Genomic DNA, 70,094 nt, shown 5'->3' with positions numbered 1-70,094 from the left:
CTAAACTCATGAACATATGTTGCAGGTCTTGTCATGTGGGGAAGAAAATTGTGCATTGCTGTATAAAGCAATGCAGATTTGAGTTACATTTGTGTTACACTGATAGTGTTCCAGGAGCAAAATCAGTGGGAGCTGAAACCTACTCGTATTCTTAGCCTTGCATAGTCCATAACATATCAATTATCCCTGATTACGGCACACAGAGAGGGCAGCAGTCCTGCTTGTTCTATTATATCATCCCTCTAAATACCACATCAGCCTTTCCCCCCTCTGCAATCACACTATGTAACTTTTCATTCATTAGCTCTGAAGCTCCAGAGTCGCTTTAAAGCCTCTCTATCCGTCCATATCTCACACTACTTCATGACGGCTCACATCTTCCTAACCCCATACTGTGATGGTGGCTCCGGTCTCCTAGCAACCAGCCCTCTTAGAGGAGGTGACAGCATTTGAGTGGGCACCCTCACCTCTCCACATACAAACCCCCCACCACCTTCACCCCCCTCACCCTGCCTCCCCTTCATCATCCGGATGCTCTTCAAGTCAAGTAAACACACCTCACTTTGTGGTGCAGTTTGCTTCATGCACTTATGCATTAGGGTCACTGTATTAGAATCAGCATCAGAATCAGAAATATTTTATTGTTCCCCGGGGGGGAAATTATACATGTAACCATGTAACATGGTTTATTCATACTCATTTGTGTCGCCGATACTGACTTTATTAAGTAGATGAGGTATCGACCATAACGTCACCGATCCACATTAAATACAGTCTCTTTCTTAAAGGTTGTATGTGGACTTTTCAGAACGTCATTATTAATGACACCGGTGGCCATTAAGTGAACAGTAGTCAGCATCCTGGTGCTCGTGCTCACACCCTTTTATCTGGACCATTGGCTCCATGATGCTAACTAGCTCGCCATTTGCAAATTACTTTATCAACTAACGTTACCAAGCAACCAATGACCAACCAGATCCACGATGTGGAGCAGCTCCAGCTAGCTAAGTTAGCTAGTTGTCCGCCCCTGCCTTGCATCACTCTTGGCTAGTTGAAAGTTATACACCTTTGCTTTGTAGTTACGTCATTTATTTTTGGCTAAAATCAACATTGTCGTAATACATCAGCTAGTATCAAAGATCACTTTAGCTGGTAAAGTAATTTGGCAAGCTAGCCAACTAACAGATCCACTCAGAGAGTATTTTGCTAGCGACAACATTAGCACGCAAGCAAGCTAAGGTTAGCCAGCTAGCTGTAATTTAGCTACGCTGCATGGATCTGGCGTTGAGTGTCTAGTGCCAACCTTAAAAGTTGTTCTTATTAATGGCTTATAACTGATCTATAACACAGTAGTAACTGACTTATTACCAATGATTTAATGACTCTAACAAGTCATTAAACAAAACAATAACTTATAGGGAGCCTATGTAACTTTTGCCAAACAGCTAACATTAGCTACCATAAGCTAGTGGCAACACCAGACCAGGTAAGGCTGTAACAGCAAAGGTTTGTTTATTTACATTTCATTTATGAGAGAATACATCGACAAAATACTAAAATACTAAAAGCTTAGCCCTAAACGTGTATTCTCAGTTTGCCCTGAAATGATTAATGTTTGGCTTATTTTATATTTTCGGTAGTGTGCATAATGCAGCATGATATGATTAAACATGTCACATGGCTGCACTGCATAACAGTGGTTTGTGCTCTGATGCCTGTTTTCATGTTACATTTCTATTCTTAATCTAAAGAGATCTTTGTTACTTTGACATCTTTGTGACACCCCACGCCAGATCCCAGAGGGTTTACATGTAAATCGCATCACGCTGCGCTCACATTTGGGCTGCAGCCTGGAGCTGATAAAAAAAAAATGACGTGAGTGGTTGACGATGCTAAATGGCAGCACTTGAAATAGCCTACCTGCCAGGCTGCTCGCCCACTTGCTGATGCGATCACGACCCCGTTCGCAGCCTTTCAGCACCGCGGCGCGCCGGACAGCTCCCCCCCCCGCCCCCCCGCCGCCTCTCCGTCCTCCAGGGCGTCAAACCTGCGGAGAAAAGTGGAACTCAACGCAGAAGCAAAACATTTCGTTTCGTTTGTTGACTGCAGTTTTATTTCACTTCAAGGAGCTCGAACTTTAAGGTCTCGGGGGAAGAGATGGATATTGACCGACCGGCAAATGTCTCCTTTTTTGATTTCGTTGGAGGAGTTCAACTTCTCCAGGGGGAGGACACCAGGACAGCCATGCCTGTCATCCTCATTGGGATCTGCGTGTCCGGGGCAGTTGGGAATTTGCTCGTTTTGCTGATTTTCATCCGTGACTTTAGAAACGGGAAGGGCTCAGAGGTGAAAGCTCTCCTCGCCTCTCTGGCCTCCACGGACTTGGTGATCCTGCTGCTCTGCGCCCCCGTGCGCGCCGTCACCTACTACAAGCAGACCTGGACCCTGGGGAGTTTTGTGTGCAGCACCACGGACTGGTTCCAGCACTCGTGTGTGGTTGCAAAAACTTTAATCCTTGCTGTCACCACCAGAGCCAAACACACGTTTGTCCCCTGCGCCGCCGCGGGGCCCCTCAACAGCCCGACGTGGATTCACGGAGCCCTGGCGTTCATTTGGATTGTGTCGATGATGTTTCCGATTCCGCAGATGCTCTTCGCCGCTGTGGTGCCGCGCGGCAGCGACACTATTTGCGTCTCCGAAATGCCAGTGTGCGCGTCTGACTTCATGAGTTTGTTCTACAAGATTTACCCAACAGCGACCTTTGTGGTGCCGGTCATCTTCACGCTTGCTTACTACACAAAAACGCTGCACGCTGCGGTGAATCACGCACCTAGCCCGCAGCATCAGAGCAAAGTTATCCTGGTTTTACTGTGTCTCAGCGGCGCCCTCGGGCTCATGCTGCTGCCGGAGTGGGGGACATTCACCTGGATCAGGCTTGGGTACAACAAACCTCCTGTGGGTTTGATCATCTTTGCGCAAGTCCTCCTTTACGCATGCAGCTCCCTCTCTCCGGTGATCTTAATGACCATGTACGACGACGTGCGCCAAGGACTGATCACCATCTGGTTCATCGCGACCTGCAGAGGCTCAAAGCACCTCCCCAGCAACAAGTGTCCAAAAACGGAGGGCAACGGAGCAGAAATGGGAGCCAACGCCGTCGCCAACGCGGTCTCGCTGGAGAAGGAGAAGACCTTCCCAGATGTGGAGCACTTCTGGACAGGGCGCAGGAATACGCACGTGGAGGAAGAGCAGGATCCGGTTCCGTGGGAGAGAGAGGAGAAAATGTTGTAATGTCTTTTTTAGCAGAAGAGTTCAAAATGTCCTCAGCTGGTTTCTAGTGTGTTGACCCTGTTTGCTGTCGTGAGCTTAATTAGACGTAAAATAAACTTGTACACAATCATGTTTTGATGTTACACATGTTTCTACTATCTATTTTGAATATTTGTTCTTGCCTGCAGTATTGCTGCGCTGTCAAGTAGAACACCTTTATTAGAGGATGTAAACATCCAGGACGCTCCAGCATCAAAGGGTTTGTCGTGATTGTGTACGTGTGATGCATAAAATGGATATTAAAACATTCTCAAATATGGACTGCTCTGTTTTTTTTATTGCTATAAACACACTCAGCCTGCCTTAATCAAGAATAAAATACAATTCGATAAATCTCTCCATTTAATTCAGAGGGTTATGAGGTGACATGCTGTGCAGACAGAGATCATTTCTCCATATTAAATATTAAATTCACAACTAATCCAGCTGCACGTTTCAGGTCAAGTCAACCATCATATTTGAGTGAAAGCATCATTTTGGCAGTTTTAGCAGGTAGAAGTGTAAAAGCAGGTCAGTATTTATGTCTTTGTTGTCCCTCAGCATCAATGACTGCAGAGTGCCGGTCACACAGATGTGTTGTGTAGTATTCAAAGCATCTGTGTAGTTTCATTTCCACAGTTTAGATGTTGGTTGGACAGTTTAAACATGTGCACATTTCTGATAGCACTTTATTTTAACCCCAGATAAATTTAGTGGAGTAAAAAGTACATTTGCCTCTGAAATGTGGAAGTAGAGAGTAGCAGAAAATGGAAGTGTAAAGTACAAGTACTTCAGAATTGTACTCAAGTACAGTACTTGAGTGACTGTACTTAGTTACGTTCCATCATTTTGTATAAGTAGTATATAGATATTTAATAAAGGGTTTATAACACATTGTCATGTAGTTGTAAGCAGATATAAGGTATTTATATAGTGACAAATACATTAATAAACACTTATATCTGCTTATAACTACATTATAATGTGTTATAATGAACAATTTATTTACACACTGCATTATTTTGTATGTTAGTATTTTGTCACTTGATGATGAAGGCAGAGGAAGTCATTAAAAGTACAAATAAAGTGATATAAAAGTCTCTGAGTCATTACTGAAGTGTTTATTAGACAATATGAGTTTGTAGCATGAGTTCATTTTGATTTCTTGTGCAGTAAAACCAGTTTATTCAGAAAACAGGCCCTGTTAGGTACGTGTTAGAAACGGTATTTCTTGATGTAGAAATAGTTTTGGTCTGATGTATAGCGGACGGTCAGGTGCTCGCCACCCCACATGACCTGCGTTAACAGTCTAACCTTTCAGTGGTCGTGGAAAGAAACCTGCTTTTAGTCGTCTGTGTGTTTACCAGTAAAGCAGCGGCCGCCTGTGGCTCCGACGCCCCAGCAGATTTGACATTTTAGTCTGCCTGAGTGAAAAGAAAGGTTACAGGTTGAAGGAAAAAAAAACACAAGCCTCTATGGCTCTTCAGTATGATTGTGCTCCTGCACATAATTTATTCATTGACAATAGACCATGTCTCCAAATGTCTGCCCTTGGGTCACTTGGATTTTCATTTTATGATTCGCTGTATTTTAAGGGTTCTCCATCAGAGGAAGATACTACACTGAATAACAGACATCATTTTTTCTTTTCAGCTAATCAAGGAGTCTTTTTAACAGACAAATGTACAAAATTAATTCTCCCACATTTCTGTCCTGTATTTTGTTCTCTTACATTAATTGAAGACAGAGACGCTGTCCTGCTGACGACAATATGCTCATAACCTTTCAGGGAATAAATTATACTTAGAAACGCTGAATGACTTAACAAGTGTAAAACCAAATCGATTCATACTTTAAAAACCATTAGAGCAGTGACCTGTTATTTACAGTTTGATAAGAGAAGATTAGATGAGATACATTTATCTCTCCCAAGTGTCACAGCAGCAGGTGACATATGGTCAGACATATTATATGTATACATATAAATATACTGTAATATCAAAAGTAAAATGACTCAGGGATTGAACCAAGCACCAGATAAGTAATAACATGATCCAAACATGATACCAGTTTACAATAAGAAATGAAAACACATGGTGGTTGTTTTATAGGCATTAATATTTCTAAAATCTCACCACAGCTCTGCTTTCAAGGTCTGCTTGTAACATTTATACACAGCAAACATTATTTTATACAACAAAAAACAAAAGCATAGTTCAAACAAACCATAAAAATACAATTTCTAAAGATAGAATAAGTGTGCACACAGAGCAAGCGTAACCCTGATCACACCCCTGCAGACACACACTCATATAAACAGGATAAAACCTAATCAAAGGCTTAAGAGGGAAGTTTTTTAGCCTGCTTTTAACAGAGGTTAGAGTTGAGGGACATCTTGTGTCGTCTGGCAGGCGATTGCAACAACTCAGAGGGTAAAAGCGGCTTCGCCAGCTTTCAATTTAATCCTTAAAAAAATGTAAAGGACCTGACAGACTCTGGCTCTTAATAACCAGGCCGTTTATAGATGAGCAGCAGGACAGTAAAGTTCACTGTAAAGATCCTCAACAGTTCAATGCATTTTTGTATAGATAAGAAACAATTATTATTATCTAATTGTTGGGTAGTTTAATCTGTAACAATGCGTCAAAGCGTTTAAATTGATCAAATGTTTTTTAGATTAAATATTTAATCTCAAGTAAGTGGTGGTGCAGCTGTCACATACAGTACATGTCGTGGAGTGTAAAGTGTAATATTTTCGTTTGCAATGCAGCAGAGCAGAAGTACAAAATGCATAAAATTTGTGAGGGAAATAAGATATAGAATGGAATAAAATGCAAATAAATGAATTACAGTGTTAGTTCAGGCAGAGCTCTGAGGTCACATTAGCATTAGCTTTTCAGCAATGTCTATATCTTTATTTATGGGAATTAGCTCTCCAGCGCAATCCTCATTCTTTGCTATAGATATGCTGTATGCTATATGTATGCGTGTCTAAGTATGTATGTTGTTACTTTTCTCCACTGCTGTTTGCGTTACTGCTGCCTTTGTAGGTTAAAACCCCAACAGAGATCCGACCTTTAACCCCGATGGTGTTCATGCATGTGTGAGCTATCCAGGATCCAGATCATGGGCACTTACAGTCCAGGCAGACACAACCTTTATGCACTCAGCAGAGGATCGAGTCGAGGTCGAGACACTTCCTTATAACCCAGAGCGATCTGTGACAAGTCAACTGTCTCCTTGCAGATCCCTCGTCCCTCTCGCTGGAAGATACAGCTGTGTTTTTGTTGAATGAAAAGAAACTATAGCCACCAAACATCCCCCACGACCTCATGACAGGCAGGCCTTACTGTTTGCAAGTTTTATGAGATGTTTAATGCTCTCAGAGAGGTACAGTATGTGGCAATATTCATAAACACCCCAGTGTTTAAGAAGAAGAAGAAGAATGAAGCCTGTTATGTAATGTTGTGTGATGCAGCCACAGTGCTTGGTTCACTTGGCCACTTAAACATAAGCATAAAAGAAATTAAACTGCCTTTGGGGGATAAAGTCCATGAGGTCCCGTTTCCACTTTACATGTATGCTTTAGAGAGGAAGCGCGCATGTAGTTAAATACATCAATGACAGCCATCATCATTCATGCAGCCAGCGAGCTTCTTCTCGTGTCGGTTAGTCGTCTAATGAGTGAACTGCCGAACTTTAACCAAGCTCTGAACTCTGGCGGCAACACGACGCTCGTACATTTACTCAAGTACAAGTTTGAGGTATTTGTACTTTATTTGAGTGTTTTCTTTTCACACCACTTAATACTTCTACTTACACTTTGTACTTCGCTATAATTATTTGACATCTTTAGTTATTTTACAAATTAAGATGTTTGCATTCAAAACATATGAGGAGGTTATAAAATATGATATTTGTTATAGATTAAACTACCCAGCTGTTTATACCAGAGGAGCTGAAACGGTTAATCAATCAATTGATTGACACATCATTAATTGGCAACAATGCAAAGATGCCAAACATTTCATGGTTCCAACTTCTCAAATGTGAAGATTTGTTGCATTTAATTAAATTATTTTATTAGTTGTCTTTTTTTCTTTTTTTTTTAATAACTTTGAGGTTTGGACTGTTGGTTGGCATTGTGGAGGGTAACTGTGATGACTTTCCTATTTCAGAATTTTTACAAACCAAACAATCAATCAATTAATGGAGAAAATAATCAGATAAATTCATAATGAAAACAATCATTAGCTGCAGTCCCATACAAAATGGTTAAAATTAGCTCCACCTCAACCAACTACAACAGTAAAATCCTGCTGTTTCTGGATCTTGATTCAATGCAGGACTTTTACTTGTAACATTGTATTTCGTGTACTTTGTATTAGTAGTTTTACTTCAGTAAAGGATCTGAATACTTCCTCCACCACTGCCAAACTGAATCACTGCTAAAGCCAGAGTTACATGACAATCTTGCATGTCAGTTTTTTTCTAACCCGTGTGCTGTAGTTTTAAAGCTAAAGGCCTCTGAAAAGAGGACCGTCCCGCTCTCTTATTGAGATGTACATGGTGTTTTTTCTCCCCACTCAACCGTGATGGATTGTGGCTGCTGCCTCGGGCTCTCGCTGTGGCTTTATCTGTATCCTCCTTTCTGCTAAGGAAGGTTTCCCCTGCAAGATATGAAAGGTTTGAAGCGGACTTGAGTCAAATAGGACTCACTAATAGTTTTAGCATTTGTTCTGAGCTGCATGGAGAGTTACATGGTGGGATTTTACCACATAAAGATGGTTTAGTGTTCAGTGGTTTATGGCCCTCCTGCATCTGTCATTTTATCAGGTGAAATCCAGTCGTTTGAGGTTTCTAATCAGTTTCAGATCTGGATTACTGCGTCAGAATGAGTCTACCAGGTGATTCAGCTGCATTTTTACTTGTTTTTAATCACTAACAGACAAAAATACTATAATCCTGATAATTAATTGACTCTGATGTTCAGACTGCAGGCCAAATGGGAGCAGTGCTTTCATCAAATGTCTTAAAAGCAGTAATCATCATAATAATAATAACTACCACATTTTCAAACAAGCACATCTTTGGTTTTCTGCTCTATAGAGCCGATTGAACACAGCAGTGATTCAACCTGCATCCAGCTCACATTTGCTTTTCTAAACACCCACTGACTTCTGACTCTCCTGGGAAAACTCCTCTGGCAGTGACATGCTTTATACATTTACAGTGCAGTTGTTCAAAAACAAACATGACAAGAAGCTGAAGAGTAATGGCCTCCGTGGCTGAACAGACAAAGACAAGAGCGCCTCCTACATGCAGAAACAACCAAAAGAAATGCACAGACTAGTACCACCCACGTGGTTTGATTGACAGGTGATCTCTGGGAAGTGCAGTGCAGAACAACCACAGTAATCAGCTGTGAGCGCCAAAGATGCCAACAACATAAAACAAGTCACTTTGGGATGTCACTTGAATTTTCTAGAGTTTTGAGGTTGAAAACTTAAATAGGCACTCCAGCAGTTTAGTTGTATACCTCCATAATGTTGAAGGACGTGCAAGAAACAGGTCGAATGTTCAAAATTGAAACATTAGAAACCAAGATATCCTGATTTTAAGTCCCTAGTGTGGATCAAGGTCCGAACCCCCCCTGAATCCTCCATTTCCCATAATGCAGTTTGACCGCATCTTTTTGTTTGACCCTCCCTTCCAGATGTCTTGAAAGTCCACGCCCCCAGTTCGTAATGCAGTTTCTGCATTACAAAATGTGTGGCCTCCAACCTCCTTTCACCTGAATTACATCTGTGATTTGAGTAATTTCTCCGGACGTGACAAAGTCATCGTACATGAGCAGGTGGAAAAATGTGGAGCGCATAAAATAATCTGATTCATGAAGGAGCTCATGGATTTAAACACAACCGCATTGATCACCCAGTTGCGTTCTTAAGTAATAAGAATGCCACAACTCAAATGACATATTGGAGCATGAACTGAGGTAGATTCACATGACTTCTGTCACACAAGCGAAACGTATTCTTTGAGTTGTTTCATCTCTTTCCACCCTGCTCCGTCTTTCAGCAGCAGCTCAACTAAACTGCTGAAGACCCAAATCTGTGTCTACCACAAAGGCTCCACTGTGAGCATGGTTCAGCACACATGATTTTTTCCCTTTTTGCCTCATAAATCTTTGAATGATGTGGTTTTACTTGAGGCAATGCATTCAACATGTATAATGCAATAAAATATTAAGTGTTTACAGAGATGGGATAAAGAGCATATCATCATAACAAACCCTTTACATTCAAGCAATCAAACATCATTAATCCCGTTTTAACAAAACGGCAATATAATGAATCAATATCCTGTCTGATCCTGCCATTTGTTTTACCCATAATCCTTCAGTAATTCACATCACTGGGCTCCTGTTCAAGTTAACTTCAACAAGGAGGTGCATTAAATAAGATTATTGTCACGCAAAGACGGATCTTCTGTACATACAGATCACTGGAGGCTCGCTCATTTCGTTCAGGAGGGTAAAACGCAATGTTTTTTATTAAAGCATACTGTATATTACTACACAATCAGATACAGCAGACTCCTCCTGACTCAGTGAGTGAGTAAGTGGCGCCACCTTCTGGTTTGAAGTGGGCACACAGCCATGATTTCACTTGACTCAGTCGTGTTCCTGCTCTGCTGCTATGAACTTGTGTTTTACCCATAATTTAAAGTCATAAAACTATTATGTTTACTACTGTAAACTATTTGTTGCCTCACCTATTGTTTCACCCTTTTACACACTTTAATTCCCGGCATGGGATCAATAAAATGTATCTTATCTTGTTTCTATTGGAAGGTCTTCAATGATCACGCGTCAAGAATATGACAGTAATAATGGTAAAGTGTAAAAATAACTAATAACTAAAATAAATAATGATAATAATAATGAGAAGCACAATAATAAGGCATTTTCCACATTGAGAACGTAAAACAAACATTTATAAAACAAAAGAAACGGTGATGTTATCTCTGAGTAGCGATTCAGAGGTCTGGAACCAGGTTAGTAATTCATCAGACATAAACAACATGCAATATAATTCAGTATAATAACACCACAAAACTCAGGCCACAAACATGAAGTCAAGGCTGAATTGCCAGCTGAGCAAAGCAGGCTACTGCTCTGGGGTTCTGGATCCACATTCACTGTGAGGCAAATAGTTTGTTTAATCAGCTTAACTGCGAATTTGTTCATGTAATATGTAAAAATAAAGGAGAATATAAACTGAAATAATAAGGGCCTTAAAGTAGGTCCTTCATTTTTACTGATATTTTGTGGCCCTGTGTCAAAATCTAGCTGTAAAACCTTAATTACCTCCGTTTTTATTGTGCTGACATGATGCATATTTCTAAATAAATGTATCTTTAATCAAATCCCCAAACTAACTGATACACATCTAATCTTGGCAGAATTGTTTTCCAGGAGAAGAGTACTGACTTCCCAAAATATAATAAAGCTGTCCTGTGTACTCTGTGCACTGTACATGATGGTGTACTTGAAGGTGACACTATGGCACAAGCTACACCTAAACCTCACAAGGTTGGTGTTGCAGGACTATCACACTGATTGTAGAATAATTTCCAGGTATCTGTGTTGCTGTGTAGGCTGCTGACAGTTTACATACATATGGATTAATGATGACAGTAAGTATAGATTAAATAAATAAATAAACAAATGCTCCCACTGCAGTTGCTTATAGTTGTTGCCCACAGATTAGTCATGATTAAATGTGGATTAGTACATTTGAAATCTGTGCCGCATATCGAAATACATCTCTGTATAAACAGAAGGGTTGATAACAGCTCAAATGTAATAATATCAAAAGTGGTGGAATAAAGTACATTTACTCAAGTACTGTACAACTACAAATTTGAGATACTTAATTTGAGTGTGTTACTTAAGCAAAAGTATGTATGTGACAAGAGAAAAATGTACTTAAACTATTAAAAGTACTCAATACAGAAAAATGGCACTACTACGTTGAGGGGGAGCTCATTTTTACTCCTTTATATACTGTTAGGTATTTTAATCTATACCAATGCATCATATTTTAGAAGATCATCATATGTTTTGTATGTAAAATCTTAATCTGTGAGGGAACTGTTTCTGTCAAATAAATGTAGTGGAGTAGAAAGTACAGTATTTCTTTCTGAATTGAAGTGGAGTAGAAGTATAAAGTACAGTGGCATGAAATGGGCATATTCAAGTAAAAGTACTTGAGCAAATATGCTTAGTTTCATTTCGTCACTGTCTGCTTTAATGCTCCTGGATTGCATGTTGTTGAATACCAGTTTTATTTCATTAAAAGCTGTGGTGTATTGGTCATATATTTTTTATGTCATGAATAAATACAACAGTTTGTCCCCACCTCTCTTTCTCTCCGTGTCCATGTGAACGGATTAGGATCAGGGATTAGAGACAGATGTAAACCAGAAGTCCAGATCCAATCCTGTTGCCATCCCATCACGGCAGAGGAAAGGTCACAGTTAGGGTCAAGATTAAGTACGCCCCGCCTTCTTTTACATCCTGAGCGCGTTCCTATTGGTCCACCCTTTGATTGACGACGCTGTCGTCCAATCGGGGTAGAGAACTGGGACCTCGGGGGAACCGCTGCGCAGATGTGTGTGAGGAAGGCAGCGCAGGCTTTAGTGAGAGCAGGAATAGCACTTGAGAGGGAGTCACGAACTGCTGAGGCACCAAAACACGAAAGGTGAGCACAGAATTTTGTGACATTACGATAAAGAAACCTAAATTCAGTGTGTAAATACATAGAATTGGTGTCTTGTTCAACGTTTTATTCGGCGATAGCCTGCTAACTCAGGAAACAGCGATGGTATTAAGTTAGCTAGGTTGTGTCGTATTCTTTAATTTTTAAGTAGTTTATACACAACTTTTAACTTCTAGTTTAATCCCATGTTTGCTAGCACTCTTGGGGTCATTTTACAACATATTTCAATAATTTACGGGGAGGTTTCAGTCTCTCATCGTCCTTGTCTTTTGTGTGCAGCCTTTTTTAATTGGTCCCAACCTTGTTAGTTAGTCGTTTTACCCACAAATAGACTTGAAAACTATTTTTCACGATGTAGTTCAATAATTTACAGGCATGTATCAGCCTCTATTGTCCTTGTTGTTTGTGTGCAGTCTTTTTTTAATTCTTCCCAACCTTCTTCGTCAGTTTTTGTACGGACTAAAAAGGTACAAACGTGCTTGATGAGTTATTTCCTCATGCCAACGTGTAAGTCTTTATATGCCACTTGTCGAGCCTTGCTAGCTTTTCGTTCCTTGCAAGCTCCCTGAGATTAAAATAAGGGTAAGACTAAGAGTAAGTAACGCATGAAATGTGATCCGGAGTCTTGGAAAGCCAAGGAGACTGGCAAGGAAAGGACAGTCATGACCTGCCAGTTTTAGAGGTCATTCGTTTGGCCCTTGTTTCAAGGTGCTTCGTCTTTTCCTCCCACACCACCTTCCTTGTCTTGTTAATCTGCAATCTTTCATCACTTTACACTTTAGGTGCATGCTTGAAAATAATACACACTCGCAAAACTTCCCACATTCCTCTTGTGGCCTGAACACATCACAGTATATCTACCTGGCAGGCTGTGTGTGTGTGTGTGTGTGTGTGTGTGTGTGTGTGTGTGTGTGTCAGGTAAACCATGGCCTTTGAGGGCTAATGATACAATGAGGAAGACTTTGCTCTTTGGTTGCTGCCTCTGACATTTATTCCAGTATGAGACGCAGGCAGACTGCTGCTGTCCCACGTTTACACTAAACTTTAACGTAGCGCTCTGTTTGACGTGGCCGGGGATGACAGATTATCTTGTGAAAACGTTCCCCCTGACTGAACCTGACAACAGATTACTCCACCTGACTGTTTAGCTGCAAACAAAGTAAAGGTTTTAAAGTGTATTCAATACAAAAAAAATGTGCCCATGCTTTCTATTTGACCCTGAAAGTAGTAAGAGGTTTGAGACTTTCATCCTGCACATTTGAACTTCAGATATTAAACTGGAGTCTGGAGGTGATTAATCAGTGACTAGTCAGGGCCAGTTCACCTTCTTCTTACTCCAGACAACTGCAACCTTGAAATGAATGGAGTGTTGTTCTCCCCTTGAAAAAGGAAAAAAAGGGTTGTCACAAATTTTCTTTTAATGTTTCTCCTAATCTGAAATGAAAGGGAAGTTAATACTTTCCTTTTTCCCTCACAGCTGCAGGCTGATCTTCACTTTCACTTTCAGTTCCATTGGGTAAAATCCCCTATGTGTGTCTGTGATCACTGCAGAGAACAATGATCCAGTTTCATCACTGTGTTTTTTGGGTACTTTTACATCTCATATGTCATAAACGGTTAGAAATAGGGAATGCGGCCAAGTTGCCTTGCCAGCTTACATGTTAACTAAAATGTAGGAGTGTATATTAACTATTGAAGTACTCCCCTTTGCAAAACGACACCGTACAAACCTGGCATGGGTATCAGGAGGAAAAATTAAAGAATTGAACGTCTTTACTATCTCTGTGTTTTTGTCCACTTTCTCCTTTCACAGATGTCGTTTGCCAGTGACAAACTGTACAAAGGATACTTGCGGCCGAAAATGCCGACCATTGTGAGCAAGGTGAAAGTGAGAGAAATAGTGACCCATCTGCCTTGCTTGACTGATCATGACAGGGTAGGTTTCATTAGTTATATAGACCTTGAATTAGGGCTGGGGATTGTTTTAATAATATTGGAATAATATAATGTATCGGTACTAGTATCCAGATTTTTCGATACTAGTGACAATACAATACCGGAGTTTCTGTACAGATACCAAGAAAATACTTTCTCAGACACCTTACTCACCTTATCTTAAATCAAAGCTCTCAAATGTTAAATGTTGTCTAAGCACAAGCAGGCGCTTATGAACTTTGTCTAAAATATTTTATTTAAATCAGGAACTATCTGATCAAAGATAAGTAAAGAAGATCACTAATCTGTCCTGTTACTTGACAGTTTTCAGTACTCATTATTAAGGACACATTTCAGTGGGTACCAAAAAGTATTGAGTTTTGAGTACTATGATTAACTGATGTTTGTTTCGTCTAATTTTAGGAAAACATAGAGGCAAAACGAGAGACTTGTGGGAACTATGACAGCATGGTGCTTCTTCTGGACTGTCTGAAGAGAAGAGAAAACTGGCCCGAGCAATTCATCGAAGCACTTGAGGCGTGTGATCAGCCAACTATAGCGGCTGAGATCAGAGAAAAATACAACGCTCTGAAAGGCATCAACAGTAAGTCAGCAAGTCATGTACCCAGTACTGTGAATTATAGTGAAGAAGTTAATGTACATTTCCCTTTTGTGAACGAAGTGTAGGCAAAAACTAGAAAATATTTAGCACAACCTCAGACTAATTCTATCAAAATATTTTTCAGGTTCCCTTTTATCTAAGTAGTATATGTGATATTGTAGTAATATTTTACCCTTATCTAAGTTGATACTCCTCTGTAGTTTGTTGAATTAGCAACCACAGCTTCAGTTTAGCCTTTTCCCAAAGTGTTGAACTGGACCACATTGTTACAGCCACCAAAAAAACAAATGTTTTATTACAGAGCAGCTCGTGCAGAATAATAAGTGTTTGTGGCCAAACATTTGTACCGTTTCCATTTCATTATTATCTAATATACTGTACTTTCTGGATGAGTCGGTGAACAGCGCAGTATATTGGACTCAGCATGGAATATTGCAGTTATTTGGAAACAAAATGTTTTCATAATACTGTTAATATTTTTGTCTAGAGTGTCCAAAGTATATGATCATCTCTGTTCACACATGCAGACAGTTTGCAGGTGAGCAAGTTTACTGTGTCGCACAGAGCTTTGTAAGCTCGTTAATACAGTTTAAGCAAAACAGTGTCTCCTTGCTGTGTGACCTTCATGTGAGATGTGATGACTCACTTCTCTATGCAGAGTTGTGAGAAAGATGTGTGGGAGAATAGTGAGCTTCTTGACCAGAGCGTGAAGCTCCAAAATCCTAGATTTATAAATTGTCAGGGTAAGATTATACTGTATGTCTTTTGGATATTTCTAAGTAATCTACAGCATACTGTACACATACACACACACACACACACACACTACAAATAGAATACCTCGGAGAAACAGCAAATGCTTCTTTTACTCACGCACATAAAATAGGCTTTTTATTTAGTTAGGAACTTCAGTAAATGATAAGTGAATTACTGTATCGCTTCAGGGTTAGCTAGTCCCTTTGGAGCTTTAGTCATATGCATTCAAAATGGATTTAATTGACAACGTTGTTTGCTTTACCCTAGATTCCAACCCCAGCTCCCCTTCAACGACTGTCGTCAGGGCACACGTCCACCCAGCACCATCTGTCAATCATCTGTCCATCCCAGAGAGTGGTGGAAACAGTCAGGCTGCTGTTGCTCTGCCAGCTGAGGCATCAGCTGCTCCAGAGCCAGCTACCCAGGCCTCACCCCCTCTGGAAATCCCTGTGCAGCCACAAGCCCCTCCAGAGGCTGTTTCCCCACCTGAGCCTGTCACTGAGCCTCCACAGTCAACTTCGGTTGAAGTGACACCCCCTCCATCAACACCTCTTCCTTCCCCTGAAACCCCACGCACTCAGGCGACTACAACCCCACGGCCTCAGAGGGAGAGTAACGCTCACCAGGAGCCGGTGGAAAACTCTGAATCTGATGTCTCTGGTGATAATGGTGTGATCCCTGATCAGGTGAGTGCAGAGGCATCAATCATCTCTGTGGAAACAGACACTCCACCACGCCAAGGTCTTCTCCAAACAACACAGAATCCCTCTCCAACTCAGATAAACCCAGATGTGACGGATGGATCCTCTTTCCCCATAATGACCCCAGAGAAACCTCCAGTTCAGGACACCACCCTTCCTGTGGACAAAAAACTTGCTTCTGTCCTGCAGCCTGAAGAGACTTCTGAACCTCCTGCTACACAGGTGAGTACTAAAATATGCTAATTTTAGTAGTAATATAGTAATGGTAATAATTTATTAATAAAAAACGGAAGATCAATCACACTGTCGGTCTCTGGTACTCACTGTAGTTGTTTTGGTCCTCAGGCACAATTAATTGAATTAAATAAATGTATTCATTCATGAATTTTACCTGGTGAAGGTGTGAGGAGTGAAATGTCATTAATAGACTACAAGTGACTAACAGTGAGACAGAGACAGATTTCTTTGTTGCTTGTTTCACAAAACGTTTTTGCCAATAAGAGGCTTTGGTGAACTTTGTAGTAATTGTTACCTTTTACGACTTAGTTATAATTAAGCGTCTCCTTTAATTGACATCATATATTTCCCCAAATGACCCACATATTTAAAGCATACGTCTTGTGGATACATTGCATTCTGGTGTATTTTGAGTCTCTTTGGGTGCTATAATAGGTATTATTTCTCCTCTAAAATGTACTTTTCTGTCATAAACCTCCATTTAGCTTAACAAGAATTATTTTAAGTGACATCACATTGTTTATATTAGCAAAGTCATCTAATAATGTGGAAAAATGTGAAGCATTTTAGGGCAGATTATTCCCTTTTAATATAGTAGTAATAATATTTGTTCCTGAGGCCAAAGTTAAAGGTACCCTGTTGAGTTTTCCTGCCAACAAAGCTTTATTTACATTCAGTGTTTCTGACCAAAACACATGTGTGTATCCTCACAAATGTGTTGAATGGATTTCCTTCCTTATAAAACGTTTGCAAAGTTGATATAATATTTAAAATATTTAAAGTCCTGCAGTCTTCGTCTTTCAATAGTCAGTTGCAGTGTTTCTGCTAGACGGCGTTACAGTGGCGGGTGTTTCTAACATCTTGTCACATACATGAGAGTTAGACAGCATGTTAAACTACACCAGCTTCCCTTTTTAAAAAATAAACTTGACATTTAACATCATTTTCACCTGCAGGTTGTTGGAAGCAGCCCACAGACAGAAACTGCAGCTACAACCTCCCCACTGCCTGGTGCTGCTGGGATGGACGCCTCTCGCTTTGATGACAGCCTGTGTCTGAGCAAGCCTGGCCAACTCATCAGCATCCATCCACAGAATCATAGCCACCCTACTATCCCTGCACCCAGCTCACCGGTGGAGCCCTACTCGGGTAATAGTGAGCGTCTGGAAATAAGCGACGCTGCTGTGACCTCCACCCACATTCCTGCATGCTCTGCTGTCAGCTCCACCACCGTGAATACAGCGACTGCACTGCCGTGCCAGGAGAACGGCATATCTCATAACGAACCGGAGGAAAACCACTACGACTCTCCTTGTCAGAGTTTTGAAGTGGAGGAGGTGCTGGAGAACGTGGTGCACTTTTCCGAGGAACCGTCTATCCTTGACCTGGACGGCCAAAGCTCAACACCACAAGCTCAATTCATCAACGGTGAAGCAGCCAAAGTGATCACCTCTGCACCACCACTATCCACCAGAGCTGCTGATACTGTATGGAGTGTAAACACCCCCTCCGGTGAGAACCACCCCTCTGAGCCTGCACCAGCTGATGTTTCACCAGAGCTGAATACACTGCAGGGGGAGAAGACGGCCTCTCGCACCCTGCCAGCTAATACAAAGTACATTCTGACCGCTGCAGGAGTAGGTGCCTGTGCACTGCTGATGGCGTGGAAGTTTAAGAATTAAGGGGATTTAATATCTTAAGGAAGAGAAGATTAGGCTTTAAGGCTTTTGAAAGACGATCTTAAGGGTATGGTGCCTTATTGTAGTCTCTTGCCTGGGATGGCGTGAGCAGCTGTTTAATAATTACCCGTAGTAGTAATAAGAGCTGACTTTGCCAGACCTTTGATCATGTCATTAATGACAAGTCTGTGTTTTAAGTTGGACTATGTTTTTGTTATTTTACTGTTGAATGAAGTTGACCCTGTAGTGAGCAAAAACCAAATCTGCCCTTTATATTTTAGTTATGGAACTGGGTTGAGGTCTCAGGTTATTTAAGCACTTTCAAGATAAGATGTTGGCTGTCGTCCAGTGAGGATTAGAGTACCAAGGACCTGAATTTTACTGGATGTGGACTGTGGAAGAAAGAGTACCAGCTTCACGGTGGCAAGTGCACTGTCTGTATTTATTTGTACATATATATACAATATATAGATATCCCATTATGTATTTTAAGAAACGCTGATGTGTAAAAAACATTCCAAAGCACCCATAATGTCTCAGATGTTCAGCACTCAAAGAATCAGTCAGCTAAACAATGCATAATTAAATTACTGGTTCTGTCATGAGCTGCACATTTAACTGGATTTTGAAATGGCCATTTTTGTGCTTATTGCTTATTTCTTCCGTTTTGATGTTTGAAAACGAATTATAAAAATGTAGTTAATGTAAACATCACCTGGTTTTTATGCAATGAGATAATCTTGAAAATGTACAGAGAATCTTAATGCACCTGCTTTAACCACTGTTCTGGACAACTGACGTTTTGACGTTGACGTTTTCTGGATATCATCTGGTGTAAATGTTTGAGATGACATTTTATTTTTCCATAGGGTTTCTTGCCCTTTAAATAGAAACAAGTTTGTGTTATGTTGTATGAGATGAGATTTTACTGTAATTACTGTTGTCAATACAAGAAATGTCATGGGGGAAAAAAATATATAATTTAGAAGGTTTTGCACTTTTTATATATATTATAGTATATTTCAGCTGCAAAGATGCTATTTAGATAAAAAAAAATCTATCGTTATGGTAAACAATGTAAATTGTAATCCCAATTTAGGTTTTAGCTCAATTTGTATGCACTCTAGCTATCCACCTGAAAATCACATCAATAAACCTGATATTATAAAAAGATTATTCCTTTTTATTAAATGTGAATGTTGAATATCCTTCAGGGAAACCACATGTTTGTCAACTATAAGGTCGTTCTGTTTTCACCCAACTTTATTGGACTTATGTCACACAGAGGTCTTGTTTCTATAATGCAATATAACATTCTGATCTTTATGATGAGCAAAATAATCCTCCAGCTTCTTGTGTGTTATTGTGTAATAAGAACATAAAAGTGGGTGGGATATACTGTAGCCATATAATGTAAGATTGTGTACTCATGATTGATCTCTTATTGTGACCAAAAACTGAAGAAAATGTGACATCAGCCTCCTTTTTATAAACTGCTTTCTGACTGGCTGATTCGCATTCTGATTGGTTCTGGCGTCCTTCAAACACCTAGTGACCCCGCCCACCTCAGTCTTGACAGCGAACATAAAAAGGACGTGCATCCCGGCCGTGTACAACGACACAGCTACTTAGCTAGCTAATTAGCTAGCGTATAGACCGTTGGACTTCATTGTCCACAGACATTTTTTGACGTTCAACGGTTTAATTTATCATAAACTACAGCATATATGTAGCTAATTTGTCATTTCAATGGCGTTCAATGGCCACCAACGCGACGATAAAAGTATCGACGAAGACGAAACGCCCACGAAGCAGCCGCGGTCCAACAAGGAGATGCCCGGGTGTTTCAGCAACGAGCCCAACAATGAGGCAGCCGCGTCCGCAGGAAGAGCCACATCCGACCGGCGGACCTCCAACTCGACGGCGAGGCATCGGATCGACTCGGTGAAGAAAACAAGGCCGCGTAGGTTTTAACATTGCCAACGTGGGCTTAGTGTATTTACTGGGAAAGGCATCATCGCATATATACAAAATTCAAAGGCGTACCCCACAAAAGACAGTCGGTGAAAATACTGATTTGGCAAGAAAATCCTGTAATTGGCATAAATTCCGCAGAATAAATTGTAAATCGCTGTATAATGTACTGGGATGATGCTAAAACGGACTAAATAATTTCGGCATTGGTATTGCAATGTAATATCGATGTGCTGTAGTGACAGTAAATAGGATCTATTTTGCAACAAGATGGCGTTCGCGGTACACACTGTACTGTTGTCTCTGTGGATGAAGCTGCTTGGTATTATGTCGGCCAACATTGAGACATCAGCTCTATTTTTCCCCATTGTCACTAAGCATTTAAATATTAAATATATGTTTTTAATATTATTCAAATAAATCATGTTTTTTTGACAAAATGTTGGTTAGTGAATTTCTTTGCATATATTATCTCACATAATGCAGCATTTCCCTGGTTTGGGATGGACATTGGAGGCACTCTTGTGAAGCTGGTGTACTTTGAGCCCAAAGACATCACAGCAGAGGAGGAGCAGGAAGAGGTGGAGAACCTGAAGAGCATCCGGCGCTACCTCACCTCCAATACCGCCTATGCTAAAACTGGCATCAGGGACGTGCACCTGGAGCTGAAGGACCTGATGCTGTGCGGCAGGACAGGCAACCTGCACTTCATCCGCTTCCCCACGCATGACCTGCCGGCCTTCCTGCAGATGGGCCGCAATAAGCACTTCTCCAGCCTCCACACCACCCTCTGCGCCACAGGAGGGGGGGCGTACAAGTTTGAGTCTGATTTCCGCACGGTGGGTCTGCAGTTTTTCTTTTTTATTTGCTTTTACAGGCTGGCCAGCAAAGATGGACAGGAAGGAATGAGGAGAGAGACTTGTGAAGTCATAACATGTTTATAGCATGTGATGGAAATTTGTGTAATCATAGCAGAGCGGCCAGTGATGGAGAGCACCTGAAATCCACAGCCAGTGAACACCAGAACAAGAAGGACATTTTATTAGATGTCTTATTTTAAAGTCTGCATGCAATTGGCAAGAAATCAAAGCAAATTAATTTTCTGACACATTGTTGACATTTAACCTTTTTCCTTCTGGACCAGGAAGTGTTTAATTAATTTGGCCAGAAAAAATCATTTCATTGTAATAAAGGTTTGTGTTTTTTTGCCCCCTGCTTTCCCTCCTCCCTCCGTTTCCTGCCTGTGTGTCCTGACCACATCCCCTCTGATGTAATCCATGTTCTCTTTTCTCTCACCCCCCAAAAAAAGATGGCTGACCTGCAGCTTCACAAGCTGGATGAGCTGGACTGTTTGATTCGAGGGGTGTTATACATCGACTCGGTAGTGTCCAGCGGACCCTCAGAGTGCTACTACTTTGAAAACCCCACCGACCCAGATCGCTGCATCCAGCGGCCCTACACACTGGAGAACCCCTATCCTCTGCTGCTGGTCAACATAGGGTCTGGGGTCAGCATCATGGCCGTCTACTCTGAGAGCAACTACAAACGAGTTACAGGGACTAGGTAATGATCAGTGATGGAGATTTACTGCACTTGCCGTGTTGCCTGGTGGACTCATTGTACACTTCTGTGAAAGACACATGGATGGCTGTATTAGTTCTTGTTTATAATGTAATAGGCCCATATTACTTAAACTGTCTGCTTATACCTATTTTAATGCCAATGATTATTAACTTGGCTAGAGCTGCACCAATTAGTGAATTAATTAGTCAAGCAACATAAAATCGACAATCTGCAACGTTACTTAATTTATGTTCATGATGAGTCGGGCCTTCATCTGGCACTGATGAAAGATTAAAGTTGCTGTCACATGATATTCTACAGTCTTAGAATAAAAATGAGTAAAGGAAGACAACAAAACTTTATTCTTCAGCATTACACATTTATAGATATATTGGTTTGCTTTGTGAGTCACTGGCCCCAAATGTAGGCAGAAAAAACAGAACAGAAACAGACAAATGTAACGTGACCCTAGCGAACATACACAGGCTGATACCAAGTAAATGTGATGCAGGGATTTTCAGCAGGATGCACTCCAGTCAAGTGGGTGGCCTGCTGGGTGACGTCTTCCCTCTGTGTCTCCCTAGTGCCTTGGTGTGAAAAGTAGCAGCATTTTTTTTTTTTAGCTGGGGGCTACCAAACCACTTCCCTTACCAACTGTTTGCTTGTAAGTTGAAGCAAAATGGTTCTTTGTTAGTTTGATTTGGGTTTAGTTAAAAGTTTGACATTTGTTAGTTGAACGGGCAGTTTTCTCTCCTCCTACTCTCTCTGCTGGTTTGTTTTCACGTGTGGTTTCTCTGTCTGGTGGCCTTGAAAGGGACTCATGAATGCTTAGTTCTCTCTTGACATAATGGCCCTTTGTGCCACGAAAGAAATTAGAGTGTTTGAATTGGGAGTCTGTATAATATACATAATCTTTTTTGAAGTGGTCAGTCTTACTTTTGACATTTCTCTTTAAATTTAAAGACCAGTTGAGACATTACAGTCCCTACCCAGCCAAGCAGGCATCTTATATTCCAGACTGATGTATTTTATATTTCTAGATTACTAATGGTTTATATATCATCTCCCTGTTAATCTGTGTGTTCATAGCCTCGGTGGTGGGACCTTCCTGGGCCTGTGTTGCCTGCTGACTGGCTGCTCTACTTTCGAGGAAGCTCTAGAAATGGCTTCTCAAGGGGAGAGCACCCGAGTGGACAAGCTGGTTCGGGACATCTATGGAGGAGACTATGAGAGGTTTGGGCTGCCAGGCTGGGCTGTAGCCTCAAGGTGCGGTTTACAGCAGCTTATTTTTTCTCCACTGCAGGTCACGAGCCTGTTTTTGGTGGATTCCAGCATAAACACAGTCACAGCTTTAATGAAACGGGGAACCAGGACAGTGCTAAATTTACTGTGTCCTATCCCAGGGTGAAAACAAGACGGCTTGATTTCAATTTGATGCACTATGAGCAAGACGTTTTCATCCAGATAGAATATCCAGTGAATACCAACATCTCTCTGCCACTTTCAATACGTGTAGCTTCCAAATATGTTTTTAAAAAGAATTTGGTCTGAATTATACTTTTGGGATTGGCTGTTTGAGGCATAACATTGCTTAATTTCAACAGACCTCTTAAGTATTTGTTCATCTAATATGGCTCATGTGTTGATTTGATAGTTTTGGCAACATGATGTCCAAAGAGAAGAGGGAGTCGGTGTCCAAAGAGGACCTAGCCAGGGCAACACTGGTCACCATCACCAATAACATTGGCTCCATCACCAGGATGTGTGCTCTCAATGAGGTCAGTAATGGGAGTAAAATTCACTGTAGTTACTGGGCATCTGTGTTTTACTGGCAAAACGATTTCTTGTTTGTATCAGGGTCAGAATTTTGCGATGGTAAATTTTGGTATAATTTTGCACTGCTGTCATAAAATACATTTTAAAAGACTTACTTCAGATGAACCTGTCTGTGGACAAATTTGTTCCCCTCCATTGTCCCTGCTGGCCGTTTCCTCTTTGCGTTCAGTCTCTTTACGGTGCTGCCTTGTGGCATCTTGATCAAGCAGCATTGTACAGGGCTATGAAAGCGTAGAGGAGGTAAGCTACATTATCCTCGTGTCTTTCACAGCCCAAAGCCGTGGGTATCCAACTCAAAGACACAAGAAGCCAGCAATTTGTTTTTCAATTTAGCAGTCTTAACTTCATTTTTATGGCTTCTATTACTACCACTATTACAAGCTGTGTTGTAACGGTAATAATTAATATCATATACAAGTCAATGAATATTGTTACAGATAAGTAATATCAGTGTCAGTATTGTAGGAAAGTCTTTGAACAATCAGATGTCTCAGCTGAAACTTGCTGTTTTATAGCTGCTTTAACTGATTTCAGAGGTCGACACATGAATAATATTTGTCAGTTGTGTTTATATTGTTTTTGAGATAATAAACTTATCTACCCTACTCATTTTATTCCTGTTGTCTTTCATTACTAAGAACATAGAGAGAGTGGTGTTTGTGGGCAACTTCCTAAGAGTGAACACCCTCTCCATGAAACTGTTGGCGTACGCCATGGACTACTGGTCTAAAGGGCAGCTCAAGGCACTCTTCCTACAGCATGAGGTGATTAACTCAACCCCTTATTCACCTCAGAGACAAAAAATGTACTTTAATGGTTTGATGGTCTCGATGATTTCTAACTCCCAAGTTCTTTTCTGTTTCTTTAGGGTTACTTCGGAGCGGTTGGAGCCCTGTTAGAGCTTCTGCATCCATCCTAATCCGTCCGAACTGCATCCAAAGAAGAATTTGTCAATCTGCTGCAAAGACCATTAGCACTTTAGACTGTTCATAATCAATTCCACTGTGGGACGTTACGCCAGACACCAGCCAGTTACTTGTCAATTATTGGAAGTTCTGATATGTTCTCAGAAATCAAGCTGGTTTGTAAAATGGTGAAAATGGCATCTAAAGATATACATCTGTTGGTGTGGTCAGTGGATAGAAGTATGTGTCTTGCTCTGACCAAAGTTGACAAAGTCATTGTTTGCAGGACTTTGCAGAAACCAGGTTTGGTCTAAAATGTCTCAAGGAAATTCACCACATTTGCCTGAAATACTGTAGGTCAAAAAGTACTCGTCATCACATAGTCTTGTCTTGTGAACTGCACTTACCCCTCAGGTCCTGGGCCAAATATTTGCAAGTAACTTTTTATGGTTTATTTTACATTAGTTAGGGACCAGGAGGATGGGAGTTTGTTTAATTGGACTATAGTGTATGAGTCAATATTATGGATGCGAGAACTTAAAGATAATCACAGGAAAGACTTAAGTTGCAGATTAATTTTCTGCCTATTAATCGACTAATCCTTTCAGCTCTGCGTACCTGTAGTGCTGAATAACAATATATTGGAAATCAAACAACACTGTTTGATCTTGGTAAAGTCATGGATGATATCTTAAGAGCTGAGATGGTTGAACTCTGATTTTCCTGTACTGTAACATGACTGTCAGGAAAGATATTCTCGTGATGGTACTCCCATCCATCTGGTACTCGTGGCAAGCTGAAAGAAAACGCTAAGAATCGTTACGACCACTTATTATTAGTGTTTTATTGTCTTTTTGAGCATTTACTCATTGTCACCAATTGTAAATGGTTTTTAAACAGTTGCAGGTTTTCCTCACTGGATGTTCACACTCACATTTAAACGTACATTTCAGTCCCTCTTAATTGCAAAAGGTCACCATTTCATCAGACTTATTATTTAATGGAGACATTAACTGTTACTGGTATAGAATGAGTATCATTTGAAGATAGTTTCTGCCTCTAAAAGGTAAATATTGTCCTGTTACAGTACTTTTCCCAACTGAGATCTCAGTGTAAAGTTTATGAAAACAAGTGTTTTTCTCCAAGCTGTTTGTTTTTGCAACAGTGGTGGTATCAGGAAATCTGGACAATCAGTCTCGGGGGTTAGTGAGACTGCACTGTATAGTATGAATGACGCATTCAAGTTCCTTTCTGACCCCAAACCTCTGCCCTGCTGAAGTGCCCTTGAGCCACTGCATCCCTTTCCTTGTATAGGGAAATCGGAGCAGGTGAAAAGAGATAGATATCAATAAATGTGAAAATGCAAAATTAGGGCATTATATCCCTGAATTTTCCCCAATCTTTTAAGGCTTGATGCATCCCTCCGATGGAGGTTTTAGGTCCTGTGACACTAAACCATTCTGTCTTGTTGAGAATGTTCAGTATGTGCTTAATAAAATATTAATGCTTTGAATTTAACGTACATCTAAGTCAGTCTTCCTGAGGCAGTTTTTAAGACTATATAGCAAGGTAGAACTTCTGATAAGATGACTGATGTCCGTGTTCTCAGAGTTATTTGTCCCTTCATTTCATTTAATGCTTATCCGTCCTATTTTAATGCCATCTGTTTGTTCAGTAATCGGTCCATCGATGTATTACAGGGACCATAATGAATCATAAACTACCTGAATGAAAAGATTTGACTCCCGAGTGAGAAGAGATGATGTATCTGCAAGTTGAATATACAGTCAGTTGATTTAAATGAAGTGCCTGTCATGTTTCTGTATAGAATACAATGTGTTCAGCAGTGTGATTTAAAATGAGATGATAACTGATTTGTAATTCTCAAGGTCTCCCTCAGTTTTCTTTGCAATGTAAAAGCAAACATTGTGCTTTTTGTTTTGTAACGGAGTGATTACAAATTTCTTACTGCATTGTCCCAAATAAATACAAACGTTTCATATATTTGTCACTTCCTGTGGCGTTTTTATTGGAGATTCATTTAAAGTTTGACATTTGGGGAAATACCTTTATTCGCTCTCTTACAGAGAGTTAGATGAGCAGATCGACACTGCTTGTAAATTTGGAAACTAGTTAAATGTGAAGCTACCAGCAGCAGCCGGCTAACTTAGCTTAGCATAAAGACACAGGAAACCGGACGTTCTCCTGGTCGCCGTCGCCGGGACCAGTTGCCAGGCAACCAGCGGAGACTCCAGGAAGTTGCTGCTCCCGCCAAGAAATAATCCGGAACATAACCCCGAAAAAAGCGAATTGTTTATTACATTTCAGATTTTGTAGTTAACGTTATTAAACAAACGCTATATGACGTGTAAATTACTGAGCTTTAGAGGTGCTGGTAGACGGGTTTTTGTGCCCTTTGGATAGAACCAGGCTAGCTGTATTCCCCCCGTTTTCCAGTCTTCATGCTAAGCTAAATAACCGGCTGCTAGCTGTAGCTTTATGTTTAGCATACAGCTACCACCGTGTAACCTAGTGGTATCTAGGTGAAGACCAACTGAAGGCGACGCAGGCGAAAAACCGACAAGAGAAAGTGACGTAGTGGTGAAACAGGGTGTTTAGAGTGTGAAAACACATCATGTCATTTCCCCCAAAAAGTCTAATTATTCCTTTAAGTTACAGTTTCATTGGAAGGGCAATGTGTAGTTTTTTGAGGCCACAGTTTGCAGATTGCAGTATGTGATGTAAGACACTAACGCTGTTTGCACCTCCTAACATTACACTTCCCTATGTATTTATATAATGGGACACAACGATACCAATTTAGTGTTAAGTCGCCACAACGTCTTATTAAGCTGTCTGTCTAAACTGCAGGTCAGTCTAAGGACATTTTGTTGATTTTACGGTCAAGTAGGAACTTATTTGCAGCGATTTTCCGGTTGTAAATCTTCTGCGGACACGTTGCCCTTCATCGGGCACGTAGCCTGAGTGTGAAATTCACGTTTTTTGGCGTTATGCAAGAGACAGAACCATCCATGAAAGAGTTAGTGTCTTTCCAGGGAATAAATCCAGCCCACTTCAGTCATGCAGGCTTCCTCCTCCTCCTCTCCTCCTCTCCTCCTCCTCCTCCTCAGTGAGGGCTGCACAGCTGGCAATTTACAGACAATAACGCTGTAAGGAGTAATTGGCTGCTAGGTGGACCACTGACCCGCAAATTGGACCCATTTTTGATGGAGGAGATGAATTAGCTCAAGTACTGGGATATTTATTACTCTTTTGTCTTTTAGGGTTCAGTTTATGACCCTCTGGATCACCAAAAGCTAAGACCCAGGTCCCACCTCCTCTCCACTGGAACCGTTATAACCTCCTCTTACTGGAAACTTAAGGTAAGGCAGATTTGTTGTTTTTAGTGACCGAGATGAAGAGAAATACAGGGTGGAATCATACCCACATAGTCTGGGTATTAAAAGTCATATAATGTATTTTGGTACTGCTTTGATAACTCTGTAACTGCTATAAAGTCTGGAACAGTATATGTGTTCACCAGTAAAACAAACTCTTTGACTTTTAGGATGCTGAATACGAGAGATGAAAAAATGTGAGGAATGCTGGAAACAAAACATGCTCCCAAAGCCAAATACTGACTTGGAAAAATAGTCCGAAGTGTATTAACAGGAATCCCTGTTGCCAAATATCTGGTCTCTATACTGAAATGTGTTACACTGCTACCACTTTCTAATAAGACTCATTACGGATAAATAAGTTGTGGCCATATTTATTAATGGATAATTAATTATTTTACTAATGCTTTATGGATCAGTTCCAGAAGATATGAGGTGAAACGATCATTTGGTGAGGGGGTTTCTGATGTCTTAAAGAGCTACAAAGACGTCCCTGGTTTGCATCTTGACTCCTTTTACAACGCAGCTACGAGGATCAGAAGCCAACAAACCCTAATTACTCTTTCTCAGAATTTCTAGGAAATGTTTGACCACCATGTGTTTCCATTTTGAGCAGCTGCTATATCTGAAACCTATCTTTTCCCTCGGTGTTCATCTAAGATGCAGTTTCTTCCACCATCCATCTACGTCCTTTGATGTGGCTCATGCTCATGTTGACTACTTAAGGTTTTAAGTTTCACAAAGTTCCTCTGAGGTCAACAACATACTGGAAGCACGGCAGGAAAACCTTTTCTGTTGCCCAGGGAGCTTTCACTCCCAGTTTGTTTCAGTCTACATAAGCACAACAACGTACTGACCTCTGGTAGTGATTAGCAAACAGATTCAGAGTGTGTTTTGGTCTCTCAGGAAAGGACTTTGTGTGACTGAAGAGCTGTGCTGATGCAGAGAACTGCTGCCTGGTTGATTTGAGCCTTTCACAAGACCTGATCCATGAGCACATTGGTATGGAGAGTCCCTGCTTCAGTGAGGGGCGAGAGAGGAAGAGACACAGTTTAATGTGTGAGAGAGAGAGAGGGTTGGTTTGAATTAGTGTTGGACTGATACATAAGAGTTGGCCTTTTCACTTGCCGGTCTGTGTCACCTGATGTGATGAAGGTTCCTTGTAAGTGTGTAAATCATGAAATCATCTTTTATATTCTGTGCATAATATATTTCATTTATTTAATGAATGGCCCACTCATTATTTCTGTTAGTTCTTTAAAGGCTTAAGGTATCCCAGGCTCCGTTTCCACTGAATGGTTCCGTCTCCCGTACAGGATCATTCCAGTAAATTCAACTTTAGTCTTGTTTTCGTAGTTTTGGCCATCGTGTCTGTCAGCTACGATAACATTGTACTCACTAAAGTAATTGCTAAGATCTGGAAACTTCATCAGAGAGGTTGGGAACAGTTTAGCCAGATTATCTAAAACACTTTATTTGGAGGTGCAACGAAAAGGGAGCACACACAAATTTTTGGTAAATGTTAAGATATGTTAAGATTAAGACACAGAATATCTGTGGCACCACATGGCTTCAGTTCACACATAGTGGTTATACCTTTAAAAGCCGCTGCTCACTAAAGCTTAGTGTGTGTGTGTGTGTGTGTGTGTGTGTGTGTGTGTCCACTGTGAAATTGGACTCAGACGACGCAGTCAGTCTCAGACATGTTTTGGAAAGGGCACCTTAAGTTTGTGGTTTCTGTACAAACACATCACACTACTGTATTTGTGACTCTGAAGGAACAACCCCCCACTCGCTAAAAGCTAAGGGGCAGTGTAGCTGTCAAGTTATCAATAGCAGGCCTATGTTAGCATTCAGTACCTACCAGAGTTGTACAGGAAGGTTTAAGAAGGCAGAGTGAACGTGTTGTAGGGAAAAGGCTGCTTGTTGTATCGAGAAATATGAATGAGTATTAACCCAGAGGAAAATGTCTTGAATAATTGGGATGTCTACTCAATAAAAACTGAACATTAGCACATTGCAAAAAACTGGACAGAAAATCTATGAAAAGGATAAACACACAGTGCAGCTGTTCATTTTATAAATATAAACAGTCATGCCATTGAGGCCTACACATGTTTAAATGTTATTAACTGCTATTCTTCCCCACATCAGAGTCAAATAAACCCTGACCAGATGGTTTGAATCTTACTTTAATCCTACTTCCATATACTGGGCGTATTTTCAGCTCTGTGTGAACCCTCTAGGTTTTAGCTTCAGCTATTTATAAAATGCATTCATGTATCCATGCTGTTCACTCAGTATTTCTAAAGTACATACACAGCAGACCTGGCTGTTGGTTTTCCTAACCTGTAATGACATCTGATGAAACCTACTTGAATGGGCACTTCCTTAGATTTGTCTTGACATCGTCTTTTCCTTTTCTTGTGCAGCTGAAACAATGGAGAAGTCAAGATGCAGACAGTTAGCATTCAGCCTACTATTTGGGTTGTGGTTACCTTGCTGTTTGGCCCAGACCACGCCGTCAAACGCAGCCACGCCAGCACCCACGTCAGCACCCACACCATCCCCGTCCGCCCAGTCCCAGACCGAACGGCTAAAGGTCCGACTGGCTGGATACCCCCGAAAACACAACGAGGGTCGGATAGAGCTTTTCTACAAGGGAGAGTGGGGAACCATCTGTGATGATGACTTCTCAATAACTAACGCCAATGTGCTCTGTCGCCAGCTGGGCTTCGTCTCAGCCACAGGATGGACCCACAGCGCCAAATACGGCAAGGGCCAAGGTAAGAGTGACCTCAGCCACTTTCTGAGATCCAGTCTCTCGTTTAATGCTCTGCCATTCCTGTTGTACCATCAGGTCAAAATTTTGATTGTCCAATAGTTCAGTCAGTTCACCTTCAGAACTAATGACCTTCCCATCAGCCTCAGCTGTACTTTGCTTTTAGTGCTGATTCGCAAATGTTACAAACATGCTAAACTAAGATGATGATGTAAACATTATACCTGCCAAAAATCAGCAAGTTAACCTTGTAACTGTGAGCTTATTAGCATTAGCAATTAGCATTTAGCTCAGCCTCACAGAGCTGCCAGTGTGGCTGTAGACTCTCAGTCTTGTTACAATTTATTATTACAAATATGAATGACATGTGTCTCACACTGTTTGACCAACTTAGGGGCCGTTTGATTTGAGTTCCAAGCCACAATTTAATTTTATTATTTTCTATTAGAAATCATTTTAAACATATTGGACTACATTTACATTTTAGACATTTAGCTTATTGTCTTATTGAGCCTCTTGCAACTGTGGAAAGCTCGCTGCCATAACTTCCCAGAGCACCAATGTTACAAGCAACCAAGTGTCACTTCCAGGCCTGGACTGGTTACTCTCCACAGGCCTGGGGGTGTGCTGGAGTCACACTGACAGTCTGCTGCCTGTCCAGGGAAAATCTGGCTGGACAACGTGCTGTGTAACGGAGGTGAGAAGAGCATTGAATTCTGCAAGTCTCGCGGCTTCGGCAACAGTGACTGCACTCACGATGAGGATGCCGGAGTTGTGTGCAAAGACGAGAGGATTCCTGGTTTTGTGGACCCAAATGTTATTGACGTAAGTTGCTAAAATACATTTAACGAGATGTAGCAATTTTGTGGCAGTAAAAATTATGTTCAGAGTTCATTAAGAAGCTGTTATAAGCCCATAAACTCTGCTCTGGTGTTAACAGCCCTTCTGCTCCACAGCCTATAGACTATAAGGTTTAACCCACACAGAAGACATTCAACGCCTCAGTGCAATTCCACCTGTAGCTGCCACACATGGTGTTGATTAGCTCTGCTCTATACCATGTGTCTGGACCTGTTAAAAGCAGCAGTCTCTCCAAGTATATTGTCCTGAGGTGATGAAGTGTGTAGAGAGCTTTCTCAGTAAACCTGATATACCTACTATAACAGAGTGCAGCATCAGTTCCTTTGACTGATTGTTTGCGGGGTTGTGGAGAAGAGCAGGGTCGTGACCTCAGTGTCACAAGGTCAGATGTGAAATTCTGCTGTTGTCACGCTGTCCCCTCCGTCAGCAGCAAGGTAGGGTTTAGTAATATGGGCAAATCTTAAGGAACAACCCCCCACTAAACAGCTGTCTGACATGCCTTGTGTTTTATTTGTAAATTTTCTGGTGTTTGTGCACCAGGAACAATCTGGATACTCATTACATTGAACTGCATTGTGGTGTAAACCGAGAGATACGAATGTTAGACTGCAGTACATGATATCAGCTCAGATAATGGCCCAACTTAACAGATTTTTGGTGTCGGGAAGGAAAATGAGCATTGTGCACAATTGCTCACTTTTGTCTTTATCATGAATACTGAGCAGTAAATTGCTCCTATAAGCTCCTGAGAAATGTCCTAAATGTAAATGATAGTCTATTTAATCTCAATATTATATAGAAAGGCAGTAAATGATTATGAATTATTGACAAGCCCTACTCTTTGTACCCTTGAATGAGGAGGCACTTCACTCCCACCACCTCCAGTGGAATTATGCAGAGACTGTTTGTATTCATGTACTCTCAGGTGGGAATGATGGCTGAATGAAGTGTTTCTATCAAGTGTGCTCAGTAAACCCTCCCTGGATAAATACAGTTTTAAAACTGAGGGACATTTGGAGTCTTTCTCTAAGAAAACACTGTTGGGTGGGATGTTTCCAGCTGGTCATCATTTTCCATTTGTCCTCTTTGATGTCCATTTGTATAACTGACTGGTCCGAGGTGAACAAGGTTAGACCGGGGGACTCTCCACAGACCACTGGAAACAGCTTGAATGGCTGGATGAGGTGTCTCATAGAAGGATCTTGTGAAAAAAATAAGTTTCATAAGAGCAAGTGGGCGGACTTTCAGATGCATAACTACTCTCCCTCGTTCTGCCTGTTGCTGCGAGTCCAGCGCAGTCAGATGTGGTGTCCAGTCTTTAATCTGTGACCACAGCCAGATTTTTTTCCCAAATAAGCCAAAACGGAAATTCCTCAAAGCCAGCAATCAGACATAGTTACATTTACCATTTAAGAGTTGTTAGTTAGAGGATTAGACCTAAAATGACTCTGACTATAAAAGCTCTGACTCACTGTTTAGTCTGCTGCTCTCATTCAAGAGTCTTAAAGAGAAGTGCATATATGAGCTATCAACATCAGTGTGTACTGAAAAAGTTCATAATAAAATGATCTATAGAAAGATTTTGAAGTAAAAGATATGAAAGAAGAAACATTTACTGTACATATACAGTATATGAAGATTTATAAAAAGATTTAAGTACAGATGGATAGTGGAATTAAAGTTTTTCCTTGACTACATCTGTGTTTAATTGAAAACAAACTGACCGTCAGCCCTGATTTTCTCTGACCAGGCTCACGTCGACGAGAACAAGATAGAGGAGGTGCGACTCCGTCCCGTCGTCGCTATGGCCAAAAAGAAGCTGCCCATCACAGAGGGAGTGGTGGAGGTGAAATACAAAGACGGCTGGGCGCAGATCTGCGACCTGGGATGGACGATCAAAAACACACGCGTGGTCTGCGGCATGCTGGGATTCCCGCATGAGAGGAAAGTCAACAAGAACTTCTACAAGTAAGTGAACTGCCCGACTTTAACCGTTAAAATCTGATTCTGGTGTGGGTTCATGAGGTTACAGCTGCAGCTGACAACCTGTTACACAGTCGGTGAAGAAAAAATGTATCTTCAGGACCCAGAAAGTTGTCATCAGAGAACGGCATGTTTATCAACTCAGCCAATCTGCAATGGTTTATAGTGAAGAACAAGAGAGGCAGTCCTCTGCTGTTTACATTAAGTTTTGATGAATCATATCATCCCTGACACCAAAACTGCACTTAAATAAATCTATATTCTCTCAGTGGAAACAGACTGTAGCTCATCTTTGTTGTATAGTTTGACATTTTGGGACATACGTGAATTTGCTGTTTGGTTTGAGAATGGCTGTTTGGTAAATATGAAGCTTTTTGCACTTTTGTACAGTTTAAACAAACAAGATATTACATATTAATTGGTGAGCTTTAGAGGATCTGGTGGGTGTATTTTGTACCTCTGGTTTCCAGTCTGGATGTTAAGCTGCTGGTGGTACCTTCATATTTAAGAAAACGAAGGACAAACCAAAGCACATTAAACCAGTAATCCATTGGGACGCGCAGGATCTTTCTTTTTCAACTTTGTTTCCCAGTACCAACAGTGGGAATTAGGCTGCTTATCAAAGTGGCTGTAGCTTCCTCATTCACTCAGGACAGGTTGCAATCTGTTTGACATTCCCGTGGTTTTAGTCTGTTAAGCACGAGTGGCAGCACGTTGACCAAACCGCAAGCAGGATCTTAGTCTTTGTTCGATAAAGAGGGGACATTATAGGAGCTTCTGTTTGTTGTGGATATGAAAAGGAGTGTGTGTAGACTTTCTCTACCATCTGCCAGAACTGCAGCTCTACAACAAAGCACACGAGCCTCTGATTGTTCTGTTCTGTTTCTTATTTCTTCTCTCTGAGGATGTTTTTGTTTTTCCTTTGGACAGACAGAAAAGCCAATGTTTTGTTTGTGTAACATATTTCATGTTCTCGGCCTCTGTTCATTACTTTACAGAGGAAGTTGAAGAGCTATTACAGCTGCCCGCGGAGAAGGAAAAGTACGAACCAGCGTGTGTTTAGTCCCATGTGTTTTCACATCCGCAGGGCTCCGTGTGGCACAGCGTGATAGTTCATAAGAAGTGAGATATCTGCATTAAAATCTCAATATTTAATTATGAAAAAACAGGTCAAGTTAAAACAATTTTGGCCAACAAAATAACAGGCAACAAATTTGATTATCAATTTGTCGTTTAATATGTTTAACAGTGATTACTTTCGTGGACTGTCAGACCTCCACTTTCATTTCCCAGTTTGTTCTTCCAGTATGACTGCACACATTCCCCTGCAGATGGTTCACAGTAGTACGAGGGGAAATGTGTTTTCTCTCAAGCATGTGTGAAGGCTGAGGCTCAGGTGGGGTGGGGGCTGTTGGTTGGTCACATAATGCACAGACGACTGGAGAGAAGCCAACCTGTGTACAGTCAGATTGTTCTGTGTTCAGTTTTATTGTATAGTGTATGAATTTGACCATTTTCATGCCTAAAAATATGTATGCCTGTCAGGGTGGAACAGCATTTAAAACCCTTACAGGACACATAAATCCACTGAAACCAAAGCCAATGAAATCATTTGTTACCAGCTGTTATTTCAGGCAGGGTTTTTAAAGGAGCACTCCTCTGACTTAGCATTGCACTCATCATGTAGCCTCAAGCAGAGATGAGGAGCAGGCTACACTTTTTTAATTCGATTTTATTCGATTGTCAAAAAAGGGTTAGTCGAAAAAAACGCATACCCTAATATTTGTTTTTTCTCCCTCTCTGAACATACCAGACTATTCAAAATGTAAATGACACTTTTTATACTCTTTTATGAGGAAATACTATAGTTTGGATAAAGAAAAGCTCATATTGTTGCTCATATTATTTGTATCAGACTGTGGGTTCAGTACATTCACAACAAGACAAACTGTACATCAGAAGTCTGGGCCTGTGGCTGGTAGCTGTCATCAGTTCAAGTCTATGATGACAGGAAAACACTGAACAAACACCAGACTGGACCTCCATGATATTAACAGCTAACAACAGGTGGTGTATTAAGGAGATGTTGCAGCTCCTGAATGAGACTCTGAATAGTTGGAATAGTTCTGTAATTGTGATCATTCATTGGTGACCCGAAGTCTGTAACATGATATGCTGGAGCTGTGTGGAATGTCAAAAATGTTATTCACTGCTGACCCTCCAGTACGTTCCCTTAAAGACATTATTATGTGTGCAGCCCAGACACTGTGTGTGTGTGTGTGTGTGTGTGTGTGCAGCCTGTGTATTTGTAGTAGTCTCTCTCCTGTATGTGATGGAATCTGGATGTCTCACTGTTGCAGACGTCTGAAAAAGCGAGCGGCTGAGAAGGTCTCCAGGCCAAAGGTTAATGTTTCAGCCGGTGGAAGGTACACTGTCACTGGGAAAACCCACCGTCCACCTCCGTCTGCTCTCTGTTTACTGTAGTTCTGACAGTGGGTTTCCTGTTGGAGCAGACGATAACTTTTAGCTCCTGTTTCTAGCAAGTTGACCACTTCCCCTCTCTCTTATATCATATTATTATGATGTGCAGCATGTGAATGGGTTGTAGATTCTTATTTTATCCTGCTTAAACTCATGATGTGCCATGTGTGGAAGTCCAGTTTTATTCTCACGTCTGTTTTTCGTCTTCCTTTCACATTTCTACTGACATGGCACAGATTGTAAAGACTGACCTGATCAAGGGAACTTCACAAAAGCATTTCTAACTAGAATTATTATTAAGTACAGTAAATGTACAATAATTATTCATCTTTGCTCGCAACACAGGCAAAGTTAATTGGTTGTTTTATCATTCAGACCTTTTTGAGGCCCTTTTTGATGGGACCGATGTCGTCAATCTGTACTTTGTCAGTGACTGGGGCTCAGTTTTTCCACGGATTAGTACTTTTCAATCTAAAGCAACAGCTGGAAATCCCATTCCCCACCGTGGCATGCTTTTTGGAGGACATCAGTAACTTTTCATTCTGGGTTCTTCAACTAAAAAAGTCACAGGTCTGAGTCTCCGGAGTCCACGTGACAAGAACCGACCTGTGTCTGGTAGAATCTGCAGATAATTCACAGCGTTTGTTTTAGCGTGCTCGGAGTGCCAGATGGGTGGAGGTTTCCACGTTGGAAGATGAGAGAGTCAAAGTCAGTCCATCATTCTTTTTTACAGTTGTCCTGAAGGTGGAAAATTGCACCAAGTAGGTGCGCTAAGGAGATAAAAACAAATTATTACAGTGAATAACTAATAGCCATTCATATTTTCTTATATTATGAAGCTCACCAGATGATTGTGGTGTGAAGACAATGACAAAAACATACTTTAAAGGATAAGCCTGGCTTTCGATATTTTCCTCATTGTCAACATTGCCCATGAAAAGATCAAAACTAATAATCTGTTAGACTGTCTCTCCATACTTTCTGACTTTCCTACTCTATCGGTAGCACCCATCCCCAAGCCCATTTGTTCCTACTTTAAATACATGTCACAAATATATAGTTTCATTTTAGAAAAAGGCTAAGTCTTTTCCTAAAACAGCTGGCCACTGTAGTTTTTAGCAGCCTGGGGATCTCAGGCAATAAAATATATCAGGCTTTGGATACAAACACAATATTCATTGTTGATTTTGATCTTTTCATGGGATTTGTTGACAATAGGAAAAATCTAGAATATCACCAGATTTATCCTTTAACTGGGATATAAATTTGTAACCAAACTCAGAGAACAGGTTTAACCACTTTCAGGTTTGTTGTTGTATTGAAGCCACATTTACACTCTGCCTTCTGCTCCAGATGTGTTAAAACAAGATAATAATCATTTGCAGATTCTAAAGAAGAGTTGAAGAACCCTCTAACATAGATGTTGTGGTTTATGATGTTACCATGTAACATCCTGCTTTAATTATTACACCTACATCCATAATTTAAAAGCAATGCCACACGTTAAACTAAATCAATGTGGGAACCTGAGGGTCACATTGGCGCCATAGAAAAATTACAATAACAATAGTTTATACTAACAAACATGGGAATGATCATGTTTATACGTCATACACTATGCAGCCAAAGGTATATGGACACCCAACCAGTACACCCATTTGTTCCACCTCCACTTCAGCTTTCTCCCAAAGGCGTTGGATGGGGTTGAGGTTAGGGCTCTGTGCAGTCCAGTTTAGTTCTTCCGCACCCAAACTATTTGTTGGAAGTTGGAAGCACGCTGTTGTTGAAAATATCATTGTATAGCATGATATTAAGATTTCCCTTAACTGGAACAAAGATGCCCAAATTATGAAAAACAACCCCGCACCAAAAGGTACACAGGAGTATGTAAAAACGTGTGTGTCCACATACTTTTGGCCATGTAGTGTATATGAGCTTGTACTGATGAAACGTGTCGAAATAACTGATGAATGTTAGGTGATTTAATTCTTTGTCACATTTGTGTTTATTTACATGCATATAAAAAGGATGTGTCACTTTCAACTTTTGAATATAACATACTTTATATATTATATATTAAGTATACCAGGATGTGTTGACAACTGTATTTAACAACTGTGCTGAAGGAGACACATCCTTTTGAACAATGTAACTACAGTTTTTAACGTAATTGAGCATCATGTAACCTGTTGTTACCATGATATTTCACTTTGTCAGCTCATTTTCTTCTCCTAACTGTGCAGTCTTACCCGTGTTTACCTTGCAGGCAGACATCCAAAGCTAAAGCTAACTCTAAGTCTAAACAGAGCAGCCCTGGCAAAAGGTAATCTGAGGATAAGCAATTCTGTGGGTAAATTCAAGCTGTCTGAAAAGACCCACACACATGCTGCTTCCACAAGCCTCACAAACAAGTGCCATATAAACCATATCCACCCCCTCCACCTGCCCTGCACATGTGGCTGGTTAGGAAGAGCATCCATGATTTTCAGAACAAAAGCCTGTAGCTAAATCCATCAAAGGTGGTTTAAAGAAAGTAAAAGAATAGTCTTTAAAACACCTTATGTATTTATTTTTGATTTCAAAGAGCCATTTGCTGCAGAAAAGTTAAAGGAAATATACTTATTCACTTTGATTGATACCACTCTCACGTCTGTACACTAAATATGAAGATACAGCCAGCAGCCGGTTAGCTTAGCTTAGCATAATGACTGGAAACGGGGGAAGTAATTAGCTTGACATGTTAACTGAGCTTTAGAGGTGCTGGTAGGAGGAGCCAGGCTAGCTCTTTCCCCTGCTTCCAGTCTTTAGCTAGCCCTAGCTTGTAACTCCAAGTTTAACCATAACTTGTGAGTTTTACATTTCTTTACAGATTAAACAAAGAAATATGTGTTAATTAGTACAATTTTGAGGTGCTGGAAGGTATTTTCTTTACTTTGGACAGAGCTGGGCTAGCTGTTTCCCCCGTTTCCAGTCTTTATGTTAAGCTAAGCTAAACGGCTGCTGGCTACAGCTACATATTTACTGTGCAGGCATGAGAGTGGCATCAATCTTCTCCTCTAACTCTAGGCAAGAAAGTAGTTTAGCATATTAACTAAAATGTCAAACTGTCTCTAATTAACAGTTTTGAAAGTTACATTTATACAATCAATTTCATTTGATATTTGGCTTTACTGAACACAGATTTACTGTCAAACCCCGACAACTGTGAATTTTCCCTTTTTGGCCAATATGTTTATATGTTTTTATAATTTAAGACAGTATTTGTGATAGTTTGTGTGAGGCTGAATGATATTATTCTTACTATAACATGATTTGATGGGTGTGCATGTTGTAATGACCTGAAATAAACTCACAGCAATATAGTACATACATTCGTCATTCATTTCATTCAAATTATTTGTTAATTCTCAGCATATCGTCAAATCTTTAATTGTCACTGTATGCTATAACTACACCTAAAGAGTTAATTAATTCATTTAATCAATTGCTGTGTCCCAAGTCCTTGCATACTGATTCTATGCAAGTTTAAAGTATGTAATGTTTTCACACTAGTAGTGTGGATTTGTGACACAGTCATCACAGTCCTGGCCCCTGTCTCTGCTCCCTCCAGGTTGTATTTGGAGCGTCAGAAGACCTACTTCCACATTCACTCTGTGGCGTGTACAGGCACCGAGGTCCACCTGGCGGCCTGCCCCCTGGAGTTCAGCAAGCCAAACGCGACATCGTCCTGCGGGGGCGGCATGGCGGCCGTGGTCAGCTGCATGCCGGGGCCACTGTTCATGCAAAACAGTGGCTTGAAAAAGAAACTTAAAACTTCGGTAATGTAGTCTTTAACTTAAGGGCGGCTCAACAGGCCTTTTTCACAGCTGGCATTTTGACTTGTCATAGTAGAAAAAGCACGGATGTTTCTAATAACATTAACAAGTGTGACAATGAGTCAGCATGCATTCATTTGATTATTTTTCTACATCTTTTTCTACTGTGACATGTCAAAATGTGACAGCGTGAAAAAGGCCTATGGGAGGGTATGCTCTGATGTTGAAGCTGTAGAATTACTGTGGATGCTCAGAGGACTAACCTGCCAAACATAGATTAAAATATTGTTTTATGTGTCTGCTTGCTGTCTAGAGCAACGTGAGGCTGAAGGGAGGTGCCAGGCTTGGCGAGGGTCGGGTGGAGGTGCTGAAAGGCAACGAGTGGGGAACGGTGTGTGATGATCGCTGGAACCTGCAGTCAGCCAGCGTCGTCTGCAGGGAGCTCGGCTTTGGCAGCGCCAAGGAGGCTCTCACCGGAGCCCGCATGGGACAAGGTTAGAAAAAAACATCCTGTTATCGTACAGTCATAAAATCCATTGGTTTGTGGCAGCCCAAACAGAAGTCGAAAAGGATCCTCATCATTCATCCTGCAATCAGAGATAAGTTTCCAATTTAAACCTCTGCACCCACAGAGGTTATTTCTGCATCCTTAGAAATGTTTGTAGAAGTCTACAGAATTTAAAGTCAGTGTGCCTTATTGAGATGTTATACACCTTAATACAAATAAAAAAGACATGATTGAACATAACAAAAGTGAACTGTATCTTTAAAATCTGCGATATTTGCAGCAACGTTGATTTGTGTGATAATAATATAGATCCTCTCTATATTTCATATGATTTCTGTTTATGAGGACAGCCCAGTTGATTCTGTGCTCTGCATTAAATCCCTCTAAACCCGTCACCTGAGGCAGGATGTGTCCATAACTGTCTTCAGACGGTCTGCAGCCTGTCTTATCTCTCAGGTCATCTCTTCACCCCAGAGAACTGACAATCTGCCGTCAACAAGTCCACATTCCTACACGGATTCCTCATTTGCAGCTTATTTTAATGAGTAAAGGAATACTGTGCATGAAGAAAGAAAAAGAAACAAAGACATGAAAGAAAGAACTTCATCACAGTAAACTGATGTGAGAAAGATTATTCTCTAACCAAACAAACCTTTAAGTGCTGTTACTCAGAATAAAGGTGCCAGCTAGATATTAGAATATTTATCTTAGTGCGTGTGTTCCTCATTAGTGATTCTTTTTGGAGGTGTGTGTAGTTTTTAGGTAAACTGTTGTGAGACTCCACCAAAGAAGAAACAAGCAGTCTTTTGAAGGTGCATTTCTCAGAAACGCTGGGTGGGGATGCCTGCTCTCCTGTGTGTACATTATGATTTCTACCACAGAGGAAGTCGGTCGAGGAGACGCATCACAAAATCTCTTTGAGGCAGCAGCATACCTGCTCTGTGCTCAGGCGGATGTCAGACCACCACCTGGCGGAATTACTGCGAGAAATATTCCTAAACGTCACTGAAGTCGGAAACTAGCGCCGCTGAAGGAATTCCTTTCACAGAAATTTCATAATACAATCACCTCATGGTGCTGTGACTCGTAGTGATGGAGTGAGAGTTTAGAGGGTGAATGTGAACCAGGGTGTCGCTGACAGAGAGCATGCATGCTCAGCAAACATGCCTCAGGTTAAAAGGCGAGCTGTACTGTATATGTAGTTTAAGACTGGACTCCATAAAGACCAGTTCTGTATGGAAACATGTTCAAATTTAACCTCAGAGCAGCAGAAATCTGAAGAAGCATCACAGCTAAATTCTACACAGCAAACAGCAAATATACTGCACATCCTGGGCGTCTAGATGTGCCTCTATGTGCCCCTTGTATTGACCTCTCCGCTGTTATGATGAAAGTTAAGTTACCTGTGACATTTTTGTATGAAGCAGTGTCTGTTTTGCTCTTCTTATTTTGACTCTCTGTGGTTTAATAACAGCGATTCCACCTAAATCCAGTTCATTAAAGCTTTCATCATTTTTCCTGGGCAAAATAGCCAGATCCATGGAAAAGGTGATGTGTTTGCGTACATGATTGTGGTAGCAGTAACATTAGTATAGTTGGAATTAAGTAGAACAGACCGCAGTAACAGCTACCATGGCTACGTCACTGTTTCTTTGATTTGTTCCCCTGGTCAGGGAGGATGTCAGCAGTGGTTGTTTGAGGTTTTTATCAGTTTTTTGGGGGGGCCCAGATTTTCTAAATCAGTCTGAGACTTGAAACCAGAGTCAAAAAGCAGACATGAACTGACCTGGATTGTTCTAATCTGATCTAAGCACCTTATTAAATGGGTTCAGGCTCATTAAATGCTGCAGTTGTTGCACCATATAAAGAGCCTGTGACCCATTAAAACACATATTTTTATATAACCCTCAGTTGCTATTAAGAATGTACTCAAATGAACTGGCTAATTTGATGAATCTGATCTGATAATGGATTCTGGGTTTCTACAAACGCTTTATTGCTGATATCTGAAAGTTACTTTTTTGAGAAAATCTAAATGTATTGTTTGCTCAAGAAGCTGTAAATATAGAAGCGCCTTTGCTCTCATCAGCTTCTGTCTGTCTGTCTGTCTGTCTGTCTGTCTGTCTGTCTGTCCAGGAATGGGTCCCATCTACATGAACGAGGTGAAGTGCCTCAGTCAGGAGAAGTCCATCTGGAACTGCCCCTTTAAAAACATCACATCAGAGGACTGTCAACACGCAGAGGACGCTGCCGTCCGCTGCAACGTGCCCTACATGGGACTCGAGAACTCGGTCAGAGCTGAACCTCCTTACTGAAATGCTTCATCTTAAAATTGTGCTGTTAACTTGAGGGAAAGTTTTCTATCCTATTATTATAATATTTATTTATAATATCAGTCAGGACAGAAAATGATGTAGGTAACTTGTGAAAATTTGAAAACTGCATCAGATTTCTTTTTTACTTTCTTCTGCTTTGATGAACGTAGAATAGGAAAGAAAAATGGCTGGTTTTATACTGTGTAATTTACTCTGTGTTAATTGTATTATCCATTCGTTTAGTCCTTTGCTGCTCTCAAAGTCTTTTCTGTTTGTCCTAACATTTGAGATTCACAGAAATCTCAATTTTTACTCTCAACCAACACTTCTTCACTGCTGTCACGAAAAAACAATAATGTCATTTGTCCTTTTGTGTTTTCCTAAGTTTGAATTTTGATATTTGTATGTAGTGAATTAGTTCAGTTGCTCAGACTTATGTCAGAAAGATTTTTTTCTTTCGTGAAAATATTTTTGCAGATACTTTTTTTGTGACAACAGTGATTTCCTTTTAACACAGAGTATTTCTGGTTGTGCAGTTTGTATTTTACCAGATCATACTCGCCCATGTTTCCTGTAGATACACACAGAGGCCGGATCAAGTGGGGTTCTGCCAGAGAACGCTTCATCTTATCGATAGTTTTCAATTCGAGTGACATACATGTAAATCTTATGATACCTTTAAGATTTTAGACCATGACTGACACCAACAGAACTTCTAATTGATAGAAATAGAGTTCTTATCCAGCCCGGCCCTTGTGTATCTACGCTCTGCTTTGTGGTTCCTAACCCCTCGGCCCCACACAGATCCGGACCACAGGAGGACGGACCCGTTACGAGGGCCGTGTGGAGGTGCTGCGCTCAGACTCTAACGGGACGTTGAGCTGGGGTCTGATTTGTGGAGAGACCTGGACCACCAAGGAGGCCATGGTGGCCTGCAGGCAGCTGGGCTTGGGCTACGCTAACCAGGGCCTGCAAGTAGGTTATTAACACCACTGAGGCAGCAGCAGAGCAGAGCTGCAGCCGGTTGCCTTTTAGTATATTTGACACATACAAATATAATATACTGTCATACTTTTCTGTACACAACAAAAAAAATCGCATTTCTCAATTTCATTACATTCAATACAGTTGATTCTATGCATACATGTTCAGTCACATATTATCTAATATGTGCAGCATACCAATACTTGTTATTAGAACACATTCAAATATATTCCTAAAACATAACTATCATGCTAAATTGGTGTATATATTTATATTTTTGGAGTATACTTGAACAGGCATGCGTGTATTAATGTCTGACAGTACAGAAGTTCCACATGGAGTAGTAGTTTCTTTCCTTCATGGAGGAACGTGATACTGCTTTGGTCTTTTCTTTGAGGGCAGACCAAAACAGACACACATGAAGTTTCTAATCAAACTCAAAAGCCACTCACCACGAAAGCCAAGTGGTGACCTCATCTGGAAACTACGTTGGCATTCTCGACGCCTAGAAAAGTCTAACCAAGCTGCTGCTTCAGCGACACACTCTCTTCTGCCTGAGGACTGTGTATGAACAGCGTCAGTTTTGAACCCAGACAGTTCAGAGACAGGACAGGAATTGTGTCCCGTCACTGACTCCCAGCAGGGTATTTCTGCAGATCCGGATAGTGGGCGGCCGGACCACTTATGAGGGCCGGGTGGAGGTTCAGGTTGGGTCCAAGTGGGGCACAGTGTGCAGCACAGGCTGGACCACAAAGGAAGCCATGGTGGTTTGCAGGCAGCTAGGGCTCGGCTACTCCATGCATGCCGTCACTGTAAGTAGGACTGAAGACTAAATGAAGAGATTTGTTCCACAATGAGATATTGAACAAATGAACTGTTTGCAGGATCAGGAGATGCATCATAAACAAAACATGAGCAGGAGAAAAAACATGAAAAATAGAAAACAAAAACAATAACATGGCCGAGTCATTGTCATGACATTAAATAATAACTACAAACGTAAACAGAAGCACGAGTAACTTGATTTAAGTAAGAAATAAGGTCTTGAATAATCCAAAAGATGTTGTGGGTTTAATGTGTAACGGGAAATTAATCATTTCAAATCAAAATGCTTTTATACCTTTTTCTGTAGAGACAGAGGGAACAGAGAAGATTATTAGAGTGCTTTAATATATAATGAGGTATATGGCTGCTAAAACTGCTACAAATTAGCTGTGTAATTAAAGGGAACGCATTTAAAATGCATATGAACCAAATTAAATTGATTTAAAGAGACTTAAAGAGCTTTGTACATGATCACAATGATGGGTATGAAATGGACATTTCAAAATAAATCCACATAAACTATTTTAAATTACATATAAAGGTAAAGCACAAAAAACAGGATTCAGTAGTATCAACTTTTGAAACTGACTTAAACAATGTAGTTCAAAATGTGCTTAAAATGATTGAAATGTTTTATAGTTCCAACCTGAAGCAAATTACGATTCTTTTTGGACTAAAAATCCAGACAAAACCCCTAAAAATTAAGTTACTGGTGATGTGCCTTTAAAGGGTAGTACGAGCTTTAAACTTTAGTTTTCAGATATCTACACTTGCCCTTATCACAGAGATTAAGTTAGAAGTTAAAGAATAGTTGACATCTTTAAAAGTGATTGTAAAAAACTGAATGCACACATTGTAATCTGCATACCAAAGCAACATGATACAAAATACTTAGATATAGTTAACTGAAATATTCATAATCGGTGTATGATTACATTCATGGTGGTGTGAAAATGAGAAGCCTTCCAGTAAGTAAGATTATTGAATCACACCTATCAGCTCAAAGTTATTGTCCTCCAGCGATCATGAACTCAACATTACACTTTGTCCTCAGAGAGCAACCAAGAATGAGTCATGAACATCTGTTTCTCATCACTCTGAGCTCTGCAGCTCCATCTGTGAATGACTTCTGATCGACGCACTGTGTTTGTTTCTGTTGTTTGTTTGTCTGTTTGCTGTCGTCTAACCTCCATCTAAGGAAACCTGGTACTGGGACAGCAGCAACGTGACGGAGATGGTGATGAGCGGTGTGAAGTGCACGGGAAACGAGATGTCTCTGAGTCAGTGCCAGCATCACAAAACTGTCAGCTGCCAGAAGTCGGCAACAAAGTTTGCAGCGGGAGTCATCTGTTCAGACAGTGAGTGACAACAACAGAAACTAATGGAATAAAAATCGTACACATATTTTATTGACCTGTTGAAACTCCAAGGGCCTAAAGAAAAGATCCAACATATATTTATAATTATGACCTACTGTAGTCCCAACTTCCTGTTTCAGAGAGGGGGAGAGCTTTCTGCCATTTCTTTCTGATGAAGAATGACACATAGATAGAAATGCTTGTCTTGTTGTATAATGATATCACATCGTTACAACCACTGAGCACTATTTAACAAACAGCATTAACTTTTCCTGATAATATAGTGATGTAAGAAGAACAGAAAGAAAGTCGAATTCTACTTTTATTAGTCAACACTGTCATCACATCATCAATTAAAATGTTACCCCTGTTGTGAAGTAATAATTGCCAGTTAAAGTAATAGTGTGGTGAGGACATTATGCAGCATTTGCAGGTTTTATTACATACATGGAAAAATGTGATTTGAGCTGACACTGCAACGAGTAAATCTAGCTCAAACCTAATCCTGCTACTCCCCCTGTGCCCAGCGGCCTCTGACCTCGTCCTGAACGCCCCTCTGGTCCAGCAGACGGTCTACATCGAGGATCGCCCTCTTCACATGCTCTACTGTGCCGCCGAGGAGGACTGCCTGTCAAAATCTGCATCCAAGGCCAACTGGCCCTACGGACACCGACGCCTGCTCCGCTTCTCCTCCCAGATCCACAACATCGGTCGGGCTGACTTCAAGCCAAAGGCCGGGCGGCACTCGTGGGTCTGGCACGCCTGCCACGGGTAATGTTGTTCATTAATATAGTTTCTTGAGCTGCTTCATCCTAATAATAGCAGCCTGGAGTTTTAATGATGCAGTGATCCAAGTCCCAGTGGGTGGAGATAAAGGAGGACACTGTTCTGGAGTACAACAACAGATATGTTTCTCATGAATGTTGATTTAATTTATAAGCTACCCAACATCATGTTTCATCCACAAATACATCCGTCAGCTGAAGGAACTGAAGGAAATCATAATTTCACATCCATTTCATTGGACCTTTTAATTCTCTGTTTTGCCACAAATCATTTTAAAGCATAAACACAGTTTTGTAAGTTTTTGAGTGGTATGGAATAAAAGGTGTTTTGTGTTGTCAGTTATCAAAGGAGAGGCCACTTTGACTGTAAAATACATTATTTTCTGCAACATTGTCTCTGTATCACACAGCCATTACCACAGCATGGATATTTTCACCCACTATGACCTGCTGAACGCCAACGGCACCAAAGTGGCAGAGGGACACAAAGCCAGTTTCTGTCTGGAGGACACAGATTGTCAAGAGGGTGAGTCTTGATTCTTCAGGTCAGAGTCAAACCAGGAGGGTGGAGTCATGTAGCATCCCACACATCTGAACAGTCCCACCTGTCTGCTTCAACGCAAAGATTTAAGCAAGTCATAATAACGGCAAATATAAAGGCTGAATTTTCTGCCATCTTTAAGGTTTTTTTAAGGCGTGTATGTGAAAAAGTAAATGGTCAATTAAATATCACTGAGCCATTTTCAATGATTACTTCACATTCATTCACATTCACCAATGCATCTTAAAATCAGTTCGTCTTTTCGCCTCCCAGGTGTTTCCAAGCGGTACGAGTGTGCCAACTTTGGCGATCAGGGCATCACTGTGGGCTGCTGGGATTTGTACCGCCACGACATCGACTGCCAGTGGATCGACATCACAGACGTCAAACCTGGAAACTACATTTTGCAGGTAGAACATTGAACAAATACTGCCCAGTTTGGATATAACCCAAAAACCAACATCCAGACAAATAATATACTTATTTACTGTCTGTCAAATAATCAACAGGCAACACACTTGGACAGTTCCAGATTCTGTTCTCCAAATGTATTACATATAATAAGATAGTGCTGAAGGAGCATGTGGGTCTGGATTTGTACATAAATGAAATAAACACCAGCCTGATGAAGTCAGGCAGCTCTTACACTTCAACAGCAACTTTGTAGACTGACAGATAAAATATTACAGTATTTGCAACTGCAAATCAGACTATTTTAAACAAGCTGTGGCTGATGTTTGAAGTTTCCCCGCCTCTCTTCTCTTATTCCTCCCCTCCGTCTGTCTCACTATGTTTCTTAATTTTTGGATAACATTAGAGTTTACAGATGAAGATTTAAACCTGCAACATCTTCCAAAACATGTTCCAGATTCACTCTCTTCTCTCCGTGGAACCAAAAAACACCAAGGAAGATTACAGGAAGTACTTCAGGAACCCTGTTTACATGTATTGAGATCACAAGAACAGAAGGACGCAATCAGTCAAACCCAACAAAATAAATTTCACATGTCACAGTAAATGTGAAAATAACTCAGTAAACTCATTTCTACTGGGAAACCTGACAACAAAGCCCTGTTGTTTACTGTTAATAGTTGACTTTTAACCTCTTTTATGTTTCTCACCTCTTCAGATTTTGATTAATCCAAATCACGAAGTGGCTGAGAGCGACTTCACCAACAACGGCATGAAATGCAACTGCAAATATGACGGACATCGAATCTGGCTCCATAACTGCCACATTGGTAAGCAGTCAGAAACACTACAGCTACCAAATTTGGCTCCATTTTCAACTTCTTTGACTGCTTTATTCCCTGTTGTTTATTCCCCACAGGTGATGCATTCAGTGAGGAGGCAGAGAGGAGGTTTGAGAAATACCCTGGACAGCTGAATAACCAGGTTTCCTAATCGAGAATCATTTCAACAACATCATGAGACCCAAAGTGGGAGTTGAACAAATAAAAGCTCACTTCACTAGCTCAAAAGGCAGGACACATGCTTTGTTTTCAGCCACCAAAAAGGATTCCCCCACATATCTCAGATTATTTGGAGTCATGGAAGAAGCGAACAGTATTTTCCTCCGGTGAGCGTGACGTATGTCTGAGTTATTATACTTGAATATTCAAGTGCTTATGTTTTTTTCTTTTCTCAGTCATATGTGAGCTAATGCTATATTTTTTATCACAAAATAGGATTTTATAAAGTTTGTGGTGCTGTCTGTGCATGACAAATGTACAGCCTTCTATTGAATGTTTTGAATGAGTTATGAATAATTTTTATTATTTTTTTATAACCATTTTTTTGTTTAACTCGGAGCTCAGTGAAAGTCTTACTGGTCTCTGAGTGCAGCTTCATACTGGGTGTTATGGAGAGAAGAGACTTTCCCCATTTCCAAAAACCTGCAGGTGCCTCAGAGCGAAATGTGACACATTATCTGGATAAAACACTCGGCATTGGAGTGCTTGAAGGCTAAATGTAAATGAGCATGTTGCTCAAGAGAGAAGCTTGAAGAAGGTTTTCACATCAATTGTTCCAGGTCAAGTCATAACATGCCTGCCTCCACAGTGAGTTATTTTGTGAATGTATTTATTGCTAATATCAAGGTGCTCAAGAACAACACTCAGTCATTAGCATTATTGTCAGTTTAAAGTGCTTTGGAACCGGTTTGAAGCCATCTGTAGCTTTAGTCTGTGTGTATTATTAATTGTCAGTTAGTGTCAGAACATAGAGTTTATTGGGCAAAGACAAAAAACTACAAATACCATCAACAATTGCTGTATTTATGCTGATGTAATCACACCCGCTGCACCAAATAAAAAGGAGAGGGATAGTAATTGTGCTGTATCTAAGAGACTTATTTGATTAGAAATGTTTCACTGTATTAAGTCACATTGTTGTTTGGCTTGTGACCCCTTAAAACAAAGTCTACCTGAGTTGTCCACCAGTTTAAACCGGTTTTCTGTCCTTTTTTAAAAGACCTGAAACCCTTTTAAAAAAAAAAGGCTTTACATAAAGCTGAGGTGGAACCATACAGGATAAATCGGAGTGAACAGACACTGACTATATTTTCATTTATGGGCAAATTCTTATATTTAAGAAACAAAAGGATCTACAGATCCACCACTAAAGGGCTATAAATGAATCATTCGAGTCCTCACCTTGCTTCCACTGACTAATAATCTGATGTAGTGACTGTGATACTGACTGAGTACAGCTGCCAGTTGTGTGCTGCCAAGCTGAGAGTTCATCTCAATCTACTCTGTCGTGCTCCCTCTAATCCCGGCCTTTGCTGCCATGGTTGAACAATCCCATTAACCTCAGTTACCAATCACATTAACCGTGTGCACAGCATTACAACAACTCCACTCACATCCCATGATGTTTAACTGAAGTCAGTTTATACAGCAGAAATAGTAACGTGCCACTTTTTTGTAAGAAGTCCTTACAACAAAGAATAAAATATACATTCAGTCCCTCAGTGGCTTTCAGAAAATCACTCATCAGATTTACTTCACTTTACTTTTCTTATTTAACCACACTATGAGTATGTTTGCCCTCCAACTAACGATTAATCTGCCAATTATTTTGTGGATTAATCGCTGAATCACTTGTTCTATAAAATAGAACTGTTGTTGCAGGAAATAGTGAGAAACACTAAAGTGCAAAACCCCCAAAATATTCAGTTTACAATGTTAGAATGTGAAATCTTCACATTGAAGCTGTAACCAGCTGCTTTATAAAGTAATTAAAAAGATCAATTATCAAAACAGCTGCAGATTAATGAATTTAATTTATCGAGTAATAGATTTATTTCAGCTCTACTACACATCCTAAATTAAAATTTAATATATTTTTGAAGAGGAGAAAGAGATGGAGGATTTGAAGTCCAGAATCTCAATTTCAAAACAGTATTTCCTGAGTTTAAATGCTTCGTTTATCTCTTCACACTAAAGCTGCTGCAGGTTGCCTGAGTTTCTCTTTAAGTCTTCATCTCTGATCATCATCATCCCACCAACCTGCACGCCTGGCCTGACAGAAGAGGATTACACCGGTTCAGCAGCACATTGTCACACATGAGCCTTAATACCTGTCTGACAGTAAAAACTGACAACTGTGGAGAGCTGCGCAGGGCGCCACCTAGAGGGCGACAGCTTCAAGTGCAGGACCAAAGGACATAATTGTGACTTCATATAATGGGGGTTCTTAAGACCATGATTGTGGTAATCCATTCCCACCCACATTCCTCACTTTCTGTATTTTATCTATGTATTCTGTCATCTTAAAGTACCAATGAAGTAGACAACACATGGGAGCTTAGTTATGCTTTTCCTGGAGATCCAGAAACCAAACCTCTGCAGAAATACGACTTGCCTGTATATTCGCTTTGAGTCAAGGAGTGTGCAACATGAAACTCTATCAGTGACAGACAATAGTAATGGTAATCTGGTAATCCAGCTTTACTTAGGACAGAATCTGAAACTCTGAAGGTGTGTTGTCTTGAGTAATTTCTATTATTTCATGTTAAAGGTTGAAACACATCTAGGCTATTGTCACTGTGGAGCATCTTTTGAATGTCCAGTGTAGAAGAACGGAGTCATCTTGTCCCAAACTCATCCACAACAGTTTCCAGTTCACTTATTTTTTATGACCAGGTTTTCACAGCCTGACACAATACTGTAAAAACTAACTGTGCATGAAAAAATTAGCCAGTTTATGAGTATTATTCCACTTTGGAGGCTGAGTAAGAGCATTTAGCATTCTTGATCTCATGTTCATCCTATACTGCTCAAAAAGATTCAGACTAATATTAGTGGAAACTCACATTCATTTACTTTACATACATTGGATATCATGAGAATACAGTAATGATCAAAAGCACACGTTGACAGTACAGTGCGCAAATAAGGGAGAAAATGAAGCAGAAACATTGAAAATAAAAGCAGCATGACGGAAACATGGTGTCATTCTGTCAAAAGCCAAACTGAACTCAAGCTCAAGCTGATGACGTGAGAATAATTCAGCGTCTCCCAAGTTATCTGCTAATGAAAACGCCTCAGATATTTCTTAGTTTGACAGGTGTGAAAACGTTCTCACGCGTTTCAGTATTCAAGTTTGAACAAAATCCAGGGTGGATGAGGCTGAACTCGGCTCAACAGAATGATGTTCGCCTGTCTTTGTTTATCTTCTGAGACGGACACATGCAGGCCTGTGTGGTGTTTCACTGCAGCATTGTCTGTTTAACAACTCTCCCATCTTTGTCAACGGCAAAGTTGTAATTCTTTGGATTGTCCAGAGCTTCTTCTATACGCTGATCCAAGTTCTCCAAGGTGATGAAGTTCTTTGCATCCTCCTGTAAGAGGTCGAAAGTAAAAAGTCAACGTAAGCCAGAGATCAAATCTGTAAGATCAGTATTTAGGATTATAACCAGGACGCTTTATTCCCCTTAATACCATAATGCAGAATGTCAACATTTCACTTTCAGAAAAATACCTTTTGTAGACTACAAAAACATGCAAAACCAGCTTGTAGAATTGACTAATTTAACATACAATTTCCAGTTCAGTTTGGAGGGAGAAGATAAACAAGGATCGTGAAAATCATACCTGCAACTTCAAGATTTCCTTCTCTTTTTCTTTGATGAACTCTTCCTGTTTTTGTTCACGCTGAATGGCAGCTTCTACCTCCTTGCGCTCAGCTTCCTCCTTTTCCTCCTGGATCCTCATCATCCTGAAAGGTACAGAGGGGCAGGTAAGCTATCGCTTCAGGAAGAGGACAAAATCCTTTTTTTAACCCACACAGATGGATATAAGACTTTAAATGAGCTTTTTATTCTTCATGTTGTAATTTTGAGTTTATTTCTACCTGAGGTTGAGCATGCGGAGGTTCTCCTGGTTGTTCCAGGCCATGAGGGCGCGATGCTCCTCCGCCTCCTGCCTCGCCCTCTCCTCCGCCAGGGAGCCCGTCTCCTCCTCGTACTTTGTTCGAAGGACCTCCTCCTTAAACTCCAGACTGACAAACACAGGGGAAAGAACCAGGTCAATTCACTCATTTCAACTATTTAGCCTCAATCAACTCAAAATTTAGACAGACATGGAAAAAAAAAACACCTTCCTCTAGAATCAGAGGACACTTGTAGTTTATTGAAGGACAGGACTACAATTCCCAGTATTTAAAAGGAAACCAGTCAGAATATTTTACATGTTAAAATAAAAACTGTATACTGTAACTCATATCATGATGACTAGTGATACTCTGATAGTATCAAGCACACAATAATTCACAACTCTGACGACATGATGTATGTATGTACCATTTTAAGGAATATTATTTTTCTCTTTAGACTGATTTTGAGCAGGAAAACAGAGGTTGCCGTAACACCAGGTGACCTGACATGTCCGTTATTTAACAGTTAGTGATTTAACGTACCGAAGCGCCCTCATGATCATCTGGTACTCCGTGAATCTCTCCTTGAGGACGACCATCTCCACCGGATCCACCGGGGGAGGAACTTTGATTCGCCCCTCTTTCGACTTGGCGACCGGGTCCGTGCGAGACTTTCTGCCCCGGACCGCCTCCACGAGCACGGCGCTCCTGGGTGCGAGGACCCGGGCCGCCCGGACACTCCTCCCGCCGATAACCTGGAACATGTTGGCGTCAAAATGTGGCAAGAGGCGCAGATTCTTAGTCGCTCAGTGTAACGGTTAATCAAAGCATTTAGGTTTGAAACGTGCGCCGTTAGTTAACATTGACACAGAAACAACTCGACATCAGGCGGCGGCCATGTTGGTGTCCTCTGACCGATGGAAGTAATTAGCACAGTAAGCTAGCGAGGACGTTGTTTAGCCTCTACCGCCATCTGTAGGTAGAAGAGACAAAAGGGTCCAACTGCAGCACGTCAGACCTCTTTCCTCAGGACCCCCTCAGGTATTGTCGCCCCCCATGGTCGGAAAATATTTCAGTCAACAGACCATAGTTCACAAAATATAATTACATAAAAACATACATTAGAAATCTAATTATAAAAATATGGAGACTATATTTACTGTAATATATAATATAAACATTAACATACATTCGTACTTAATAAAATAATGGTTGATGCACAAATACAAACACCCATGTAGGCTATTAATATCATGATACAGATCAGACTGCTAGGATATTAGCTATGAGCGACAACAGGCTAAACTGCAAGCACGTTAGCTAACTGGTTAGTCCCGATATACTAGTAAAGTAATAGGCTAGCAGTCGGGTCCGTAAATGCATTTTCAACAACAAAGCGTTTGTTCTGACTACATTATCAGTGTTATTGTAATATTTGATGACATAAAAGTACTGTTAAGACTGACGTTATTTGAATGTGTAGCTAGCTAGTTGTTTGGCGCTTTGCTGCTTTACTTCGGTGTCCCGCACAAGCTTGAAGCACGGCCAAGAAAGCAGCGGCAACCACCGGCAGAGCATTAGTGTCCTTTGCCTTACGAAAGTCGGGACAGACTTTTAAATTGGGTCTTGTAGATTTAATATGAGTGAAGATTCAGCAGCTGTATTGCTTATTTCTCTCCTAAAGTTTGTTCAGATTTTCTTCTTCATAGCTAGCACAGTAATGGTGCATTACCGCCACCCACTGGTGTGGAGGGTGGATCAGGAATTAGAATAATAAGAAAATGATATGAAATAAAATAAAACGAGAGAGAACAGCTGTGTAAATAAAGTTATATTCTCAGAAATAGATTTTGGTGGACTGCTAAGGTGAAAAGGCCTATGTGGCATCCTGGCTGTAAACATTTCAACAAACCCTACAGACCAAACCCACTTTATGTATTTTTTCTTTATCAGAGAACTTTAGCACATTTAAAAAATAAATAAAAACAGGTGGTAGGTGCGCCATAACAGTATAAATGTAGGTTACCCTTTATTTCTTGCTTTTCCAAAAGTGGTTCAGTGCAAAATATCATTGAAAATGGAATTACTCATTATTTAATTTACCCAATAAAGCACAAGTTCATAAAGATGTGAGAACTCCTGCATTGTGTGTGTGTTTCTTCAGGGTCCAGCGGGTTGCCTGATGTCAGCCTGCTGACTGATGATGCTGCTGAGGCAAAGCACCAACACATTACAGCTACAGTCGGCTTGCCAGGAACATGGAATGATGGGAAATGGTGCAGTGCCGCTGTGTGTCGTTCCTCTGACATTGAGAGCTGTAAGTAAGCAGGATGTGTTCTGAAATGAACAGAAGCCTGTTTTGCTAATTTTACACAGTATTTCAGAGGGAAGATGTTCACAGAAGCCTTGAAACTCAAATCAAAAATCACACATGGAAAATATTCACCATTCTCAGCGGTATCAGATGTAATATCCCTTTAGTTTTTCACTATTAACCATAACAGTTTCTATATATCCATTGCACCTTTCCTACTTAAACGTTCCTCATTCTTTAAAAATGCATTTTCCATGCTGTAAAAGACATTAGTAATATTTTGCAGGCATTCTTCACCACGTAGATCATCACTGATGTGGTGAGACGTTGAAATTTGGGTCATCGTGATTGAATACTTATTCATTTAATTAATTAGAACCAATTTTACAATTAAATGCTTTCAAAACACACAGATTATTAACCGACCTGTATGATTACCAGTCTGTTTTTGCTTCTTTAAGATGTATTTTTTGATGATAGGAGGTTTCATCCAACAGCTGGCCTGCTTTGAACAGTTAATAGTTGTAGACGTGACGGTTCAAGTGAGGCTGCTGTTGGTGTCTGTCTTGTGGGATCGTGTTGTGCGTATGGATTTACTGATTGGTCTAAAACTAGGCAACACAGAGGCAAATCATTCTGTTGTACATGAGAGCTACAGTGAAGACACTACGTTGAAGCTGGGTCCTAAATATCCTTAAACATGTCAAATGAAAACACGAGATGTGAAGGGATTTGCAGGTCAGTTATATGTTTAATCAGCTTGTTGCCGGCTGTTACAGGTACACCAAGCGTAACGGTGCAGACTTTGTATTAGTTTCACAGATGTAAAAGCACCATTTAGATCTAACATCAGCAGACAAAACAACAAGGAGCTCCTGCAGGTATCTTTCAGTTTCATCATTAAGCGTTGAATGAACTCACAGAACAGAAAGAAAAAAATCTAATGCAGATAGGCTGTGAGACACACTGCATGAATATACAGAGAAACCAGTAACAATTAGTCTTCCACAGCATTTACATGTCCAGAAGGTTATGCAAGAAAAGACATTTAATTGGAAATTAGACATTTAAATAACCGGCCAAATAGGAAGACCCAAACTCACTCTGGTTTTTACACCGACCAAAACTTGTAGCATTTGTGTAGATGTAAATGCAGAGGAAGAATAACTGAAAAGGACAAAAATGTGTCTTTTAATATAGTGAAAATAAATGTTTAAGGTTACTGGTTCAGTGACTACTAATACAGAACCAGGGGTGCAGGACGAGGCGTAATCGATTGGTAGAGTTCCCGTTCAATAATGCTGCAGGTTTCTTGCATCGGTCTAAACACAGATAAAGTCCAAGCATCGAGAGATAAAAGGAATTTGTGCCCTCCTTCACAAACAATTGGTCAAATGTTTGCACAGTGAGGGTTCAGAAGAGTCAAATAGTAATGCTGCTGCTGCTTGGACCTTAACATGTGCGACAAAGAGGAACTCAGCCAAAACAATATTGCTGTCCGACGTAGCTATGTAACTAATGCAGTGCAGCCACTCTGCATTTTACAGTTTGCCATCTTCTTGATGGGTGGTGTCAGAACGTGTGTAGAAGAAGGGGGACTTCTGGTGGACCTCTTGTTTAGCACAAGGGCGCATCTGTCTTGAGAACGATGAGCTTTGGTTCGCGGTTTGGTTTTTGGGGGGAGTAAAGGAAGGAGTATTTTGGGGGGAAAGATTTACGTAAAAGAAAATGAGGGAGGGAGGGAGGGGGGATGATGTTCAGGGCAGGGCAGGAAAGACAGGGTATGAAGAATTCAGGTTTATGCCAGACTGGGGGCATTCAGGTTTTAGTTTAGGATGGGAAGGGAAGGGTAAGCCAGTCGAATCTCTTCCCCCTCCAGAAGTTTTCTGAAAAGAAAAACAGATGATCCTTGAGGTTACTGAGCATTTTGTTTGCATATTTACACAATAAAAGTGTGAGAAATACAATTTTCATTTTCAATACATGTTGCCCCAGAAATGTCTGTTGAAGAGAAACTAAATGTCCGATATTGGTGGGGATCAGCGTCTCACCTGTACGCAGCTATTTCAATGTCAAGGGCCATCTTCACATTGAGGAGGTCTTGGTACTCTCTCAGGTAGCGCGCCATCTCCTGCTTGGCGTCAGTGATGTCCCGCTCCAGATCACTTATCCTCATCTGTGAATGCAAAAGAAAACACAGCCATTCATGGTCAGATATCAGTCAGTGAGGACACAAGATGATAAAACCAGAAACATGTAGCACAAATGTATGATGAATATTTCTTTTTTTTTTTCTTGCAAGAGATTTGCTTCAAAATAATTGGAAATGGTTGAAAAGTGGTAAAAAAAAAAAATAATAATACAGTTTTTGGAAATGTCTGATCTCGTTTTGTGTGCGTAGCGTCGGTGTCTCTCAGTTTACTCAGTAACCTTGCAGATTTTCACCTCTGCTGTGAGTCTGCCATCATTTCCTGCTGAGCACCACAGTATGGGGAGGGTGTAGCTGCTGCAGAGAATATATTTACATCTTATAGCAAAAAGAGGCATTGCTTCCTCCTGCTGTTTCTCTACTTTCTGAGTGTTTTCTTTTATTCTGAGTGGTGTCTAATAATATTATTCCATCTTATCTCTTATCTTATGTCCAACCTTGAGGCCAAGACGCTATACACGCCATCTTTTCATCTTTCTGTCTATCCTTTTACTGCAAAGACTAAAAAAAGCATAAGGAGATTGTTCCTGAGCTGAGAGCAGAATACTCGGTCACATCGGAGCACGTATTAGTTCCCATTCTCCTTTTGGGTGAATATTCATGCAGATCAGGATCCAAATATCCCTCATTCACCTGGTACTTTGCCACCTCTTTGGCCTGCGTCTCCTCCAGATCCTCCAGTTGCTTATTGAGGGAGTTGATGACGTTCCTGAGAGCTTCGATCTCCGAGGAGCGGGACTGAAGCAGCCTCCGGTACTCCATGGTCTCCTCTCGGATGGCGTGCACAGCCTCGTTGTTTTTGCTGGCCATCTCCGCCACACTCGCGAACTTGTTCTTGTACCAGTCCTCGGCGGCCTGCATGTTCTTGTTCGCCAGCCGCTCGTACTGTGCTCGGATGTCTCGCAGGGCGGTGGAGAGGTCAGGCCGGGACACCTCCACGTCCACGCTGATGTTAGCCACCTGCAGCTGGGCCTGCAGCTCTACCTGCTCCTCTGCAAAGACTTTCTTCAGGAACACCATCTCATCGCACAGAGATACCACGGTGGCCTCGGCATCACAGTTGGAGAGCACGGCCCTGCTGGCCTCCTCCCTGGCCCTCTGCAGGGCCTCCTCAGCATCCATGCGCCGCCTCGCCTCCTCCTCAAAGCGCTCCTTCATCTGCTCATACACATCGCGCAGGTAGTCTCTCTCCGCCTCCATCCGCATCTTCTCCCCGTTCTCCGAGTCTATCATGGCCCTCAAACTCCGCGCCTGCCCCTCATAGAGCGTCTGCAGACGGGACGGGTCATTCTGCCGCCTCCTCAGCGCCTCCAGCTCGGCCAGCAGGGCTCGGTTCTGCAGCTCCAGGTGCCTCACCTTCTCGATGTAGGTGGCGAAACGGTCGTTCAGGTCCACCAGCTGCTCCCTCTCCTGAGAGCGCAGGCCCAGCAGCTCTGTGTTGAGAGAGCTGGCCTGAGCCAGGTCCATCCGCTCAGACGCATCTGGCAGGGAAGAGGGGGTCAGCCTCAGGATCCTCTTCCCGGACGGAGGAGCTCGAGGAGAAGAGAAGAGGGAGGAAGACATGGAGGATTTGGTGGTGGTTTGGGAGCCTCTGTAGCTGTCCCAAGGGCGGCGGTAGGAGATGTAGGAATCGTAGCTCATGATGAATTTTTTGTTGTGGATTTTGTTTGTTTGTTTAAGAAAAGGATATGGATGTTTTTAGTTTCAGAAGATTTTTTTTATGTCCCCCTTGTTCTGCACACCATCGGTGAGGATGAGCGGGCGGTTTTGCACTGCACCAGCTCGGTGATGCTGCAGATCCCTGGCTTTTATAGAGTGAGGCTGCATCCCCCCTCCCTCCACCTCGGAGAAACATCAGTGCTGTCAGCATCCACCAGGCCAATAGCAGACTGCTGCAGTGAGCAGAGAGGAGGTTGGTTTTCAGACTCACGCTCAGCCACGGCAGGCAGAGTTGATGTGGTAGAGCAGGTTTTCTTTTCCTCTGCCCTAAAAATAATATTGGAACCAACTGCTCTCATTACTTGATGAATTTCTGGAGGCATATTTTACTCCACTTTATGCCCTGAATGCATCTCTCAAGCAATGAACACATCCACATCAATAAAGTGAGGGGGGGGGGGGGGCTGGACTTAAAAATGTCTTGAAGCAAAGTCTTTTCCACAACCCCTTCAGAAAGAATCAATACACAGTGCATATACCTCACAGCCAGGCACTTAAAGCTTTTAATGCCACAGAAAACAATTAATTAACAGACAGATTGCTTGGCACTCAAATAGCTTGATGTGGTTGATGCATCCCCACTGCTTTATCTGAATGATATGAATTTGGATCACCTTCTCTCGTCATTGTTGCCTGTATTGCTATGAGTGTGCTTTCGTAGACAGATTCCCCTTTGCAATGCCTTTATATAATGCTATTGTTCCCCGAGTGTCTTTAGATGTTATCTGTTTGATCTATTTAGATTGCAAATCGATGAGTCACTGATGTTCTCTGACAGTGTGAGTGGGAGACACCACAGTGTGCTGTCTGTATCTGCTGACACAGAGAAACGCTCTGTTTGAGTGCTGTTTAACACCCAGAGATGAGTCAGAAGGTGCCTGTAAATCAAGTGTTTGTTGAAAAAGAGGCATCAAGCCGAAGCGGCTCAGATTTCTGCTCAAGGACACGTTTCTTGGTGACAGACTCTTTCAGACGGGTGACAGTTGAAGGACAGTCTCTTTTAAAGACAACATTATACCCCTGGAAGGTGTCAGGATCCTGCAAGCACTCCATATTTGACCCCCTGACACTCAGATGTCCGCCCAGTCAAGTGGAATACTTTAAAAATCAAACAACTTAAAGGGAAAATAATCAACATTTCTAGCTCAGAATGACAATAATTTATTTAATTCTAATTTAGTGTTGATTTAGTTTTTGACCAATACTGATGATCAACCAAAGTCCCACCATTCTGCCAGATTGCCTTAAAACAGTGGGACAATAAAGCATGCTTTATTCTTTTTGGGGGAATAAAGCATGATTTGTTGGAGAAGAATCCTGGGGGGGGGGGGGGGGGTCTTGGCATCCCCCAGAGTCCTACCACACAGCTGCCAGCAGTACTTTCAACATCAACCTTTAGCTACAAAAGCTAAAAAGTGTTGTCTTCAAGCCTTCATTATGCCAGTAGGTGACACCATTTAGCCAGGCAGTGTCCTCCATCAGTTTTTGTTCCCAAAATGAAATCTTAATTCAAACTAAAAACTAAAAGATGTGAAGTATCTGATCCAATTATCTAGATTACTCATTTAGATTGCAAAAACTGTGAGATTATTGTGTCAGTTACGTCCAAAGACTTTTTGCAGTGAGGTCTATTTATGTTGTTGCAGGGCCACCACAGGAGGTCAGTGACGCTCATCGATGGCTCAACATTTAAAGGGACATGTTTTCTCTCCGCTTATATTTCATTCATTTATCCATTTCATAGTTGATTTAACGGGGATGATGCATATAAACATTGTTACATAGAGAGAAGAAAGGCCACAGATGTATACAGAGCATCCAGCTGAAGCTAATGTGCAGCTCCTGTCACTGTAACTGGAGCAGTTTCACTCTTCATTCATTATTTAAGATATACTGTGGCTCACTCAAATTTGATGCTGCTTTATACTTTACTATATACTATACTCTACTACACAAATATTGTACTTTTTACTCTATTAGTTGATTAGTTTATATTTTGTATTGATAATCGAAATCTGCAAAGTAACTAAAGCTATCAACTAAAGGTAAATGATGATATATTATTGTTGGTTACGCCCCCCCAGCAGTATATATATATATATATATATATATATAAGTCATTAAAATTAGCTCCGTCTTTACCAGCTGCAACATTAAAGCGATGCACACGTTAATGCATCGCTAATTATAATACAGCAATGTAATATATATGATTAAGTATATTTGGTGCTAATACTTTGGTACTTTTACTTTCAGAGTTTTCAGGACTTCTAACAGTATTTTTACACTTTAGTATTGCTACTTTTATGTAAGTAAAACATCTGAATACTTCTTCCACCGCTGCTTACTGGGGCACTCGATTAGAGTATCAAGTATCTGCTCTTTGTTTAGGTGCGAGGAGGATTTAAAGGCAGTTTACAGGTACATTTGGTCCGGAGAACGGTGTTGCATGCCAGACGGTCCAGTAGATTTATGACACCACAGCCTGATAGCCACTGTAGGGCCTTGTGATAGGTCGAAACATCATTAACATGAATACTGGCCTTCATCAGAAATGCTCACCTAACTATTGGCATATCTTCCTGTATATTGTCGTAGTGGGGGATATGGTCTATTTATGTTGTTGCAGTTCTTAGTAGTTGCCAATAGAGGCCAATGAAACGATAAAATCACCCCCCCTCCCCCATTTTAGCTGGAGTGTGATCAGTGTTTTAGTGCGACTGCCTGATTATTTGAGCTGTCAGCCGTAGTTCCCTCAAATACAGTGAGTGAACAATTTGAAGTTTTTTGAGCTCACGTCACCAAAAAACTCTCAACAGCAGTCCTTTATTCCAAATATGACATGGTTACTCGCAGGAATCCACAGATCTCATTTATCAAGAGGAAACTCTCCCTAATAAGGTCTGTGAATTATCACATATTATATATATATATATATATATATATATATATATAGGTTTTATTGTGTTTCTTGGTGGATGAAAATAAAATGTGATGTTTGATAGCTGAGATAGTGACGCATGTAAACACGATTTAAAAAGAAAACTTGAACTAGATTACAAACTTGTCAACGTGCAAACATGCAGGGACTTTGAGGTACAAGGCAACAGAGCTGTTTTTAATTTACACGTATCAGGACAAGTCCAATAGTTTCTTATCAGAGCTGACTTTTAAAGGCCTTCCTGAAGACCAATCCATCATAAATCATGAACATTATTGTCTTAAAAACAGATCCGAGGGCAGATACTTCCAGGGGATGTTGTCGTTTAAGGTTTTGAACACTAGGTGGCGCATTTGCATCACATTTCAGTGACTGTTGCAGACATTTTTCAGATGAAATGCAGTTGTGAAAATGCTTACTCAGTTGTGTGTGACAAAACAACCTTAACTGTCTTGTTGTCATTTATGCTGCTGCAAACTCTGCCGCCTACATCATGAAGCGAGAGACTGGTGGTGGAGCTATTAAAATCAGTTGAAGTCCCAGATAGTCAAAGAAAAATGCAAATTACATGTTTATTCAGAGGTCATTTACAGTGAATATATTTCCCAGTGATACATAAAGTAAAAATAAGTACATAAAACATTTCTATTGACAGATAAAGACTTTGGAATGTCAGGCTTTTCATTGCTAAAATTGTTCACCCCTTTAACACATTTACAAGAATTGCAGGAATACAGAAAATCAGTTCAGCGTCTGAGCTGAAGTACTGAAATAAAGGAGCTTGGAGCTACATGAAGAGCATGTAGGTGAACTGCACGTCAGATCTACCCTCCACTGTTTTTACATTCAGTTGAAATCTGCAAAATACTATCCACATAAAATCACTTAAAGAATATAAGACATCCAACATATATACAATACAGAAGTTACCTTCAGGCTAAGTTTCAATACAAAAGTGTATTCCTTTGGTAGAAAACATTTATCTCAGGAATATAAAGAAGTGTATCTTGCATCTTGCACGGCCTGTCAAGACTTCTTACATCCACGGGCCAATGAACTATGTGACTAAACATTCATCTCATATCAGGAGTGCTGCATATTCATTTATGTTGGCATCTCATAAAGCAGCCCGCTGACATGCACGGGGCTGTTTGCTCTGGCGCTGTGCTTCTTGAAAACACAGCAACTTCTGATTACAGCATGAAGGTGGTCATTCACAGGTCGATCTGTACAGTACTTTGGTTCATTTTTGATCACCAAGTCCTCAGAGTGCTGCGGGGAGGGGGGGGAGGGGTGTATTGCGCGCATTGCGTCCAAGTGTAAACTATGTGCCCATAGAGTTACAAGATAGACGAAAACATTACAAATGAAACAGTGACATAAAAAAAATCAATAAAAATCTTATTTTCTTAAACTCTTTCTCTCCAGACTTGTCTTGTGCATGAAATGGGGACATTACTGCCATACACACTCGAAATTTACAGTGCAACTCAAACTTCATCTCCTCGCTTAGAAGATTTTCAGCCTTTTGCCGATGGCTCTGCCCCCCTTTGCCACTCTCTGGCTCGCCTGGTCTTTAGACAGCGGGCAGTACTTGATGGTGTGCGCATTGTCGCCGTTGGCACTGCAGAGGGGGCAGGTGTATGCCCGCAGGATGGGGCACAGGACTCTGCCGTCCGCCGTCTTCAGGATGTGGGTGCCGTAAACTTCCTCCGGTGCGCCGTTATTCCGACAGAAGACGCACACCTTCGGCTCCGGCTTTCCCCTCTGAGTCTGTTTGCGCCTTCTGTCCATGGAGAGCAGGTCGAGGCCGGCGAAGCTTCCCCTGTAGGAGGGGGAATCTCTGTCTCCGTGCGGCGAATCGCCAGCAAGGTGCTCGTACGGCCTGAGGAGCGAGATGCGCTCCTTGAGATCATAGATGGAGATCGGCGGGGAGCCCGGGGCCGCGCAGCAGCAGTCCAAGTGTCCGTCGCCGTCCCTGCCGTGCCCAATTACGCAGGAGCAAACCGGGGAATCGTCCTCCAAGCCCAGGGTCGCTTTAAGAGACTCGGTTATAGAGTTGGGGCTGCAGGACGGGCTGTTGATCTTATTTTTGGCGACAAGTGTCGACAGGCCGAGGTAGTCGTTCCAGAAATTAAAGGTGTAATCGTACGGAGACCGCGCTTCCAGGTAACCGCGGTCCAAGAAATCCATCCTGCCCGAGCTGCAGAGTTTAATGTCCACAGGAGTGAGTAGGCGTTTCGGACGGTGTGTCTGTCAGCATGGGGAGTCTGTGGAGGTGATCTAGTCTCTTCTCTTGCTGGGTCTACTGTGCCCAGCTCAACACGTAGGCGCTGATAAATCCCCCAGAATAAAGCAGGGGGGCGTGGTTTGGTTCAAGTTGATTATCTCTGTGGCCCCATAGGAGGGTCTACAGAGCCGAGCAGGGAGTCACTGAGCTGGGAACATCAGTTTCCCTCCCAGTATGGGACTATTACCACGGAAAGAGGATCTCTTTGTGTTACAAGAGGATTATTTATCCTGTTGGTTGAGAGAGAGACTCATAGTTTTCCTTCTCATGATTATTTATTAGGTTGTGTTGTTTTGGCATTTTAAAATGTAATGAGAAGGCTTGGACAGAAATTGTTGGGCATTATATTGACACACAGTTTGTGGTTTTTAGTGCGTACTTGATAGAAAACAATTGTCGTTGAGTTTACAGCCAGTTCACAAGAGGATGAAGTAGAAGTCATGCTTTGTTTGCTTCCAGCAGCAGCAACAACAGTTTATTTAAAAGGGCCCTCAGCTGGTTTTATGTTACATGAAGTTAGGGGACTTGCAAGAGACAGATTTTAAATAAGAATTGCGGAAATCGATGCAGCAGAAGCCAAAACAACTTGACTTTTTGTCCCTCGAGCTCCAGAAACATTACATTTTTAGTTAATTTGTTCTTCTCGTCGCAGCCTAAACATATGGATCAGAGCCAGATGTTATTGGTCTGCTCAGCCTTGTTTACATCGTCAGGGTTGTTTTCTCAGACTCAACGAAGCTTCTCCAGATCCACAGAAAACATCATAGTACAAACCAGGATCTGCAGTCTATTTATATATCAAGTCTGTCTTAAAACAGTACTCTACCAGGACTGTAGGTCTCCCACATCTCTTACATCAGAAAGGGATCTCTACACGGCCAGTATTTGTGACAAAAAAACTCCTTCAAAGTACATATGGACATGTGAGCTGAAAATATGTGAACCTATCCTTCAAGCCATAAGTTTCCTTAAATCCTAAAAGTCCTAAAAGTTAGTACATCAGGATAAAACAGCCATCACATACACATTTAAATAAAAGACCTGGGGAGTTGGAATGAGCAGGTAGTCTTGTGCAGGCCTCTGTGTTTGGTTGACAGCAGGTTTCTGGGACACAAAGTGCAGAAACACCACAACAATGAAAACACGAAGACAAAAACATCAGGATGGTGCATTCGGCCCTCATTAACAGACCCCTTCCTGCACTGATGAACCTATAGCGAGTCGTTCCACGTGAAGCTGCCGTGTCCTCGCTGCACCTGTTCTGCTTCCCCCGAGTCCACGGCTTTGTGCTCACAACCAGCCCTCCTCTGCTCCATTGTCTACTCTCTACAGTGGGCCGTTTAACTTCATTAATATGCATTAAAACGGAGTGTGCCACATGTGTGTGCGTCTGTGTGTGTGTCAGTCAAAGAGCTTGATAACTGACTTGACTGCCGGGACAATGACTGCCTTACTATTTTTGTCAGACACTCGAGTGAAATATTAAGGACAGTTGAGACAAAAGTCATTTGCTCGTCTTATATTTTAAAATTGGAGCTAAGATCCAGTTTGCCGTCACTGTGGGGGTTTTAACTGATGAAATAAATCAATATCAGTCTTTCACAGGCTTAAAGTGAGGCTTTGAAAATGATCCTGTGAGTCGGTGTTTTAGAGAAATTTATATAAAAACTTAAATCCATAGTTGTTTTTTCTTATAAGAGTGTTTCTAGTGTTTGTGCAGCTCGGCAATCCATATAAATGCTGAAATAAGAGACTATATTATGTATTTGAAGGTTAAACGTTTGAGCTTGATGTTAAATCGTGCTGAATTTATCACAAAAGAAAATGTGTGTGTCCAGAATTTGCATGCCCCTGTAAAACCTGAAATGGATTCTCTGAAAAGAGAATACATTGGCCGCTGCTCCAAAAGTTTCCAGCGAGTGTAGATGGCCACAAAGCATGAAGAAAATCATGTTAGTGAGACAGTTTCTTGTATCTGAGAATAAATTATCATCAGAATACACCACATGGTCCATTTCAAGGTCACCTCCGGCTCTGCATGCACAAAGGAAATCATGAGAGAGCATTTAAAAGATGAATGGCTGCCAAATCACAATAGATAAATTGCATGGGGACCAATATGACATGTGGCTCTGCTGCTTCAGGGTGCCTATATTACTCTTAATGCAAAACGTGTTTGGAAGCAACAAAGAAAGTATTGATAATGAATATGAAATACATTCACTTTTGGTGAGTCCCATCACTTGAAAAAGGGCAGCAGCTGATCTTACAGAACGTCTTCTGGCATGAAAATAGGACTCGGGGCCATTTTGTTTGTATGGCACCTTTAAAACACAGAGATCTGCACATAAGGCAAAGTAGATTTAAAAAACAGATAAAGAAGAATAAAATAACATAAAAGATCAAAATAATAGACAGGGAGTACAGTTTCAGTGTAGCTACAGTGCCGTAATAAATCACCCCAAATTTAATAAAGGAAACTAAAGTGCAGTGGAGAAAATGAATCAGTTTTTAATGGAGGGGCCAGGTTTAAGACCAGCAGGTTTATAGCTAAACGCAGCTTCACCGTGCTTCGTTCTGCCGAGGTTCACACACTCAGATGGCAGTTTATTAGGTACAAGTAGCTAAAACTAAAGTGGTTGTTGAATCAACACATTGGAACTTTATAACCTTCCTGAAGGGAGGTTTAATAGCAAGACTGTTGTATTAAACTGCGTTGGCTTCAGCTAGGTGTACTGAGCTAGGTGTTTAAGTCAAGTCTCTTGCAAATAGTTGTAGAATAAAATAATCCGTTTTTGAAGAATTTTATGTTCTCGAAGTCGCTAGGAAGCAAAAAGCAATTAATGCACATTTTAGGCATTTAAAGGCTCTTAAAAAGAGTGCACGATAAGCATAAACTGGTAACTGACCAAGGTAACAACAGAGTTGCTTCCGTTGTTGCCAAATAGCACCAACCAAGCTTGCTTTGTTCACACGATGTCCATTGTTTAACTCTGTTTACTTCTCAGTCCTATCTGGCCTCCACACAGGCCGCTGCAGGGCGTGATCCACGTCTACTATGGCTTTGTTTGTTTTTTTCAGCACCAGTGACTGTAGTGACTCTGACTTCTAAAGAGTTAAAAGTCTTCATGTGTGAATACGGTTTCAGAGTGTGATGATCGCACCCAGAGGCCTCCGAGGCAGCTCTGTCTGCCGAGCAGCCGAGGCTGAGATGGGCAGGCACTGCGCCCCCATTCATCACTGTCAGGTTGAATGGAAAATTAACAAATCCCTTAATTAAAAGACCTCTCTAGATGCTGCTGCTGCTGCTGCTGTGTGTGTGTGTGTGTGTGTGTGTGTGTGTGTGTGTGTGTGTGTGTGTGTGTGTGTGTGTGTGTGTGTGTGTGTGTGTGTGTGTGTGGCACGTGCCAGCTGCACTGCTACATTGTGCAAGCTGCAACGGCCTGGCACAAGAGACACACACACAACCCTCCCTTCCATGCAAACACACACACACACACACACACACTCTCACAGACACAAACAGCCCACCGCTCCTGCAGACCCCTGCCATCCATGTCGCTGCATTAATTGCACAAACAGCATAATGCGGCCGGCCGGAGCAGCGCTTCTGGATCTCTGTACGTCCCCCAGACACAGAGCCGGGGGGTGGGGTGGGGGGGGGAGTCAGTTGGGGCTTTGATCCCTGACCTGTGCCTCCTCTCTTGGGAATATAAGACTGCATCCCTAACGGTCCGTCCATCTGCGCACACACTCACATTCACACCTTCTGCCGCCCCCGGACCCCAGCTCCTAGAGTCGACCCAACCCCAGACACGTGTCACTGTCACCAGCAGCAATAGGGAATGCTAAACAAGCCAAGGTCAACCCGGAATTAGGGGGTGTCTTTCGGCCTGTCAAGTGCTTTGTCACGACCACCAGCTCTCTGAATGCGGGCGGCTATTACTTACCCAAAACACCTCCACCCCCTCCTCCCTGCAGCGAGGCACTAACACATATACACAATATCCTCTTGACATGGTGGAAGTGGTGGCACTGACAGGAATGTGGGTCAATATCCAAGGAGCTAGAGACCCGAGGAAACCTAAATGTGCACTTTTATATTAATGTTTTATGTGAAATGTTGAATAATATTGAATATTTTGAGTGATTTGACATTGATTTACACGTCAGGCGCCAAAACATTGTTTAATTTCATGCAAATTAGAGCCGAAACAATTAGTCCATGGACAGAAAATGAATCAGTAACTATTTTTATTGTCGGTTTATTGCTTTAATGATTTCTGTTGGATTTGCTGCTTTTCCCTGTTCTATATCATTGTAACCTGCATATCATATATCATATATGAGTGTTGGTCGGACAAAGCAAGCAATCTCAAGATTTCTCCTTCAGTTCTGGGAAAATGTGTTGGGCATTTTTCAGTATTTTCTTACATCTGAAAAAAAAAAAGCCATATTGTTTCATTCAATATTAAAGTCAACAGAACATTCAGGAGAACAATGATCAACAATGATGTTGATAATCCCTAAACACAAGCTCCACTGTAACAGTTTGTTTTATAATTAAATTACCTTCAAAGCATATTTTTTATTTGATTTTCCAAAATAATTAATTCTGATGAAACTAAGGCTGCAACTAACAATAGCGTTCATTATCAATTCATTTTTTGATAGTTTGGACTGTAAAATGTCAGGACAAAGAGAAAAATAACAATTTCAATAGCAATTTCATGAAGCCCAAAGTGATGTCTGTCCAAAGCCCCACAAATATTCAGTTTACTTTCACATTAGATGAAGAAAAGATGCAAATACTTAGTACAAAGTACGTTGTAATACTGGTTTAAAAGGGTCTTTACTGTTAAATAAGGGACTAAAAACTCTCTGCTGAGGTCCGATGCTGTAACTAAACTTGTCACCACAGCAAGGAGAGCAGAGGAGGAGGAGGAGGAGGAGCGAAGTTGTGGGCCCACGGATCACAAACTTGTTTAACTCACCCAAATCTGCAGAGATTAGAGCGGGAAGTGGTCAAAGGGTTTAGAGTGTATCGGTACAATGGGGCCGAGAGGATTAGAGGTGGATTCACTGAGCCCCTGTGATGCCCTTCATCTCTGGGGGTCCACAGCCAGGAGCACCTTTGTTGGGTTAACTAACGGCACTTCCCATGAACGCAGTGAACAGACCAATCCCTTTTTAATGATGCAGGGAAAATTCCATTGGCCCTGATTACCACAATGCTTTCGAGAGCCGCCATTGTCCCACACACCATGTCGAGCTTTTAAACTGTGCAGCCAGGCGAGTGGACTGCGAGGCGTTTGAAGTCTGCTTGTAGTATTTCCGTCCAGTAGAAATAACCTTTACTAAAACAATGCTGATATGTGCATCTACTTTATGGTTGCAGCATAATGCTAACACTAGCACTGCCAGGGCTTTAATTGCCACTGTGGGCACCCATGTCTAAAATATATGCAGTAGTACGGAGCTTAATGGGTTGTAACATAGCGCTATAAAGTGGTGAATGTGTTTATGAAAGGTAAAAGGTTTGATAGTAACCATCCAAATGATCTTACACCGTCCCCCTGAGAGGTTGTCCTAGTGTTGTACATCACAGGCTGCAGACTGAATAAGAAGTGAAACATTTCTCAGCTGCGGAGAAAAACATCTTACTAGGTGAAGCTAAGGGAACATGGCTAACCAGCACACTTAACAGAAATGAACTGCCGTTTTCAATCATTCATACATTTGGAAAGCAGGTAGCTGACTAGCTGTGTGGTAGTAGAATTATTTCCATTGACCCACAGAGAAACAAATGAGGCTGTGCTTTGAGCTAAATGCTAATGTCAACGTGCTAACACGCTTATAATGACAACGCTAACATGCTGATGTTAAGCTGGTGAAATGTAATGCTCACCGTCTTAGTTTAGCATGTTAGCTAACATTTGCTAATAGCTCTAAACACAAAGCACAGCTGAGGCTGATGGGAATATCAGTGGTATTTAGTCATGAATCAAAGTATTGGACAAATAGAAATCTTGACTCGATGATGGCGCTGAAGTCATCCTGACAGGAACATGAACATCCATCTAACAGTTCTTGTTTTTTCATTTCACTCAAAATATGAACTTCACAGCGACGTTAGAGGAAAAGTCATGGAAATAATTCGTATTCACTGTCTATAAACACAAAAGTCTGTACTAATGAGATTTTTCACAGGAAAAGTGAAATCTTTGACTCGCTAGAGGAAAAGTCAAACATCGCCCAGGTCATTAGGGTTCATCCTCTGGTCCCCATGAATGTCTCTACAAA

At 41.2% G+C, this 70,094-nt stretch overlaps 7 protein-coding genes across 7 annotated transcripts; 4 read left to right on the top strand and 3 right to left on the bottom strand.

Annotated features, from left to right (window-relative positions):
- Positions 1-2,157: 2,157 nt before the first annotated feature.
- On the top strand, positions 2,158-3,291 carry LOC139297173 (G-protein coupled receptor 151). The gene has a single exon (XM_070919724.1). The coding sequence runs from the start codon at positions 2,158-2,160 to the stop codon at positions 3,289-3,291; it is 1,134 nt and encodes a 377-aa protein (XP_070775825.1).
- Positions 3,292-12,030: 8,739 nt separating this feature from the next.
- Positions 12,031-19,391, top strand: mavs (mitochondrial antiviral signaling protein). Its single transcript, XM_070920124.1, has 5 exons — positions 12,031-12,077; positions 13,909-14,031; positions 14,454-14,634; positions 15,676-16,331; positions 17,303-19,391. The coding sequence occupies exons 2-5, from the start codon at positions 13,909-13,911 to the stop codon at positions 18,026-18,028; spliced, it is 1,686 nt and encodes a 561-aa protein (XP_070776225.1). The 5' UTR covers positions 12,031-12,077; the 3' UTR covers positions 18,029-19,391.
- Positions 19,392-19,650: 259 nt separating this feature from the next.
- On the top strand, positions 19,651-26,291 carry pank2 (pantothenate kinase 2). The gene is made up of 7 exons (XM_070919868.1): positions 19,651-19,988; positions 20,486-20,838; positions 21,309-21,562; positions 22,652-22,828; positions 23,217-23,340; positions 24,037-24,162; positions 24,267-26,291. The coding sequence occupies exons 1-7, from the start codon at positions 19,775-19,777 to the stop codon at positions 24,315-24,317; spliced, it is 1,299 nt and encodes a 432-aa protein (XP_070775969.1). The 5' UTR covers positions 19,651-19,774; the 3' UTR covers positions 24,318-26,291.
- Positions 26,292-30,141: 3,850 nt separating this feature from the next.
- Positions 30,142-48,407, top strand: loxl3b (lysyl oxidase-like 3b). Its single transcript, XM_070919867.1, has 15 exons — positions 30,142-30,487; positions 31,145-31,308; positions 33,095-33,312; positions 35,688-35,753; positions 38,075-38,131; positions 39,419-39,626; positions 39,937-40,117; positions 42,268-42,422; positions 43,251-43,421; positions 45,454-45,613; positions 46,141-46,384; positions 46,809-46,924; positions 47,213-47,349; positions 48,069-48,180; positions 48,270-48,407. The coding sequence occupies exons 1-15, from the start codon at positions 30,142-30,144 to the stop codon at positions 48,341-48,343; spliced, it is 2,409 nt and encodes an 802-aa protein (XP_070775968.1). The 3' UTR covers positions 48,344-48,407.
- Positions 48,408-51,242: 2,835 nt separating this feature from the next.
- mrps26 (mitochondrial ribosomal protein S26) lies at positions 51,243-53,174 on the bottom strand. The gene is made up of 4 exons (XM_070920425.1): positions 52,862-53,174; positions 52,298-52,444; positions 52,039-52,162; positions 51,243-51,785 (listed from the first exon to the last, which is right to left on the bottom strand). Exons 1-4 carry the CDS (start codon positions 53,080-53,082, stop codon positions 51,654-51,656), a joined length of 624 nt encoding a protein of 207 aa, XP_070776526.1. The 5' UTR covers positions 53,083-53,174; the 3' UTR covers positions 51,243-51,653.
- Positions 53,175-56,457: 3,283 nt separating this feature from the next.
- neff2 (neuronal intermediate filament family member 2) lies at positions 56,458-58,482 on the bottom strand. Its single transcript, XM_070920764.1, has 3 exons — positions 57,475-58,482; positions 56,684-56,808; positions 56,458-56,518 (listed from the first exon to the last, which is right to left on the bottom strand). Exons 1-3 carry the CDS (start codon positions 58,480-58,482, stop codon positions 56,458-56,460), a joined length of 1,194 nt encoding a protein of 397 aa, XP_070776865.1.
- Positions 58,483-63,010: 4,528 nt separating this feature from the next.
- Positions 63,011-63,694, bottom strand: LOC139297983 (nanos homolog 1-like). The gene has a single exon (XM_070920800.1). It carries the CDS (start codon positions 63,692-63,694, stop codon positions 63,011-63,013), a length of 684 nt encoding a protein of 227 aa, XP_070776901.1.
- Positions 63,695-70,094: the final 6,400 nt, after the last annotated feature.

Source organism: Enoplosus armatus, chromosome 15 (genome assembly GCF_043641665.1).
Source record: "Enoplosus armatus isolate fEnoArm2 chromosome 15, fEnoArm2.hap1, whole genome shotgun sequence".
Lineage (NCBI taxonomy): Eukaryota > Metazoa > Chordata > Actinopteri > Centrarchiformes > Enoplosidae > Enoplosus > Enoplosus armatus.
This window is presented reverse-complemented; position numbering and strand designations above follow the sequence as displayed.

What these genes read in the sequence shown, in the direction of transcription:
- LOC139297173 (XM_070919724.1), top strand. Translation starts at nt 2,158, where the DNA reads ATGGATATTGACCGACCGGCAAATGTCTCCTTTTTTGATTTCGTTGGA.
- mavs (XM_070920124.1), top strand. Translation starts at nt 13,909, where the DNA reads ATGTCGTTTGCCAGTGACAAACTGTACAAAGGATACTTGCGGCCGAAA. An exon ending in GCTTGACTGATCATGACAGG is followed by an intron (nt 14,032 to 14,453) that starts GTAGGTTTCATT and finishes GTCTAATTTTAG; the next exon opens with GAAAACATAGAGGCAAAACG. An exon ending in CGCTCTGAAAGGCATCAACA is followed by an intron (nt 14,635 to 15,675) that starts GTAAGTCAGCAA and finishes GCTTTACCCTAG; the next exon opens with ATTCCAACCCCAGCTCCCCT.
- pank2 (XM_070919868.1), top strand. Translation starts at nt 19,775, where the DNA reads ATGGCGTTCAATGGCCACCAACGCGACGATAAAAGTATCGACGAAGAC. An exon ending in GGATGTGTGCTCTCAATGAG is followed by an intron (nt 23,341 to 24,036) that starts GTCAGTAATGGG and finishes TTCATTACTAAG; the next exon opens with AACATAGAGAGAGTGGTGTT. An exon ending in CACTCTTCCTACAGCATGAG is followed by an intron (nt 24,163 to 24,266) that starts GTGATTAACTCA and finishes CTGTTTCTTTAG; the next exon opens with GGTTACTTCGGAGCGGTTGG.
- loxl3b (XM_070919867.1), top strand. Translation starts at nt 30,142, where the DNA reads ATGGAGAAGTCAAGATGCAGACAGTTAGCATTCAGCCTACTATTTGGG. An exon ending in AAAAGAAACTTAAAACTTCG is followed by an intron (nt 39,627 to 39,936) that starts GTAATGTAGTCT and finishes CTTGCTGTCTAG; the next exon opens with AGCAACGTGAGGCTGAAGGG. An exon ending in ACATGGGACTCGAGAACTCG is followed by an intron (nt 42,423 to 43,250) that starts GTCAGAGCTGAA and finishes GGCCCCACACAG; the next exon opens with ATCCGGACCACAGGAGGACG.
- mrps26 (XM_070920425.1), bottom strand. Translation starts at nt 53,082, where the DNA reads ATGTTCCAGGTTATCGGCGGGAGGAGTGTCCGGGCGGCCCGGGTCCTC. An exon ending in CTCCGCATGCTCAACCTCAG is followed by an intron (nt 52,163 to 52,297) that starts GTAGAAATAAAC and finishes TGTACCTTTCAG; the next exon opens with GATGATGAGGATCCAGGAGG. An exon ending in AGGAAATCTTGAAGTTGCAG is followed by an intron (nt 51,786 to 52,038) that starts GTATGATTTTCA and finishes GACCTCTTACAG; the next exon opens with GAGGATGCAAAGAACTTCAT.
- neff2 (XM_070920764.1), bottom strand. Translation starts at nt 58,482, where the DNA reads ATGAGCTACGATTCCTACATCTCCTACCGCCGCCCTTGGGACAGCTAC. An exon ending in AAGAGGTGGCAAAGTACCAG is followed by an intron (nt 56,809 to 57,474) that starts GTGAATGAGGGA and finishes TTGCATTCACAG; the next exon opens with ATGAGGATAAGTGATCTGGA. An exon ending in ATTGAAATAGCTGCGTACAG is followed by an intron (nt 56,519 to 56,683) that starts GTGAGACGCTGA and finishes TTTTCTTTTCAG; the next exon opens with AAAACTTCTGGAGGGGGAAG.
- LOC139297983 (XM_070920800.1), bottom strand. Translation starts at nt 63,694, where the DNA reads ATGGATTTCTTGGACCGCGGTTACCTGGAAGCGCGGTCTCCGTACGAT.